The 72,089-nt window shown below is 45.9% G+C and overlaps 1 protein-coding gene across 4 annotated transcripts; it reads left to right on the forward strand.

Moving 5' to 3' along the window:
• The first annotated feature begins 2,903 nt into the window (after positions 1–2,903).
• Positions 2,904–55,264, forward strand: LOC144605391 (protein phosphatase 1H-like). 4 transcript variants are annotated; one of them, XM_078420566.1, is made up of 10 exons: positions 2,904–2,922; positions 21,851–21,983; positions 23,880–24,206; positions 28,039–28,151; positions 32,068–32,152; positions 33,820–33,938; positions 37,382–37,445; positions 38,966–39,073; positions 45,009–45,160; positions 49,833–55,264. In XM_078420566.1, the coding sequence occupies exons 3-10, from the start codon at positions 23,949–23,951 to the stop codon at positions 49,969–49,971; spliced, it is 1,038 nt and encodes a 345-aa protein (XP_078276692.1). In that variant the 5' UTR covers positions 2,904–2,922; positions 21,851–21,983; positions 23,880–23,948; the 3' UTR covers positions 49,972–55,264. The 4 variants fall into 4 exon arrangements, with proteins under 4 accessions (XP_078276692.1, XP_078276689.1, XP_078276690.1 ...); XM_078420563.1 differs by lacking the exon at positions 2,904–2,922 and adding an exon at positions 3,002–3,312; XM_078420564.1 differs by lacking the exon at positions 2,904–2,922 and adding an exon at positions 3,002–3,303.
• The last annotated feature ends 16,825 nt before the right edge of the window (positions 55,265–72,089 follow it).

Consider the following 72,089-nt stretch of genomic DNA (forward strand, 5'->3'; position numbering starts at 1 on the left):
AAATTGCCCCCAAAGACAGACATAAAGAGCTGGAGTAACTCAGCGGGTCAGACAGCATCTCCGGGGAAAAGGAATAGGCAACGTTTCGGGTCGAGATCCTTCTTCAGACGCGTCCCCCAGTGTGAGTGAGTGACAGGAGAATCAGGAGAGTTAGCAGGGGTGGGTTAACAGGGATGTGGGAGACAAAATAGTGATTGTAGATGGTTTTTGATGGTCAGCACAGTTGTGGTGGGCCACAGGGCCTATTGCTGTGCTGTACGACCCTGTGACTTCCTCTTTCCCACCACGCTAACTGTCCACTGTTAACCTTAAGCACATGAATTCCCTTTCTAAAGTGCTCTCCCTCTCCTATAGACAATAGATGCAGGAGGAGGCCATTCAGCCCTTCGAGCCAGCACCGCCATTCAATGTGATCATGGCTGATCATTCTCAATCAGTACCCCGTTCCTGCCTTCTCCCCATACCCCCTGACTCCGCTATCGTTAAGAGCTCTATCTAGCTCTCTCTTGAATGCATTCAGAGAATTGGCCTCCACTGCCTTCTGAGGCAGAGAATTCCACAGATTCACAACTCCCTGACTGAAAAAGTTTTTCCTCATCTCAGTTCTAAATGGCCTACCCCTTATTCTTAAAACTGTGGCCCCTTGTTCTGGACTCCCCCTATTCTTTGTTCCTTGGAAATTTTGTTCTTTAACTAAATTTTTCTAATTGTGTGACACGACATTCAATTTTGTCCAAGATAAGTCGTTTTGGCGCATGCCAAAATGCGGGATTCTATCAAATAAGCTGTGTAGGAAGGAACTACAGATGCTGGTTTACACCGACCTCAGGTCTGAAGAATCGTCTTGACCCAAAATGTTACCCATTCCTTCTATCCAGAGATACGGCCTGTCCCGCTGTGTTACTCCAGCAATTTGCGTCTATCTACAAGCTACCTTTTTCCGTCTATTTCACACGAGGCAAATGGACATTGGGATAACGTATAACTTAGTAACAGTGTTCCTTGCAGAGAGAATGTGAGGGGAGAAAACAAGGAACCAACAAATTAAAAAGGGAAGTGAAAATTGCTGTGTGATTCCAGCACATGGTAAAGAAAACTCAACCCACTGACAGTTCCTCTTTGAAAAATCCCAGTAAGGCTCGTCAAAGGAAAGAATAAGTTAGGATATTTTCCGCAAACCTTTCAAGCTTTGGTTGGTGCTGCAAATAGACTGTCTGACTGAGAAGAATTCAGAGATGTTTAGAATTTGCAACTTTTTTCTTCATTCGGTGAACATACTAAAAAGAAAAGTGGAGGAGGTTTCCTGCTCTGAAAGGCAGAAATAGTTTCTGATACAACTTGGTACTCAAAAGAGGAACGTCAACAATTGCAAATACTGTTCTGTGAAGGCCCAGGGCTCTGACCTGGGCAGGCCAACTTTGAAGATGCCTCCATGTCGAGATGCAGTGAACTCCACTGGAGAATGTGTCATGAGGACAGGATTTGGGCATGTCAGCAAAGGAACTCCACTGTCTTTCTCTTAAATCTTTTCCTTCCCCCATCATCGCGAAATCTATCCTCGCCCATTTATCACTGATTCCTTCATATCCTATCTTTCTCTCTGTCAGCAGGTTTCTTACATCCCCCCTATTTCCTCCACTGCCCCTTTCCCATTCCATCTCATTGCTTTGCCAGTCCCTTTGAACCAATGTGCCATATTAGGGGGGAGGGGGTCCTTTCAAATAACTCTCCCTACATTCAAGCCCACAACTTTCTTTCCCTTTCTACTCACCCCAACCAAGTTCTTCCCTGTCCCATTCCTGCTTTTCCTTTGATTAATTCCTGCCTACTTCTCCAATTCCTTTCCACTGATCTCCGATTTTTCCTTCAGACATACTCAGCCTCCATTCCCAATCTTGTCCAATCTTTGCCCTCTGTCCACCACAGCCACTAACATCCCATTCACACATCTCTTGCCATCCTCCACCAGTTTTCCATCACCTCTTACCATGTGCGCCTCCGACCTAAACCCATTTTCTCCACCCGAATCTCATCTTCAGATCCCTTCCACAAACACAATTTCCAATACTTTCTTTTCCCATTGGATTCTCCACCACCTTACCAGTTTCCATTCACCCAACTCAATCTCCTACCCTCCATTTCATCTCCCTCTTCTTCTCTCCCCCCCCCCCCCCCCCCCCCCCATTCATCCAGCTCTGGCCCACAAATATAGTCATAGAGTCATAGAGGGATACAGTATGGAAACAGGCCCTTTGGCCCAACTTGCCCACCAGCCAACATATCCCAGCTACACTACAAATGCCTACATTTGGACCATGTCCCTCCAAACCTGTCCCATCCATGTACCTGTCTAACTATTTCTTAAATGTTGGGATAGTCCCAGCCTCAACTACCTCCTCTGGCAGCTTGTTCCACACACCCACCACCCTCTGTGTTAAAAAGTTACCCTTCAGATCCCTATTAAATCTCGAGATCCCTTCAATCTCGGGAAGAACTTGCACACTCCACACAGACAACACTGGAGGTCAGTATTGAACCCGTCTCTAGTGTTATGAGGCAGTAAACCTGCTAATGGAGCCACTGAACTACCCTGCCCTTCATCTTAAACCGATGTCCTCTGGTCCTCGATTCCCCTACTCTGGGCAAGAGACCCTGTGCATCTGCCCGATCTATTCCTCTCATGGTTTTACACAAATACACCTCAATAAGATCACCCCCCCTCATCCTGCTGCGCTCCAATGAATAGAGTCAACCTCTCCCGAAAGCTCAGACCCTCTAGTCCTGGCAACATCCTCGTAAATCTTCTCTGTAGATATCTTTCCAACCTAAGACCACCCCCCCGTAGATATCTAAGACCACCCCCGTATCACTACATGATTTACCTTCTTCTCTACTCACACCTTGTTCCTACCATTTCCCAGGGTGAGTGAGGGTGATGGTGATGGTGAGGGTGAGGGTGAGTCCCCGCCCCTGGAGCTGAGCCGTGCCGTGCCGGACCGTGGGGCGGAGCGGGGAGCGGGAGCCTGTGGGCAGCGCTGGGCGGTCGGTCGGACGGACGGACGGAGGGAGGATGATGAGCCGAATGAAGGCGGCGGTCGCCCAGCTGGCCGGCAACATCGCGTCTGGCCCCGGCTCCAACTCCAGCTCCAGCCCCGGCCCGGACCAGTGCTCCCGCTTCCATTACTCGCGGCCGCGGTTCCTGCTTCTCAGCCCCGAGGAGGAGCAGCGGGCGGCGGATCACAACAGCAGACCCGTCCTGGGGCCGGGACAACACGACAGGGGGGGGCTCCCCTGGGGCACGGGGTACGCAGAGTGAGTACTGACCCACCCCACCCCCACCCTACACACCCCACCCTACACACCACACACACACACACACCCCCACCCCCACACCAACACGACCCACCCCCACACACCCCCACCCCACACACCACACACACACACACCCCCACCCCAACACGACCCACCCCCACACCCACCCCAACCCGACCCGACACGACCCACCCCCACACGACCCACCCCCACCCTACACACCACACACACACACCCCCACCCCAACACGACCCACCCCCACACCCACCCCAACACGACCCACCCCGACCCGACACGACCCACCCCCACACGACCCACCCCCACACGACCCACCCCCACACACCACACACACACACACCCCCACCCCAACACGACCCACCCCCACACCCACCCCAACCCCAACACAACCCACCCCCACACCCACCCCAACACGACCCACACCCACCCCAACACGACCCACACCCACCCCAACACGACCCACACCCACCCCAACACGACCCACCCCCACACCCACCCCAACACGACCCACCCCCACACCCACCCCAACACGACCCACCCCAACACGACCCACCCCAACACGACCCACCCCGACCCGACACGACAGGGGGGCACTGCCCTGGGGCACGGGGTACGAAGAGTGAGTACTGACCCACCCCACACACACACACCCCACCCTACACACCCCACCCCAACACGGGGAGAGGGTCGCATCACATCACATGCACCTTCCTCAGTGTTGGGTTACTGGGGTAGTACTACTGGGCGGGGAGCACACTCCAGCAAACTAACTCTCTCTCTCATTCTCCCATTCTCTCTCTCTCATTCTCCCATTCTCTCTCTCTCATTCTCCCATTCTCTCTCTCTCACCCATTGTCTCTCTCATTCTCTCTCTCTACTCTCCCTCTCTCCCCCCTACCCTCTCTCTCCCCCTCCTCTCTCTCCCCCCCTCTCTCTCTCCCCCCTCTCTCTCTCCCCCCTCTCTCTCTCCCCCTCTCTCTCTCTCTCCCCCTCTCTCTCCCCCTCTCTCTCTCTCCCCCTCTCTCTCCCCCCACTCTCTCTTCCCCCCCTCTCTCACTCTCCCCCTCTCTCTCCCCCCCCCCTCTCTCTCCCCCCCTCTCTCTCTCCCCCCCCCTCTCTCCCCCCCCCCCCCACCCCCCCTCTCTCCCCCCCCCCCCCCTCTCTCCCCCCCCCCTCCCTGATAAGCACAGTTACTCTGGGTAGGAGGGAATACAATACAGAGGTCACAATTAGATCGTACATGATCATATTAAATGGTGGGATAGATTTAATAGACTAAGTAGCGTACTCCTGCTTCTAATATGTTTGCCCATAAGTTCGTATTTGCATCAGGAAGAAACTTAGTCAATTGACACAAGAGGGTTTGAAGAAGGCTCTCGACCCAAAACGTCACCCATTCCTTCTCCCCAGAGATGCTGCCTGTCCCGTTGAGTTACTCCAGCATTTTGTGTCTATCTTCGGTGTAAACCAGCATCTGCAGTTCCTTCCTGCACAATGAACCATTCTGCACTTCCTTGAACAACGTCTGCTTTGATCTGTCGTTTTCACACCTTACCCTTCCCTATCTCTGTCTCCCTCTCCCCGACTCAGTCTGAAGAAGGGTCTCCACCTGAAACATCACCCATTCCTTCTCTCTATAGATGCTGCCTGTCCCGCTGAGTTACTCCAGCATTTTGCGTCCATCTCTCTCTCTCTCTCTCTCTCTCTCTCGCTCCTCATAGTACCCTGGGAGGTTGGAGGTGTTTCAGAGACATGAAGATCTAATAAACTGGTTTAAAACTGCAAAAAATTATAAGCGTGTTTAAATGTATGGATGCCCATTCTTGCCGCGCACTTTACAATCTCAATGTGGTAAATTACTTTGGTGCTAAAGACTTGCTTTAAGGGTAGTCATGGTTGCAATGTAGGAAATGCAACAGTTTGGACATAATCGACTTTCTAAGAGGTAGTGTCACTGCCTGAGTACTTTCGTTCCCATGAGATAAATATTGTGTAATAGAGCTTTTGATAGGTCGTTTTCACACCTTACCTTTCCATATCTCTCGTTTCCCTCTTCCCTGACTCTCAGTCTGAAGAAGGGTCTCCACCCAAAACGTCACCCATTCCTTCTCTCTGGAGATGCTGTTCCGACCCGCTGAGTTACTCCAGCATTTTGTGTCTAACTCCAAGATAAATATTGGCCAGAACACAATCTGTTTTCACGTAGAGTGCCAACGATGTCTCGTTTATCCAACTTAGAAACAGTTTAGCTCTCCCTTGCCAAAGAAAGGGGGCAGAGAGGTGCAGCAGGTGGAGCTGCTGCCCTTGCAGCTTCCAATGCTGAGGTCCTGTGCTTGCACTTTCTCCCTTTGACCATGGGGACTTCCGTAAGGTGCACCACATGTTTCCTCACCTTCAAAGGAGGGCCAGTTGTCAGAGCAATTGGCTACTGTATCATGCCCACAGTGATGAATGAGGGGAGATTTTCTCAATGGGATAATGCAGGTTCCGTAAAGAAGGATACAACACAGAAACAGGCACTTATGCCAGACAAATCTATGCCAACCAACAACCACCCATTTCCACCTAACATAGGATCTGTAAGCCCATTCATTTCAATGAGGACTGTTCTGCCCTGGAGAGGAAAGATAGGTCTTTTATTTAATTATTCATAGGCAAATGTTTTTGAAGGGAAGTAAGTGATTACATTGTATTTTGAAAATTCAACTATAATATAATTGTTTGTTTCTATGATCAAGGGACTACAAACTTAATGCAATAAGTCATTATGTTTTAATTCATTCCACCACCTCCATATCATTCAGATCATCTCTTTTAATTTGTTTTTAATAGAGTTTGCACAATGCAGACTCCAGTAGCAATGATGTTGCTTGACATCCTGACTGCATGCTCAGAGATAAGGTTCCTAAAACCTTAAGAACGTAAGACATTGGAGCAGAATTAGGCCATTCGGCCCATCAGGTCTACTCCACCGTTCAATCATGGCTGACCTCTTTTTCCCTCTCAACCCCATTCTCCTGCCTTCTCCCCGTAACCTTTGATGCCCTTCCTAATCAAGAACTTATCAATCGGTGCCTTAAAAATACCCAATGGCTTGGCCTCCACAGCCATCTGTGGTGATGAATTACCACTGGCTAAAGAAATTCCTCATCGTCTCCATTCTAAAGGTACGCCCTTTTATTCTGAGGCTGCACCCTCTGTTTCTGGACTCTCCCGTTATTGGAAATAACCTTTGCATGTCCACTCTGGCGTTCAGGCCTTTCACTATCCAGTAGGTTTCAATGAGATCTCCGATCATCCCTCTTAACTCCAGTGAGTGCAGGCCCAGTGCCTTCAAATGCTCTTCATACATTGAACCAATCGACATTCTTGTAAACCTCCTCTGGACCCTCTCCAAAAACCAACAAATCCTTCCTCAGATATGGGACTCAAAACTGCTCGCAATAGTCCTAATGTGGCCTCACCAGCACCTTGTAAATCCTCAGCATTCATTACATCCTTGCTTTTATATTCTAATCCACTCGCAATGCATGTTAGTATTACATTTGCCTTCCTTACCACTGACTAATCCAGCAAATTAACTTGAAGATTAGGTATATGGCAATGTTGGTTAAATGCAAATGATCTTACAGGAAGTAGATTGTTATTCAGTGAATATTCTGTGGCAGCAAAGCAAAGAACAAAAAATAAAATAAACAGACACAAAAAAACTGGAGCAACTCAGCGGGTCAGACATCGTCTCTGGAGAAAAGGAATAGGTGACATTTTGTGTCGATACCCTTTCGACTGAGAGCCAGGGGAAGGGAAACAAGAGATATAGATGGTGATATAGAGAGATATAGAACAAATGAATGAAAGATGCACAATAAAGTAACGATGACAAAGGAAACACGCCATTGTGAGCCGAGGGCTCGATGAAAACGAGCTACAGACAATGAGACTCAACAAAATGACTTTAAAACTAGTACAATAACTTGGGTGGTGGAGGGACGGAGAGAGAGGGAATGCAAGGGTTACTTGAAGTTAGAGAAATCAATATTCATACCGCTGGGTTGTAAGCTGCCCACAGCACCTCGGCCTGAAATGTCACCCATTCCTCTCCAGAGATGCTGTCTGACCCTCTGAGTTACTCCAGCTTTTTTGGTCTCTCTTTGGTTCCAACCAGCATCTGCAGTTCCTTCCTAAACAAAAAAAATAAAAAGCTGGTACCTATTAATTGTGCTCTGTACCATTCCATGAACCCAATCATGGATCTAATAAATATGTTTACAGTTCCTCGATTCAGTGGTCAGAGCTAAATTCTACAAGAGAGTGTAATTTTAGTGAGGAATTCAACTAGAACCAGATTTGTTTATGGGACATGTTCTAACCTGTCCATGCACCCAATTGTATCATTCAAGGTAGACACAAAATGCTGGAGTAACTCAGCGGGTCAGGCAGCATCGCGGGAGAGAAGGAATGGGTGACGTTTCGGGTCCAGACCTTAGCAGATTTGATGGCATTGCCCCAATTCGAATCACAGAAAGAATAACATTTGATGGCATAGTATTTGATGATAATGGCAAGAGGACATGGATGCTGCAAAACTTATTTTTGTGCTCCATTGCCGAAACGTGTGACCAACAGAGAATTGCATTGAACAATTTTATTCATTTCATTTTACATTATTTTTTGTAGTCATAAATTGGTTCATGACTTTGCAGGTAGATAGTTTTCTGTTCATTGTTTGGCCTTGGCTGTGCCTTAGTGGATGCTGATCTTGTCATTGGAATAAAAAAATCGTGTTTAAGTCATACTCCAATGGTTCGAACGTACAATCTGGGTTGACTAGTCCGGAGTATTTCTGAGGAGTGCATCTGGTCTAAGATACTATCTTGCAGATCTGATATTAGGTTTATCCTTCCAGGTACATTTTAGACAGCTGGGGAGGTCCTCAGATAGTCACTGAACCATTAAAAGAAACGTCCAAGCCTATTTTGCTTATCCTGCCCAGACCTGCAACGTCACTTATCCATGTTCTCCAGCGATGCGTCCTGGCCACTGAGTTACTCCAGCAATTTGTATCCTTTTGGTCCATGCAGGGTTTCCGTTCCACATCAGCTCCTCCGACACAAATATCTGACCCCAAGTGCATTACTTCCTTACTCCCTCATTGCCTTTCCCATTAAAACACTTTATTGCTTTTCACCTCAACTGTTCCATGTGTTGGGAATTTGCCATTCCAGCTAATCTCTGCATTTCTCGAATACCCCATGGGATTTACTAGTGGCTTAAGGTCCTTCATTTAGAAATGCTGCTCAAATCTCTTCTCGATGCTTTAAAATAGACATTTGAATTGCTTTTGTTCAGCTGCAGAATATTACTCACTAAATGGGATATCGGTGGAAATCCCGCTCAGAGGCGAATATGGAAGGTTTGTGAGTCCACATACATGGAGTTCAATGTTCTATGTTCACTTTCTCTTTGATAATTTACTACAGGGAATCAAAATGTTTTATGATAAGCAAATTAAATTGGAAATTTGAGATTTAACCATGGGCTAGAAACTAGAATCTCTAATGAGATTTTAGTTTCTAGCCCATGGTTAAATCTCAAATTTTGGAAGAATGAAGGTAGAATTATTTGAAAAATAGTTAGACGCAGTCTTGCCTAAAAATGCTCAGTCGCGCTAATCGTGGAAAAGTTGGAAACTGAGATAAAGAAACAATTTGTGAGACTGATTGAGCAGGGTGGAAGTTCACATAGCTTTGGTCAAATGGATAGGTTTTAAGAAGATCCTTAAAGAAGCAGAGAGGTGCAGATTTTTGAAAGGGCTTCCATGGCTTGGACTCTCACACAAGATGGCGGCCGTGGAAACATAGAAACATAGAAAATAGGTGCAGGAGTAGGACATTCGGCCCTTCGAGCCTGCACCGCCATTCAATATGATCATGGCTGATCATCCAACTCAGTATCCTGTACCTGCCTTCTCTCCATACCCCCTGATCCCTTTAGCCACAAGGGCCACATCTAACTCCCTCTTAAATATAGCCAATGAACTGGCCTCAACTACCTTCTGTGGCAGAGAATTCCACAGATTCACCACTCTCTGTGTGAAAAAAAACTTTCTCATCTCGGTCCTAAAAGACTTCCCCCTTATCCTTAAACTGTGACCCCTTGTTCTGGACTTCCCCAACATCGGGAACAATCTTCCTGCATCTAGGCGGAATAGCATGGAGGCGGAAACTACCTCGTAGCCCAAGTCTTCAGAAGAAGAAGGTAAAACCGAGGCAGCAACTCAAGAAATAGGGACACATGAACACCACATAAAACATCTGTTACAGAATAGCAGATAACCAAACCAGAAAAATCGCTTCTCGGCCTTTTGGTTAAGATCAAGTGGATCCAAGATGGCTCCCAAGCCAAGTGACTCTTTGTGTGCTGGTCACGGATGTGGATCTGCAATTGTGCATTACAATCGCTCCACTCTTTTAAACCTCTACTCCAACAGCAGGTTCCCTTTGTCATGTATCTGTACACTGTGGTAATTTTTCAATTGTAATCGTATATCAATTTCCCCGCTAACTGGATAGCACACAGCAAAAGCTATTTACTGTACACTTGACAATAAACTAAACAAAACTCATTGGCTAATGGGCTGATCATCAGGTAACAGTGAGGAGGGGAGGATCCATCAGTGGATTGGAGAGTTCTAAGGGGATTTAGAGATGGCGGAGACTGCAGAGATAAAGGGAGGAGGGGTCCAGTGGAGGGTTTTAATTACAGGAATTATTAGAAATTAAAATTTGAGATCATGAGGAATTTAAGAGCTCACTGTGGTTGGTGAAACTAGTGATCATTGATCACTAGTTTAGTATGATAAGTTATTGGAGGCTGGAGAATTGGATTCTGAAATTGCAGCTCATTTAAGTTAGAATGTCTGGCCAACAGTCTTAACAAGGCAGAGGTGGTGTTGAAAGATGTGGTGCCGGGTACGATTAGCATCAATGCAAATGTTCGCTCTTTGTCAATATGTTGTATATGAAGCACTTTCAGATATTTGAGAATTGCAATAAAGTGATGTGCAGAACTGCTCTCCTTAATTGGAACTACCCCAAGGGAGACCATGAGTTTGAGTAGGTTATCAATACTTTATTGCAATAGATTTGCTTTTGTGCAAGGAAACCACTTATCTCATCCCTGGTGAGGGCAATTTCTGGGTAGTGCTTGGAGCTGTGGGGAATGAAGCTGAGAGAACTGAGGAATGTTAATGGCTCAGGATTGGCCCAGCGAACTCTGCTAACAGCCACGGTGATCACTTAGTTCTTCCAGCTCTGAGAAGCTCTTGTAATTGACTCATTCTCCACAAGATCCTGCAGCTTGCATTTGTCAAGTGCTCCTTTAACTTACATAAATGCCAGCATAAAATGCTCCTGACTGCAATGCACATTGTACTGGAGCCATCAAGTCACGCCACATGCTCTAAGTAGGACTGTGATTCCCAGACCACGGTGCTAGCCACAGCACTCCACAGTGAAGTCAGTACATTCCACTGGAGCTTCTGATGGAGACATTGGAGTGACACGGGTAACATTACATGATTGCATCAGACATACACGGCATGATTTTCAGCTCTTATGAAGGAAGTGCATCTCAGTGTCCAAGAAGGATCCTAGTTTAGTTTAGTTTAGTTTATTGTCACATGTTCCAAGTTACAGTGAAAAGCTTTTGTTGCGTGCTAACCAGTCAGCAGAAAGAAAAAAACATGATTACAATCGAGCCGTTCACAGTGTATAGTGTATACAGTCCTGACCCTAAATGTCACCTGTCCATACCCTCCACTGATGCCGCCTGACCCACTGGGTTACTCCGGCACTTTCACTCAGGATTCCAGCATTTACAGTCCCTTGTGTCTCTATCTGAACGTCTTGTTGAGTGAACAAGGGCCAGACAGTACAGGAGGAACTTTTGGACTTATGAGTCTTGGGTAATAAATAAAGAGCAGCTGACTCCAACCCTTCTGAAGTCACGATGTCAGAAAGTCATATTGCAGCTGTATGAGACTATGATTAGGCTGCATCTGGAGCTTTGCATGCAGTTCTGGTTGGCTCATTATAGGGAAAATGTGGAAGCTTTGGAGAGGTTGCAGGCGAGGTTTACCAGAATGCTGCCTGGTTTAGTGGATTAGTAACTAAGGAGCGCATGGACAAACTTCAATAGTCGTTTATTTGTCACATACACATAAATGTGTAGTGAAATGAAACATTACCCGCAGTTGAAACACTAAGACCAATAAGAATAATCAATAAAAATGCAATAACACATACAATCATACACTAACACCAAACAAAAGAAACATCCATCACAGTGAGTCTCCTCCAGTCCCTCCTCACTGTGATGGAAGGCCACAATGTCTTTTCTCTTCCCTGCCGTCTTCTCCCGAGGTCAGGCTGTTGAACTTGCCACGTCGAGGCTCCCGACATTGGAGCGCCTTTCCTATGGAACGCTGGAGGTTAAGGGGAGAACTTATAGAAGTATATACACTTATGAGAGACGTAGATATGGAAGACAGTTAGAGTCTTATTGCCAGGGTGGAAACAGCAAAGACTGAGAGCAGGGGCGTAGCTAGGTTCTAAAGTTAGGGGGAGCGAGCACATTAAAAAAAGGTGCCATGACACATACCAAACAATTTAAAACTCATTATACATTTATATTTTGTGTTTAAAATCAAAACACAAGGAAGATATAGTTTTAAAGGAAGTACATAATTGTTATTTTATATTTAAAATCAAAACACAATTAAAAAGTTTTGAATTGAGATTCATATTCATTTCGCACATTTTTCATATCTTTTTCCAAAAGCTGAATCAAATGAGAAGCCGTTACCAGGTCTAGACTACTTTTCTGTAAATATGTGGATAAATTGAAAGCCTTGTCTAGCACTTTACTCCAGAATATAAGAACAACTAAGAGTTCATAAGTACTGAGTGTTTCCAGTATACCCTTTGTCCCAGTGAGCTGCTTAGGAGTACAGTTTGTTATCTCACCATCCAGAATTCTTCGTAGAGCAACTACCAGTGCTGAATGGGTGACGTTTCGGGCCAAGACCCTTCATCAGACTGGTTAGGGATAAGGGAAACAAAAGATATAGATGGAGATGTGGAGAGATAAAGAACAATGAATGAAAGATATGCAAAAAAGTAACGATGATAAAGAAAACAGGCCATTGTTAGCTGTTTGTTGGGTGATAATGAGAAGCTGGTGCGACTTGGGTGGGGGAGGGATAGAGAGAGAGGGGGGAATGCCGGGGCTACTGGAAGTGAGAGAAATCAATATTCATACCACTGGGCTGTAAGCTGCCCAAGCGAAATATGAGATGCTGTTCCTCCAATTTGCATTTAGCCTCACTCAGACAATGGAGGAGATCGAGGACAGGAAGGTCTGTGTAGGAATGGGAAGGAGAATTAAAGTGTCCAGCAACCGGGAGATCAGGTTGGTTCACGCGGGCTGAGGAAAAGTGTTCCGCGAAACGATCGCCTAGTCTGCGTTTGGTTTCGCTGAATGTATAAGAGTTCACATCTTGAACAATGGATACAGTAGATGAGGTTGGAGGAGGTGCAGGTGAACCTCTGCCTCACCTGAAAGGACTGGACAGAGTCAAGGGAGGACGTACAGTGAAGGTGTTACATCTTCTGCAGTTGCCGGGGAAGGTACCTGGTGGTTTGGGTGGGAAGGGATGAGTTAACCAGGGAGTTGTGGAGGGAACGGTCTCTGCGGTAGGCGGAAAGAGGAGGAGATGGGAAAATGTGGCTTGTGGTGGGATCTTGTTGGAGGTGGGGGAAATTTCAGAGGATTATGTGTTGTATGTGACGGCTGATGGCGTGGAAGTTAAGGACTAGGGAAACTCTGTCTGTTGTGTCGAGGGGGAGCAGGGGCAGAGCTTTGGGGTACCGAGGAGACACAAGTGAGGGCCTCATCTATGATCGGAGAGGGGAATCCCTGTTTCCTAAAGAATGAGGACATCTCGGATGTTCTAGTATGGAACACCTCATCTTGGGCACAGATGCCGTGTAAACGAAGAAATTGGGAGTAGAGGATAGAGTCTTTGCAGGAAGCAGGGTGGGAAGAAGTGTAGTCGAGGTAGTTGTGGGAGTCAGTGGGTTTGTAATAGACGTCAGTCAATAGTCTATTTCCTGTGATGGAGACTGTGAGATCAAGAAAGGGGAGGGAGGTGCTGGAGATGGTCCAAGTAAATTTGAATGCAGGATGAAAATTGGTGGTGAAGTTGATGAAGTCCATGAGTTCTGCATGGGTGCAGGAGGTAGCACCAATGCAGTCATCAATGTAATGGACATAGAGTTCGGGGATAGGGCCAGTGTACGCCTGGAACAGGGATTGTTCAACGTACCCTACAAAGAGGCAGGCATAGCTGGGACCCATGCGGATGCCCATAGCTACACCTTGAACTTGGAGGAAGTGGGAGGAGTCAAAGGAGAAGTTGTTGAGGGTGAGGACCAGCTCCACTAGGCGGAGGAGAGTGTTAGTAGAGGGAAATTGGATGGTTCTGCGGTCGAGGAAGAAACGGAAGGCTTTAAGGCCTTCCTGGTGGGGGATGGAGGTGTAGAGTGACTGATAGTCCACAGGAAAGATGAGGGAGTAGGGGCTCGGAAAGCGGAAGTCATTAAAGAGACGAAGGGCATGTGAGGTATCTTGGACATAGGTCGGGAGAGATATTAGAAATGAGAGGGCACAGCTTTAAGGGTGAGCGGGACAAAGTTTAAAGGAGATGTGGGGGCAAACCTTTTAGAGAGTGGTGGGTAACTGAAATCTGCTGTTAGGTATGGTGGTAGAGGCAAATATGATTTAAGAGTGGCATTTAAGAGGCTTTTAGTTAGGCACACGGATCTACAGGGAATGGAGATATATGGATCATGTGCAGGCAGAGGAGATTAGTTTATCTTAGAATCATGTTTGGCACAATCATTGCGGGACGAAGGGCCTGTTTCTGAGCTGTACTGTTGTATGTCCTATGTTCTCTCCAGCCTTTCCTGTGTGTCCCTTTACCTTCCATTTTAGCAAAAGACTTGCTCATCAGATATCAGAAGAACAGACATAAATGAAAGTCATAAAGGAAGGAACTGCAGATGCTGGTTTAAACCGAAGATAGACACAAAAAGCTGGAGTAACTCAGCGGGACAGGCAGCATCCCTGGAGAGAAGGAATGGGTGACGTTTCGGGTCGAGACCCATTCCTTCTTTCCAGAGATGCTGCCTGTCCCACTGAGTTACTCCAGCTTGTTGTTTCTACAGATGCAAGTCATGCAGCTTTGCAAGGCTGCTCCATGATTCATCGTCATGGCTAATCCTGTACGTCAATGTTCACTTTCTCACTTCATACGCATTGTTTCTCTTAGTGTAGTAAACTTAGGATTTCAGTCTGGACTGTGCTTAAAGACTGAGGTCTGCAGTGAGATGCAAATTGTGTAAGGAGTTGAATTAATTCCGTTCACTCAACTCCTGTGTGCTAAAATCTACTATCTACTGACTTTTTAGGCAGCACAGTGCTGCAGCAGTAGAGCTGCTGCCTTACAAAGGCAGATACCCGGGTGTTGATCCTGACTACGGGTGCTATCTGTGGAACTCTCTGCCATAGAAGGCAGAGGGGGCCAATTCACTGAATGTATTCAAGAGGGAGTTAGATATAGCTCTTAGGACTAACGGAATCAAGGGATATGGGGAGAAAGTAGTAACTGATTCTGGATGATCAGACAAATGGAACTGATTCTGGATGATCCAAAGCCTTCCTGGTCCTAAATGACAGTGTAACTTTGTCATGTTGGTGAGCCAAAATAACACCACCCACATCTCCTGTTAAGAAAAAGACAGTTGGCTAATCAATGCCACCAGCTCTTGTCAGTTATCTAATCTGTCAAGGGCTTTGAATGTTTCTGAATTTGGAAACATCCGAAAACATTCAAAAATGCTTTTAAAAATAATGAACTCGTTTTTAGAAATTATTGCACAATCAAAAAAAATTAAACAAGCTAAAAATATTTAAACTCAATTTATTAAAAATTGTTAGTGTGTGGATAAATTAATTTATGGAGGAACTGTTGAGTTCCTCTGTTTACTCGTTGCCCCCTATCCCACGCCCAACAATGGCCCACATTTCTTTGATTATCGGTGCATTTTGTGTTTCTCCTAAGTACTGTCTACATCTCTTAGGAAAGAAAACTGCAGACGCTGGTTCAAATGGAAGGCAGACACAAAATGCTGGAGCAACTCAGCGGGTCAGGCAGCATCTCTGGAGAAAAGGGATGGGTGACGCCTCGGGTCTCTCCAGAGATGCTGCCTGACCTGCTGAGTTGCTCCAGCATTTTGTGTCTGCCTGTCTATATCTCTTGTTCCCCTTTCCCCTGACACTCAGTCTGAAAAATGGTCTCGACCCAAAATGTCACCTCGTCCTTTTCTTCAAAGATGCTGCCTGACCCGCTGAGTTACCCCAGCATTTTTGTTAATTTATGGATACTTGTCCTACTCATCTTGGCTATTCCCCTCCTTTGAACAGGTTTCTTGTTCCTGAAGACTCCCGGTCCACTCGTCCCTTCCTACCCAAACCACCCCATCCCCGGGCACTTTCCCCTGCAACCGCACGAGATGCAACACCTGTCCCTTTACCTCCCCCCCTCAACTCCATCCAAGGACCCAAACAGTCTTTGCGAGTGAGACAGAGGTTCACCTGCACCTCCTCCAACCTCATCTATTGCATCCGCTGCTCCAGATGTCAACTTATTTACATCGGCGAAACCAAGCGCAGGCTCGGCGATCGCTTCGCTCAACACCTGCGCTCAGTCCGCATTAACCAATCTGATCTCCCAGTGGCTGAGCACTTCAACTCCCCCTCCCATTCCCAGTCTGACCTTTCTGTCATGGGCCTCCTCCAGTGCCATAGTGAGTCCCACCGGAAATTGGAGGAACAGCGCCTCATATTTCGCCTGGGCAGCTTGCAGCCCAGTGGTTTGAACGTTGACTTCTCCAACTTTAGATAGTTCCTCTGTCCCTCTCTTCCCCTCCCCCTTCCCAGATCTCCCTCTATCTTCCTGTCTCCACCTATATCCTTCCTTTGTCCCGCCCCCCTGACATCAGTCTGAAGAAGGGTCTCGACCTGAAACATCACCCATTCCTTCTCTCCTGAGATGCTGCCTGACCTGCTGAGTTACTCCAGCATTTTGTGAATAAATACCTTTGATTTGTACCAGCATCTGCAGTTATTTTCTTACACTACTTGTTCCTGAAGAGGATCAGCTAGGGTTTTCTGTGGTGGACCTCCATCTAAGTGAAGCTGTTCTGCTGGACTCTTGAGGAGTCCACGTTGCGGTGTGGTCAGAAGAATCACATTGTAGTACTGTCGGCTAAAACTTGACCTCTGTGGCAACTACTGGTACTGCTGCATAAAACTATCCATATTTTGCAGCAACTTCCAGCCCTGGATCATTCACATTGTGGTGTGGGATGGATCAAAGATAATAGAGGAGCAAGATAGACCACTCGACCCTAAAAACTGTAGTATGTCATGGCGCCATTTTAGTAGGCAGAAACTTGCAGAAACATTTAAAAAGAAAAATTACAAAAATCTGGGAATTGATAGATGAGATATATTCTGCATTTTTATGGTATCATTACACATACTTTTCCCCCAAAACACTGATTACACTGCGATAGGCGGGTTTTGCTTACTAAAATGGGGGACGTTACGCTCCTTTGCGTACTACACTTCAGTATAGGCGATTTCAACGGAGTGGTCCATCTTGCTGCTCTAGTATCTTTGGGATGGGCTGATAGGAAGAGGGTGCAAATTGAAATGGTCGATTGAAAGTGGGTGTGTGGCTTCCTGCATTCTGTCACTGTAATGTTATCTGCGGTGCTGTTTGAATGGGTAGTCTGGGCCACTGGTCCTTGTGCAGGGGCTGGTTGGTGTTTACAAGGCAAGATAAAACATTGCAGTGAAACGTGGAAGTAGTGATAAGGTGACACCAGGGAAAGGCACTAATTTGTAGATTGGTACATCACTGGGAAGGGAAGTAAAGTGAAAGGGAAGTGAGGACTGTTGCAATTTGCATTTTCCCAACATGCGCCTCACCACAAATGGTTTTCTGTCACAAAGACCATAATGCTTCTGCATTGATGCTTAAAGGCTTTGTGAAATATTCTGCAACTTATTGGCCAACTTTTTTAAATTTTACAATGCCCTTGAATGTGCTCTCTCCTTCCACATCCACCCTGTCCTTTGTGCAACTCCATTTTAAAAACCTACCAGTCCTGTTTAACCTCTGTCAGGGCACCACAATCAAACTTAAGCGGCATTTTTATGTGACTGTGACAAGTGAACCATCTTTCATCATCCCTGAACTGTGCGAAACTGTTGAGTTTTTCTAGAGATACAGCGTGGAAACAGGCTTATTGGCCCACCGAGTCCGCGCCGACTAGCGATCCCTGCGGACTAACACTATCCTACACACACTAGGGACAATTTTCGATTTTTACCAAGCCAATTAACCTACAAACCTGTACGTCCTGGAGTGTGGGAGGAAGCCTGAGCCATGCTGTTCACGGTGAGAACGTTCAAAATCCGTACAGACAGCACCCATAATCAGGATCGAACCCCAGTCTCTTGCACTATAAGGCAGCAACTCTACTGCTGCGCCACCGTGCTGCCCATTGATGATACGATTATGCTGCCAGCTCATATCCAGGTGAGGCAACGCTATCTGGATGCAGCCCAATCTGTCCAACGTTAGCCAGCACACTTTCTGCCATGATTCCTGGTCCATTTCTGGACGATTGCCTCTGGAGGTGCCCAAAGATCCTTTCTATTTTTGTATCCTATTGAGTTTGGAGCTCAAGGAGTGGTGCAATGGTGGGATATGAAACGATTCAATAGAGTCGATACCAGAAACCATTTCTTCTCCCAGAGAAACCTAAATCTAGGAATCACAATCTAAAATTGTGATCTTGTGTTCTTTTGATGACCATGCCATTTATAATTGAAGCTCTCAGTTCTAGAAATCCTTAGAATCCAACCCTGTGGCCTAGTTTTTAGAGATACAGTGTGGAAACAGGCCCTTTGGCCCCCCAGATCCACGCCGACCAGCAATTACTTCTACACCAGTTCTATCCTACATACTAGCGACAATTTACAGAAGCCAATTTACCTACAAACCCGCACATCTTTGGGATGTGGGAGGAAAACAGAGCACCCAGAGGAAACCCACGAGGTCACTGGGAGAATGTTCAAACTCTGTAAAGACAGCATCTGTGGTCAGGATTGACCTGGGTTTGTGGATCTGTAAGGCAGCAACTCTACCGCTGTGCCACTGTGCTGCCTAGTATTTCACTACCTCGAGAACCCAGTGTTAACTTTCCTCTTCCTGTGTCCCTGTAGAATGTTGCAATGTCATAATGCGGTTAAAATAGTATTATTTGCAGGTTATTTAGTTTAGTTTAGAGATACAGCGCGGAAACGGGCCCTTCGACCCACCGCGTCTGCGCCGACCAGCGACTTGCGAAGATTGGGTCGCCGGTTGTCGGCAGCTTGCCGTAGCTTGACGTCGACTAGGTGGTAGGTTGTTGTAGCTTGTTGTAGACATGGTCGTAGGGGGGTCCAGTCGCCGTTTTTTTGGCGACCTGCTACGACCATGACAGTCGCCGGCAGTCGCCTTAAAAAACGCCTCACTGGGACAGGGCCTTTAGAGATAAAGCACATGGGTGGTGGGTGGGCTTGTGATAGAGCGGTCATTGACCTGATGCATTAACATGCACACTCTGTGTAGATAGCACCTGTAGTCAGGGTTGACCTGTATCTTTCTCTGCAAATTCTGCTTAATCTACTGAATGTTTCTGGCACTTTCATTCATTTAAACTTTTTAGCTTTCTTGTATCTGCCTGACACCGGCAGCTTGCCTTAAATCTTTTAAAGATGATTCCCATTATTGCTCCTCCTCTAACCTCGTCTACTGTATTTGCTGCTCCAGATGTAGACTTCCTTGACATCAACGAGATCGACTGTAGACTAGATGACTGTTACTCTGAACACGTGTCCCGTCAGCCGAGGCCTGCTGCATCTTCTGGTTGTCAACCATTTTACCTTTCCCTTCCCATTCCCATGCCGACATATCTGTCCCAGGCCTCCTCCATTGCCAGAATAAGGCTGCACGCAAACTGGAGGGACTGGGATTACCGTTAGGGGCACTTACAACCTATGGTATGAACATTGAAACCTCACATTTTATCTAACTAACCAACACTCTTCTCCACTCTGCGCCTCTCCTCTCTTCCCTTTGCCCCATCTGGATGCACACCCATTTCTCCCACTCTCGCCCACCTTTCCTCCCCCCCCCCCCCCCATCCCCTTCCATCCATATATCCCTTGCTCCGGCTTCAGATTTTCCACCTCTTCTCCCCCCACAACCTTTACACTTCTTTTCATCTCTGACCTTTGTCCGTCTGGCAATCAAACCACCCTCAGCTGCATCCACTTCCTTCCCATCTCTCTTCCAGTCTTCTCCCCCTCTACTCCAACCAGCCTGAAGAAGGGTCCCGCCTTTCCCTGTGCTCCAGAGATGCTGCCTGGCCCGCTTGACTCCAGTACTTTGTCATTTTGACCCATTATTGAATATAACGTAGCAAAAATCTTGATAATGCCTTTGTCCCCCTCCTTGCCCTTGTCTCATTTGTGCCACACTCTTTATCACCTCTGACCAGAGAAAGATTGTTTGATTCGGTCCCTGCACTCCTTTCCTTCCACTGATATATAATACCCTTTCATGAAAAGAGAGGGTAATTCCATAACTGCGTATAATAACTGACTTCCTAAACTGTGTTTTGCTTTTAGCTACGGTAGCTTCTATTAAACATTGCTGCCAAATCTTCCAGGCAGTGTGCGGCCTGAGCAGTAATGAACTCTAACCACACTGTCTTGCTGGGCAACAAGACTTCCTGTGTTTAAATAGCGAGAAGTCAGAAAGCCTGAATGATTAGAAACCATTTCCTTTGCTAACGTTTAATTAATACACTTTGTCTTCAAGTATTGTCCTTGGTTTTTTTTTGTTTTAGAGCCCCTCTCGAGAACGTGAGCACAAAAACGAGACATCCATTAGTCTATTTCTGAGAGATGAAAACTTTTGGATGAGGTTTTTGACAGAATAGAGTGGAACAAGCTGTTCCCAACGCCAGGAAAATTAGTCACCTCAGATTGTAGTTAAAACAATGGGCAATAAAACAGAGCTGGAAATGACGGCACACATTTTGTGCAGTGAAATGCTCAGCTCTGTAGTAGTTCTGCATCAAAAGTGGAAGCACGTTTAATAGTAACTTTTAAAAGAGAATTGGATGTATATATGATGGGAAAATATTTCTCAGACTTGCGGACAAGAAGGTGGGGCATGTCACTAACTGGATGGCTCTCAAAAAGCTGACACATGCATAATAAACAGTTGTCACCAATGCGTTGCGATATACTTAGGATATTAAATGTCAGAGGGGACCGTTCTTTTAATAATTTGCTGTGTTTTAGAGACTGGCAGATTAAAACTTTACAGTGTGAAAAGTTCAGAACGTTAGCAGAAGGAGATGACTTGAGCTCAAGTGGATGTTTGTTCATTTTGACCAGGATACGTATGAGTAAGCACTTCCTGAAGATACCAGTGTAAATAAACTTATCTACAAGATGTGTTTGCTCATGCAGCATCCTCAATAAGATTAGCAAAATGAACACTGAAGTTTATGAAACCCCAACGATTTTTAAGAAAATGCAACCAGCTAACACTTCAATGAGAAATAAATAATGTGCGTGTCTGTGTGTGTCTACCATGACCTCAATGCATTTCAAAGCATTGTAATGATAAAACACTTTGACTCCATTGTTATAATGCATATACAATATGGCAGCCAATTTGCTGTAGAGTTCTGGCACCGATATTAATACCCATTAGTTTTTTAGTTTAGTTTAGAGATACAGTGAGGAAACAGGCCCTTAGGCCCACCGAGTCCGCAACGACCAGCGATCCCTGCGCATTACGCTACCCTACACACACACTAGGGACAATTTACATTTATACCAAGCCAATTAACCAAATAACTTTGGAGTGTGGGAAGAAACCGAAGATCTCGTAGAAAACCCATGCAGGAACGTACAAAGTCCATGCAGACAGCACCCGTAGTCAGGATGGAACCCAGGTTTCTGGCTCTGTAAGGCAGTAGCTCTACCGCTGCGCCACCGTGCTGCCCGTATCTGTGCCAGAATTCTATGACTCAAATAAAAGCTAGAGACCAAGAGGAAAGTTTGCCGCGGCAGAAATTGGAAGAGGAAGAAGCGGTTCAGACCTTCAAACCTGGTCTACAACTGGTTCAAGCGTGATCTGTATGTCAAGGCCTCTTTTACCAGTCTCTGCTTCATCTCTCTTCCCTTCCACTGAGATTAACCGTTCACTGTGAACTGAATGCCACAATCACAGTAACAACTACCATATGGTTTTGTTCTGCAGGGTGATTAACGCAGGGAAAAGTTCCCTCAATGAAGATCAAGCTACCCGTGAAGTAGTAGTTGTGGAGAGTAAGAATCCAAAGAGCAGCATCGAAGCCAAAGCGATCAACGAAGATGGTGAAAATGTAGACAAGGTAAAAGACAGTGTTCAATTTCAATCGATCTGGCTCTGTCACCCTATTAGGCTCCAATTCAATGAATCAGTTGCTACATTTTGATTAATAGACAATAGACAATAGGTGCAGGAGGAGGCCATTCGGCCCTTTGAGCCAGCACCGCCATTCAATGTGATCATGGCTGATCATTCTCAATCAGTACCCCGTTCCTGCCTTCTCCCCATACCCCCTGACTCCGCTATCCTTATGAGCTCTATCTAGCTCTCTCTTGAATGCATTCAGAGAATTGGCCTCCATTGCCTTCTGAGGCAGAGAATTCCACAGATTCACAACTCTCTGACTGAAAAAGTTTTTCCTCATCTCAGTTCTAAATGGCCTACCCCTTATTCTTAAACTGTGGCCCCTTGTTCTGGACTCCCCCAACATTGGGAACATGTTTCCTGCCTCTAACGTGTCCAACCCCTTAATAATCTTATATGTTTCGATAAGATCTCCTCTCATCCTTCTAAATTCCAGTGAATACAAGCCTAGTCGCTCCAGTCTTTCAACATGTGACAGTCCCGCCATTCCGGGAATTAACCTAGTAAACCTACGCTGCACGCCCTCAATAGCAAGAATATCCTTCCTCAAATTTGGAGACCAAAACTGCACACAGTACTCCAGGTGCGGTCTCACTTGATCCAACAAGCATTTCTTAATTGAGTTGTTGATTCATAACTAAACTAATGTGTTTGCTATGTCAGATGGTCTTTGGATTTGCCTCCTACCTGCTTATTTGACCATTCACCAGTTGTCAGGCTTCAGTTTTTAATCAATTCCCATGTTGCAGTTTTTGCGGGTAAACGCAACCCTTACTCCTTACCCTTCCTAAACGCCTTTGAGGTGGTGCTGAGCTAGTGCCCTGTTCTGCCGCAGCCCTGCTGAAGGTATTCCCACATTGGTGTTTGACAGTGTGCTTTGGAATTTACACCAGTGATATTGACAGATCAGAGGCATTTTCCAAGCCAGGAACACACAGCCTGCGGATGATGCTGTTCCCATTTGCCTGCTGGCCTTGCCCTTGTGGTGATGGACATTACGATTTAAAAGGTAATCTGTATCATCCATATTTCTAGTATTCTGATCCATCTGACAGATGACTCTCTCACTTCCTTTAAAGGTTTAATAGCTTATTTACAGCTGTTCCCCACAAACCCACAACCACTGAGAGGTATAGACGGTGACATAGAGAGATATAGAACAAATGAATGAAAGATATGCAAAAAAGTGACGATGATCAAGGAAACGGTTAATTGTTGGCTGTGGGCTAGGTGATAACGCATTATACAGGCAATGAAACTCAACAGCACGACAGTGAAACTAGTACAACAACTATGGTGGGGGCGGGACAGAGAGAAAGGGGATGCAAGGATTACTTGAAGTTGGAGAAATCAGTAATCATACCGCAGGGTTGTAAGCTGCTCAAGCGATATATGAGGACCTGTTCCTCCAATTTGCGTTGGGCCTCATTCTGACAATGGAGGAGGCCCAGGATAGAAAGGTCGGTGTGGGAATGGTAAGGGGAGTAAAGTGTTTGGCAACCAGGAGATCACATAGGTCAAGGTGCACTGAGCATCCTGTTGAGTTTCATTGTCTGTATAACTTGCCACAGCCAACAAGGGGCCGTTTCTTTGATCATCGTTACATCTTTGATTCATTTGTTCTATATCTCTCTACATCACTGTCTATACCTCTCGTTTCCCTTTCCCTTGACTCTCAGTCTGAAGAAGGGTCTCGGCCTGAAACGTCACCTATTCCTTTTCTCCAGAGATGTTGCCTGACCCACTGAGTTACTCCAGCATTTTGTGTCTATGGAGGACCGGACCTTTGCTGTACACCCTAAGCTGTTCTGTTTGTGTCATTGTCTATTTTCAGGAAGGGAACGGATTCACGTTCCATTACTGGGCATTGTTCGATGGGCATGCAGGCACTGGTGCTGCAGTCATGGCCTCGAGACTACTTCACGTCCACATCTGTGAACAACTGCGTGATATTGCCAACATCCTGCAGGACTGTGATGTACCTCCCCCGATCTGCCTCTCCAGCGAGGCCGAGGCGGTAACTGCAGATGGTGCGAAGAGCCCTGCACATCAGGGGGACTGGGAACCCCCCACTGACAACGAGGCACGGTTCCTGCTGGAGAAGGAAATCTCGCACGAGTCCCTGGTTATTGGTGCAATAGAAAACGCCTTTAAGCAGATGGTGAGTTGTGGGACCGCAGCGCTTCCACCCCACACTGGGCCTCCTGGGTGCTCTTTCATCTTCTAGGCAGCTCCCCAATGTACCTTCTGAACATCACTGTTATGTTCAATGAGTTACAGAATTGAGGATTTAAGTCCAGATCCAGAGGAAAAAAAATTGATGTGTGTTTATTTATACAGGCATGTGAGTGAGGTAACAAAAAAGAGGAAAATAGCCGAGCGCTTGCGCAAAGCGTACAGCGGGGGTCAAAAATGTACACACAAAATTACCAGTTTCAAGCCTCTTTTAGGTTGCATTTCAAAGTAAAAACAGACATTACAAAATAATGTGAATATGTCACTGCAATACTCATAACATTTTGAAGTAAATTTGCCCATTAATTGATAATCAGCCCAAAAAGGTGGTAATTGGCTTTCCTGCTGTGTTTTATATTTTAACTCCGTCTTAATTAATTTAGTTATATAATTTTGCACTTAAATTTAATATTTACTCTTTACAGTTCCACCACTGATTTTCTGGCACTCTTGGTTCCAGAGGTTTGCTGGTTTCAAGGAAGTCGGGTTTGGGGATAGATGTGCTGGTTTCAGCTGCGCTGGAGTTCCAGAGACCAGGCTGCAGGTTGCAAATTCAACCCACTGATCGGCCGTGGAAGTCCCGATGAGGTCGAGATTGGCTGCCTTGCCCAGCCTCGGTGCCACATTTCCGGGGAGACTTCCAGGGCGAGGGGGTTTCTCGCGGAACCCCTAGCGACCTCCAGCGGAACCCTAGTGTTCATTACAAATCTATACATCGTTCCGATTTCTCCGTTGGTAAACGTGATTTTGGCAAAGTGAAAAACACGGAAATCATGCAAAAACGCGGATTTTAAAAACGCGGAAATCCGCGGAAAAGCGGAAAATTCACAAGCCTGTTTATAAGATGTGGGCATTGCTGGCAAGACCAGGTTTCACCCCTAAACGCCCTGTAATAATTGACTTTCTGAAATAAGCCATTTCATAGAAACATAGAAACATAGAAAATAGGTGCAGGAGTAGGCCATTCGGCCCTTCGAGCCTGCACCGCCATTCAATATGATCATGGCTGATCATCCAGCTCAGTAACCTGTACCTGCCTTCTCTCCATACCCCCTGATCCCTTTAGCCACAAGGGCCACATCTAACTCCCTCTTAAATATAGCCAATGAACTGACCTCAACTACCTTCTGTGGCAGAGAATTCCACAGACTCACCACTCTCTGTGTGAAGAAATGTTTTCTCATCTCGGTCCTAAAAGATTTCCCCCTTATCCTTAAGCTGTGACCCCTGGTTCTGGACTCCCCCAACATCGGGAACAATCTTCCCGCATCTAGCCTCTCCAACCCCTTAAGAATTTTATATGTTTCTATAAGATCCCCCCTCAATCTTCTAAATTCCAGCGAGTACAAGCCGAGCCTATCCAGTCTTTCTTCATATGAAAGTCCCGCCATCCCAGGGATCAATCTGGTGAACCTTCTCTGTACTCCCTCTAAGGCAAGAACGTCTTTCCTCAGATTAGGAGACCAAAACTGCACACAATACTCCAGGTGCGGTCTCACCAATGCCCTGTACAACTGTTAGAATACCGTGGGTAGTTAAGAGATATGTTCAGGGCTGAAGAAGCGTCTTGACCCGAAACATCACCCATTCCTTCTCTCCAGAGTGGCTACCTGTTCCGCTGGGTTACTCCAGCATTTTGTGTCTATCTTCGGTTTAAACCAGCATTTGCAGTTCTTTCCTAAACAAAAAGTCTACTTGGACAGGCCTACTTACTTTTTCACAAAACCTCTCTTTGTTCTCCCCTGATCTGTGCAATTTTAAATTTAATTTCCAGTTCTGATGATAGTTTATTGATGTGAAATGTGAACACTGTGTTTCTCTCTACATATGTTAGCTTACCTGCTGGCTATTTCTTGCACTTTCCGATTCTATTACAACCTGCTAAGTTCCAGACTTTACCGAAGTAGGATAATGGACAGTATTCTAACCTGATCACAGGAGATGAGATTATAAATACATTAATGAAGTTGGACTTGAACAATTTCATCTCCTAACATTGGGCAGCAGGAAAGTCCATGTCTTGGGAAACCCAATTGCTGAATGAGTTATTCCCAACATTGCCCCACCTGGCACTTCAAAGTCTCCGTAATGGTACTCGATGGCCAGCACAACTGGGATTTGGATACAGACCTCCTAATCCTGTTACTTGCTCCAGAATCTCCCCTGTGAAATCTGCCCACCAGGCTAGCTTCCAAGGAACAGTTGCAGGTCACAGAGCTGCAGTAAACTGCAACCTTAGCATTTCCTGCATGATTTCCTCATGCAGAATTCCCCATTTTTCCAGTTGCTCGCCTATCTATGTAACTTTCTGCACTAACAATCCAGGTCATATGTTGCCTGAGAAGGTGAACTTGATCCACCTTGAACAGTGTAGGAAGGAACTGCAGATGCTGGTTGCACACTGCCGACAGACACCAAATGCTAGAGTAACTCAGCGGGACGGGCAGCATCTTTCCCTCCTGGTGTCCTGATCAATGTTTATACCAGCTTCCAGGTGAGACAGAGGCTCACATGCCATGGGGGAGAAGGTATAGGAGTATGAAGACCTTGAACTCCAGGTTTAGGAACGGCTTCTTCCCAACAACCATCATGCTATTCAACTCTACAAATACCAACTAAACTTCAAACTACGATCTGTCTTGGCTGCCTGAGGGACAATAGACAATAGGTGCAGGAGGAGGCCATTCGGCCCTTCGAGCCAGCACCACCATTCAATGTGATCATGGCTGATCATTCTCAATCAGTACCCCGTTCCTGCCTTCTCCCCATATCTCCTGACTCCGCTATCCTTAAGAGCTCTATCTAGCTCTCTCTCGAATGCATTCAGAGAATTGGCCTCCACTGCATTCTGAGGCAGTGAATTCCACAGATTCACAACTCTCTGACTGAAATTTTTTTTCCTTATCTCCGTTCTAAATGGCCTACCCCGTATTCTTAAACTGTGGCCCCTTGTTCTGGACTCCCCCAACATTGGGAACATGTTTCCTGCCTCTAACGTGTCCAACCCCTTAATAATCTTATATGTTTCGATAAAATCCCCTCTTATCCTTCTAAATTCCAGCGTATACAAGCCTAGCCGCTCCGGACTTCAGTCACTATGTTGGCTTTTTAATTTTTTTTTAACTTTTTATGTTTGTTTAGTGTGGTATCAATTGAATATGGTGTTTATAAAACTGTCGTGTTGCCGCTTAATTAAACACCTATGTGTAGAAGGAGCTGCATATGCTGGTTTACACCGAAAATAGGCACAAAATTCTGGAGTGACTCAGCAGGTCAGGCAGCATCTCTGGAGAGAAGGAATGGGTGATGTTGCAGGGTCGAGACTCTTCTTCAGACCGAAGAAGTGTGTTGACCCGAAACGTCACCCATTCCTTCTGTCCAGAGATGCTGCCTGTCCCGCTGAGTTACTCCAGCACTCTGTGACAATTAAACCCTCTTGACTTGTTACAGAAGTGGCTCCAGCTTCCAAGCATACTTCAGCGGCTGTGAAGCGATTTGGCGTGCCTCCAGATTGTGAATGAGATAATAGAAATGCAAGTCTTTGTTCTTTATACATAGTGATGATGCTGTTTATTATGAGCAACATCTCTATGTACTAAAGATAGTAGCTCGCATCCATGAAGAAAGAGAACTTAATAAAGTCCTTGACATGCATTGACGCTTTCAGGAGGGATTTGCTAGTTGGGGGATTAGCACCTGGGGTCTTGGCTGCCACAGTTGTGCATGGTCTGAGGAATGGACATCTCTTGTTGTTGCAGGACAAACAGATTGAAAGGGAAAGAACCTCTTCCTGCATTCTGGGCGGTTGCTGTGCTCTGGCGGTTATCTACCTTCTGGGAAAGATTTACGTGGCAAATGCAGGTGACAGCAGGTACAAAGGCTATTAGAAACCTAATGTACATCTATATACTAAAACTCTTGTTTGTTTGTTTGTTTGTTTGTTTGTTCCTGAACTACAGCCAAAACGATACATGATAGCGCAACAATTTTAGGCCCACCTTACTCACCGTCGTCCCTTTGGTGCTAATGGAAGAAGTTTCCTTGAAATCGGTGTAATATTTTTAAAGTTATTCACATTTTAAAGTTTAAATCTATCTCCTAGGGAGGGAGGAGGGGTAGGGGGAGGAGGGAGGATAAGGGAGATTGGAGGGGGGAGGAGGGAGGGGGGTGGAGGGAGGGAGGCAGGAGGATAAGGGGCGTTGAAGGATATGGAGTGGGGGAAGGGAAGGGGGAAGGGGGCGGGGTGGTGGGTGGTGAAGGGAGAGGCGGGAGAGGGGGAGGAGTGGGTGCTGCACCAATGCAGGAGAGGTTTGGGCCCAACGGGTCCACTTGGTCTATAATAAACCTACTGACTCCCACAGCTGTCTCGACTATATACCCCACCCGCCTCTCACAAAGACTCTATCCTCTACTCCCAATTCCTCCATCTCCGCCGCATCTGCGCCTAAGATGCAGTGATCCACACCAGGATATCATAGATGTCCTCATTCTTTAGTGAACGGAGGTTCCCCTATTCCATCATAGATTGTAATTTATTAGCCAAGCATGTAAAAACATACAAGGAATTTGATTTGCCATACAGTCATACCAAAAAAGCAACAAGACACACAACTACATACAAGTTAACATAAACATGTTAGGACCGAGGTCTTTTAGGACCGAGATGAGAAAACATTTCTTCACACAGAGAGTGGTGAGTCTGTGGAATTCTCTGCCACAGAAGGTAGTTGAGGCCAGTTCATTGGCTATATTTAAGAGGGAGTTAGATGTGGCCCTTGTGGCTAAAGGGATCAGGGGGTATGGAGAGAAGGCAGGTACAGGTTACTGAGCTGGATGATCAGCCATGATCATATTGAATGGCGGTGCAGGCTCGAAGGGCCGAATGGCTTACTCCTGCACCTATTTTCTATGTTTCTATGTAACATCCAGCATCTCCCCCACATTCCTCACTGTGATGGAAGGCAATAAAGTCTTATCCTCTTTCCTCCTTATTCTCCCGCGGAAGGCACAGTCGAACCATCTGCAGATAGATGAGGCCGACACACGGGTCTCCTCGATATCCCGCAGCTCCATTCTTGCTCCCCCTTCCCCCAGTTGCAACAGGAACAGAGTATCCCTAGACCCACCTTTCACCCCATCAGCCATCGCATACAACACATAATCAATCCTCCGACATTTTCCCCACCTCCAACGGATCCCACCACCAGTCACATCTTCCCATCTCCACCCCTTTCCACTTCCTGCAGAGACCCCTCCCTCCACAACTCCCTGGTCAACTTGTCCCTTCCCACCCAAACCACCCCCTCACCAAGTACTTTCCCCTACAACCACAGGCGATGCAACACCTGTCCCTGTGTAGGGATACACCCGGATACACCTGTATGCACCTGTATAGGGAAACCTCCTCCCTCAAATCTGTCCAAGGACGATTGTTTCAGGTGAGGCAGAGGTTCACCTGCACCTCCTCCACCCTCATCTACTAAGTTTGATACATTCCCACACTATGTTCCAGGTGAGGACTCCTATATATCAGTGAGACCAAGCATAGGCTTGGCGATCGTTTTGCTGAACACCTCCGCTCAGTCCGCCCAGGCCTGTGCGATCCCCCGGTTACTAAGCACCCCCTCCCATTCCAACACTGACCTTTCTGTCCTGGGCCTCCTCCATTGTCAGAGTGAGGCCCAGTGCAAATTGGAGGAACAGCACCTCATATTTTGCTTGGGCAGCTTACACCCCAGCGGTATGAACATTGACTTCTCTAACTTCGAGTAACTCTTGCTTTCCCTCTGTCTCTGTTCCTCCCCCACCCTAGTTCTCCCATTCGTTTCACTGTCCTAATTCATTTGACTGATTGTATGCCTCCTTGTCACCTTCCCCTCAGCTAACAATGAATTTCCTACATTTCCTTATCAGCGTCTGCTTTGATCTGTTATTTTCACACCTTGCCCTCCATATCTCTTGACTCCCTCTCCCCTGACTGCCAGTCTGAAGAATGGTCTCGACCTGAAACGTCACCCGTTCCTTCTCCCCAGAGATGCTGCCAATCCCGCTGAGTTACTCCAGCATTTTGTGTCTTATCGCCGGTACAAAGCCTAGTTTGCCAGTCCTAGACTACCAGAGGAACAATGGACTATGTGTTAGGACCATGTCAGAGTTGGATACACAGAACCATTTTGACATAGGAGAGGGCTATTCAGCCTAACAAAGCCGTGTATGCATCCTATATTGTAAAGCAGTTAGTCCTGGTCGTGCCTTGCAGCCCAGCACTTAAATTCCTCTGTCGCCTATCCAGTTTAGTTTAAACTCATAAGGGTTCGACCTGAAACATCGTCTGTCCATGTTCTCCAGGGATGCTGTCTGACCTGCTGAGTTGCTCCAGCTTTCTGTATCTTTTTTTTCAAAACAAGGGATTGCCTTGGAGAGGCAGTGAAAAATAGATAAAATCTCTAGTTAGGTGAATTGTTCTTCTTTCCACCCATTCCTCCCATCTATTTTAAAAAACTAGCGCAGTTATTCCCTTTGGACTTACAGTTAGTCAGATAAAAGCTGAGTTCTCATTCAAAGGAATTTGGTAAATAGATTTACACCTTGTACACAAGGTAAATGTTCCAAATCAACTGTTCCAATGAGCAGTTTGAAGCAGGGTCTCGACCCGAAACGTCAACCAATAGACAATAGGGGAAGGAGTAGGCCATTCGGCCCTTCGAGCCAGCACCACCATTCAATGTGATCATGGCTGATCATTATCAATCAGTACCCCGTGATCATTCTCCCCATACCCCCTGAATCCTTAAGAGCTCTATCTAGCTCTCTCTTGAATGTATTCAGAGAATTGGCCTCCACTGCCTTCTGAGGCAGAGAATTCCACAGATTCACAACTCTCTGACTGAAAAAGTTTTTCCTCATCTCCGTTCTAAATGGCCTACCCCTTATTCTTAAACTGTGGCCCCTTGTTCTGGACTCCCCCAACATTGGGAACATGTTTCCTGCCTCTAACGTGTCCAACCCCTTAATAATCTTATACGTTTCGATAAGATCCCCTCGCATCCTTCTAAATTCCAGTGTATACAAGCCTAGTCGCTCCAGTCTTTATAGAGAACCATTCCTTCTCTCCATAGATGCTGCCTGTCCCGCTGAGTTACTTCAGCATTTTGTGTCTATCTTCCTTCCAAATGATTTGCCTTCCTCCAGGAAAAAAATCTTTCTCCTGAATCCCAGCCAGGATCTAAGTTTGATACATTCCCACACTATCTCCCCATGTTCCTTGTGCCTGAAACCGACTGGATGGGTTTACAGGAAGGAACAAGGGGTGATTTCACTGAAATATACAGGGTTTGCAGGCATGACGTTTTCCATTGATTGGGGCGCCCAGAAGTGGTGGTCCCAGTCTCAAGGTTGGCCTTTCAGGACCAAGATAACAAAGGATTTCTTCACCAATAAGATTGTGAATTTTTGGAATTCCGTAGCTAAGTTTGCTGTTGCCACTTGATTGTTGAATTGATTAAAAACCGCGATTGTTACAATATTGGATCGTACAGGATATGGGATTATGTCATGAACGTAGCCCTGAGGTAACAGTTTAACTGTGATCTGAATAAATCAGGCATGATGGGCTGAATGGCCTACTCCCACTCCTGCTTCTTACTTTGCTCCTGTAAAATCTGTGCCCTCTGGTTATTAGATCTTTAACTATTGGAAACAACTTCTCTTAATTTACTCTGTCTCGACGCTTAATGTGCCTAATTACCTTTATCAAATTTGAAAATTGTTTTTGTGTTTAATTCCAGAGCTATTCTAATCCGCAATGGAGAAATTATCCCACTGTCTAATGAATTCACTCCAGAATCAGAGCGACAGAGATTGCAGTATTTAGTAAGGAAATATTTCCTACCTTGTCTTCTTGCCCTCCATATAAATCTATATTTTTTAAATCCTGGACACTTTGAAGTATGTGTTAGGGTGACAAGGGGCATCCACTCTTCCCCATGCTCGTGCTCTGTTCCAGCTTGTTGCTGTGCAGCCAGATCTCCCTGGCTCCAGGATTCTTTTGGGCTTCAGTTCATTGAGGGCATGTTTCAGGAATTGGCCACCGTGTCGCCTTCTATGCCAGAATAGTCTCTGAGAGCTCTGGTTAAATGTGGAAGGATAATGGGTTCAGTCAACAAGAGTATGAGGGCGTGCAGCGTAGGTTTACTAGGTTAATTCCCGGAATGACGGGACTGTCATATGTTGAAAGACTGGATCGACTAGGCTTGTATACACTGGAATTTAGAAGGATGGGAGGAGATCTTATCGAAACGTATAAGATTATTAAGGGGTTGGACATGTTAGAGGCAGAAAACATGTTCCCAATGTTGGGGGAGTCCAGAACAAGGGGGCACAGTTTAAGAATAAGGGGTAGGCCATTTAGAACTGAGATGAGGAAAAACTTTTTCAGTCAGAGAGTTGTGAATCTGTGGAATTCTCTGCCTCAGAAGGCAGTGGAGGCCAATTCTCTGAATGCATTCAAGAGAGAGCTAGATAGAGCTCTTAAGGATAGCGGAGTCAGGGGGTATGGGGAGAAGGCAGGAACGGGGTACTGATTGAGAATGATCAGCCATGATCACATTGAATGGCGGTGCTGGCTCATAGGGCCAAATGGCTTCCTCCTGCACCTATTGTCTATGGTCTATTGTCTAGTAAAGACTAAAGAATGAACACACGCAGCAGGGGTAACTCAGCAGGGTCAGACATCATCTCTGGAGAAGAGGAATAGGTGACATTTCGGGTCGAGACCCTTCTTCTGAAGAAGGGTCTCGACCCAAAACGTCACCTATTCCTTTTCTCCAGAGATGCAGTCTGACCCCGCTGAGTTACTCCAGCTACTTGTGTCTATCTTCAGTTTAAACCAGCATCTGCAGTTCCTTCCTACACAAGATGTAGACTAGGTTGACTTCCATCACTGTCCACTCCAATAGAAAGCCATTCTTACAGACGTGGGAACTATCTAACTTGCCACAATCTGGGGATAAATCTCAGTGTCTAGTCATCCCATTAATCTGTTCCCCAATTCCACGTCTAAATGACTGCTGGTTTTGTGCAAGCCATGTGGTCATACAACTACAAATTTTCTCACCGTTTAATGTACCCTTCAACCACAGTACTCAGTATTGGTTTACTGTCCTCCATTTTACCACTCTCATTGTTATTTTCAATCCAATCCCACCCCCAACACCAAAACCTTTGCATGACACCCCTTATCTCTGTAAAATACGTAGATCTCCAACCTTCTGACATCCCTTTCCTCTGTTCCTGGCGTCTATGACATCTTTAATGTTCTTCACTGCACCATTGGCGATAGGGCTTTCAGACACCAAGACCTGAACCCTGGAATGTCCTCCCTCAATTTCTTCATCTTTTGAATTCTTTAAAATTATCCTTGAAACACGACTTTCATCACCTGTCCCGATGGCTCAGTGAACAGTCTTGTTTAATAATAATCCTGTCAGGCAACTTGGAACATTTTACTTGCTGTATTAATCTAGGTTGTTTTTGTTCAGGGATATTTACAGCCACACCTTCTTGGAAATGAGTTCACACGTTTGGAATTTCCGAGGAGAATTCAGCACAGGGAAATTGGACGCAGGATGTTGTTCCGTGATTATAGCATGACTGGCTGGTGAGAGTCCACACACAACAATTATTTAACTCATTTTACTGGACTTGAACGTCGCCAGCAAGAGCATCCTGTACGATCTTTCCTTAATTGACCTCCAGAGGGTGATAGTGATCATTGAACTGACACAAACTTCCTGACTGTAGGAAAATAACTGCAGATGCTGGTACAAATCGAAGGTATCACAAAATGCTGGAGTAACTCGGCAGGTCAGGCAGCATCTCAGGAGAGAAGGAATGGGTCAGGTCGAGACCTTTCTTCAGACTGATGTTAGGGGAGGGGGCGGGACAAAGAAAGGATGTCGTTGGAGACAGGAAGACAGTGGGAGAACTGGGAAGGGGGAGGGGAAAGAGAGGGACAGAGGAGCTATCTGAAGTTAGAGAAGTCAATGTTCATACTGCTGGGGTGTAAGCTGCCCAAGCGAAATATGAGATGCTGTTCCTCCAATTTGCGGTGGGCCTCACTATGACAATGGAGGAGGCCTGTGACAGAAAGGTCAGATTGGGAGTGGGAGGGGGAGTTGAAGAAAGCGAATGGTATGTTAGCATTCATAGCAAGAGGATTTGAGTATAGGAGCAGGGATGTTCTACTGCAGTTGTTCAGGGCCTTGGTGAGACCGCACCTGGAGTATTGTGTACAGTTTTGGTCTCCTAATCTGAGGAAAGACATTCTAGCCTTAGAGGGAGTACAGAGAAGGTTCACCAGATTGATCCCTGGGATGGCAGGACTTTCATATGAAGAAAGACTGGATAGACTAGGCTTATACTCGCTGGAATTTAGAAGACTGAGGGGGGATCTTATTGAAACATATAAAATTCTTAAGGGGTTGGGGAGGCTAGATGCGGGAAGATTGTTCCCGATGTTGGGGAAGTCCAGAACCAGGGGTCACAGCTTAAGGATAAGGGGGAAGTCTTTTAGGACAGAGATGAGAAAACATTTCTTCACACAGAGAGTGGTGAGTCTGTGGAATTCTCTGCCACAGAAGGTAGTTGAGGCCAGTTCATTGGCTATATTTAAGAGGGAGTTAGATGTGGCCCTTGTGGCTAAAGGGATTAGGGGGTATGGAGAGAAGGCAGGTACAGGTTACTGAGCTGGATGATCAGCCATGATCATATTGAATGGCGGTGCAGGCTCGAAGGGCCGAATGGCCTACTCCTGCACCTATTTTCTATGTTGAAGTGCTGAGCCACCGGGAGATCAGTTTGGTTAAGGCGGACTGAGCGAAGGTGTTGAGCAAAACGATCGCTGAGCCTGCGTTTGGTCTCGCCGATGTAGAGAAGTTGACATCTGGAATAGCGGATACAATAGATGAGGTTGGAGGAGGTGCAGGTGAACCTCTGCCTCACCTGGAAAGACTGGTTGGGTCCTTGGATGGAGTCGAGGGGGAGCATGAGCGGAGCTGCAGGATATGGAGCTCGATATCCCACAGCTCTGCTCTTGCTCCCCCTCCCCACATTCGTAACAAGGATAGAGTCCCCCTTGTGCTCACCTTCCACCCCATCAGCCAGCGTATTCAACAAATTATCCTCCAATATTTCCGCCACCTCCAACGGGATCCCACTACTGGCCACATCTTCCCATCTCCTCCCCTTTCTACGTTCCGCAGAGACCGTTCCCTCCGTAACTCCCTGGTCCACTCGTCCCTTCCCACCCAAACCAGCCCCTCCCCAGGTACTTTCCCCTGCAACCGCAGGAGATGCAACACCTGTCCCTTTACCTACCCCCTCGACTCCATCCAAGGACCCAAACAGTCCAGGTATAGGCTCACCTGCACCTCCTCCAACCTCATCTATTGTATCCATTGTTCCAGATGTCAACTTCTCTACATCGCCGAGACCAAACGCAGGCTCGACGATCGTTTCGCTCAACACCTTCGCTCAGTCCGCCTTAACCAATCCAATATCCTAGTGGCTCAGCACTTCAACTCCCCCTCACACTCCCAGTCTGATCTTTCTGTCGTGGGCCTCCTCCATTGTCAGAGTGAGGCCCAGTGCAAATTGGAGGAACAGCATCTCATATTTCGCTTGGGCAGCTTACACCCCAGCAGTATGAACATTGACTTCTCTAACTTCAGATAGCTCCTCTGTCCCGCTCTTTCCCCTCCACCATCCCAGTTCTCCCACTGTTTTCCTGTCTCCAACGACATCCTTTCTTTGTCCCGCCCCCTCCCCTGACATCAGTCTGAAGAAGGGTCTCGACCTGAAACCCATTCCTTCTCTCCTGAGATGCTGCCTGGCCCGCCGAGTTATTGGGTGGGTGGGAGAATGGCTTGGTGAGCACTTTTGGACACATGGGCATTTGGATTGAATCAAAAATTGTTTTTCCAGGCAAAGAGCTCCGGAAATAGGTCTGAGTAATAATTCTTCCAGAGATCTGGCACAGTCAAAATGGGATGAATGTTACTGTGTTCCTCCATGTCTATGAAGAATTATTGATTTGTCCAACTCAAGACTTGAGCTTTTTTAAGAAGGGTCTCGACCCGAAATGTCACCCATTCCTTCTCACCAGGGATATTGCCTGTCCTGCTGAGTTACTCCAGCATTTTGTGACTACCTTCAATTTAGACAATAGACAATAGGTGCAGGAGGAGGCCATTCAGCCCTTCGAGCCAGCACCACCATTCAATGTGATTATGCCTGATCATTCTCAATCAGTACCCCGTTCCTGCCTTCTCCCCATACCCCCTGACTCCACTATCCTTAAGAGCTCTATCTAGCTCTCTCTTGAATGCATTCGGAGAATTGGCCTCCACTGCCTTCTGAGGCAGAGAATTCCACAGATTCACAACTCTCTGACTGAAAAAGTTTTTCCTCATCTCCGTTCTAAATGGCCTACCCCTTATTCTTAAACTGTGGCCCCTGGTTCTGGACTCCCCCAACATTGGGAACATGTTTCCTGCCTCTAACGTGTCCAACCCCTTAATAATCTTATACGTTTCGATAAGATCCCCTCTCGTCCTTCTAAATTCTATTGTTTACAAGCCTAGTCGCTCCAGTCTTTCAACGTATGACAGTCCCGCCATTCCGGGAATTAACCTAGTAATTTAAACCAGCATCTGCTGTTCCTTCCTACACACTTGAGCTTTTTGTTTAGTTTAGAGATACAGTGCGGAAACAGGCCCAGCGAGTCCAACCGACCAGCGATCTGACACTAACACTATCCTACACACACTTGGGACAATTTACAATTTTTACCAAAGCAAATTAACCTACGTCTTTGGAGTGCAGGAGGAAACCAGAGCACCTGGAGAAAACCCACGCGGTCACAGGAAGGCAATGTACAAACTCCGTACAAACAGCGCCCATAGTCCGGATCAAACCCTGGTCTCTGGCGCTGTAAGGCAGCAACTCTACCGCTGCACCACTGTGCCGCCCCTTTACGAGAGCCAAATTAATATTTTCTGATCTACTCAATGAATATTATAGCATCCCTTCTTCTTTCTGTAGGGCATACAAGACTATCAAAGAGGATGACTTGAAGTTCCCATTGGTATATGGTGAAGGCAAAAAGGTAATTGAAGATTGATAAAAAATACAACTGAAAGCCGACTTTGAAAACTCTCGATTTCAAGTTTGCAATCCTGGAGTGAGCATTGCAAAAATTTCAGGTGCTGGAAAGAATCAAAGAGACTTTTTTTGTGTAGACATTTCTAGAGTTATACAGCACTGAAACAGGCCCTTCAACCCACCCTGTCCATCCAGCACCAGTCTACACAAATCTCATCGGCCAACACTTGGTCTGTGAAATGTGAGTGTTGCAATATGGGGAAAACCAATTTATCTCACGTTAAATTCAAAAACATCAAACACACTTAAACCAAAGGGTCCAAGTAAAAATGGGTACAGAAATGGCATCTGGCAACAGGATAAGTTGAGAAGGTTGTTAAAAAGACACATTTGCCAGCCTATGAGGAAAGAGCAAGGAAGTGGGATGAATTTCACTGCACCATCAAAGCAGCAGAACAAATATAATGGGCTAGTTAGGCCTGCTTACATTTGCAGAATTTCCAGAATTTTACGGCTTTTGTTCTTGGGGTTTGATGTTAATTACGATTAATTGTGGGAGAGAGAACTGCTATATTCTTAAAATAGTGAAACATTTGAGGTCACCTTAGAAAGACTAATATTGACTGTTTAATGTCGTGTTGTATTGTTAGTTAATTTAGTGACGGGAGCATTTTCAACAAAATGTTGATATGTGGATTGATAACAAGTATAACAAGTGGTGGAAGGGGATAGTTAAGATGAACGAAGGAAGAAGAAACACAGGTAGATTGTATGTGGAGGATTGGCAGATGGAACAATGGGTTACATCAACGAATATTGTATTTTCTAGTATCAAGTAACCCACTCCTTTCCTTTCCCAATCCACCCAGGCACTTAAAGAGTGGCCGCCAGCCAACCCTCCACTGACTGAGTGAGCAACAGGTGTGCTCAGTGTTCCTAGGTCTGCTCACGTGCATAGGTGTCTACAAGTCGGGTGTTCATAATATGGGGATGGCCTACACACTGGGTATCTTCCCTCTACACTCAGTCCTGGTGCAGAGTCGGAGCATAACGGTGGATTTTAGTTCATCGAGAGATTTCAGTTGTGGCTGGTCAACTAGTTTCCATAAATGAGTTTTCAAGAACAGTGCGAACAGCAGCATTCCTGCACGGTGGCGCAGCGGTAGAGTTGCTGCCTTACAGCGCCAGAGCTCTGGATTCGATCCTGACTACGGGTGCTGTTTCTCTGGAGTTTGCACGTTCTCCCCGTGACCTGCGTGGGTTTTCCCCGGGTGCCTCCCACACTCCAAAGACGCACAGGATTGTAGGCTAATTGGCTTGGTAAAATTGTAAATTGTCCCTAGTGTGCGGGGATCGCTGGTCAGTGTGGGGACCGTAGACCAAAGGGCCGGTTTCCACGCTATATCACGAAACTAAACTAACAGCCAGCATTCCTCTCGACTTGTCAAAGGGTTTTTGAACAGACTCTTGCACTTTACATTCATGATGATATGTGAATTACTGAGGCACTGACTATCTCAACAGGCACGCGTCATGGCAACCATAGGAGTAACTCGAGGAATGGGAGATCATGATTTGAAGGATCACTATTCCAACATCCACATCAAACCTTTCTTGTCCTGCATGCCAGAGGTGAGAGCTATCAATGGACACTGTCAATAATAGTAATTGTTTCAGAAGGGGCTGCCTACTTCAGAGTTCCGCAGTAGATAATAAAGGGGACTTGAATTGATCTTCTCCAAGTCCAATATCCAACTCAAAGATTCTACAGTTGTACCGGGCCCTGGTGAGACCGCACCTGGAGTACTGTGTGCAGTTTTGGTCTCCAGATTTGAGGAAGGATATTCTTGCTATTGAGGGCGTGCAGCGTAGGTTCACTAGGTTGATTCCCGGAATGGCGGGACTGTCGTATGTTGAAAGGCTGGAGCAATTAGGCTTGTATACACTGGAATTTAGAAGGATGAGGGGGGATCTTATTGAAACATATAAGATAATTAGGGGATTGGACACATTAGAGGCAGGAAACATGTTCCCAATGTTGGGGGAGTCCAGAACAAGGGGCCACAGTTTAAGAATAAGGGGTAGGCCATTTAGAATGGAGATGAGGAAGAACTTTTTCAGTCAGAGAGTGGTGAAGGTGTGGAATTCTCTGCCTCAGAAGGCAGTGGAGGCCAGTTCGTTGGATGCTTTCAAGAGAGAGCTGGATAGAGCTCTTAAGGATAGCGGAGTGAGGGGGTATGGGGAGAAGGCAGGAACGGGGTACTGATTGAGAGTGATCAGCCATGATCACATTGAATGGCGGTGCTGGCTCGAAGGGCTGAATGGCCTTCTCCTGCACCTATTGTCTATTGTCTATAGTGTAGGAAGGAACTGCAGATCCTTGTCTAAACTGAGGATAGACACTAAAGGCTGGAGTAACTCAGCGGGTCAGGCAGCATCTCTGGAGAGAAGGAATGGGTGACGTTTCAGGTCGAGACCCTTCGGACTTCAAGTCACGGGAAAGGGGAACGGGAGATACAAAAGAAGTAGAGAGATATAGAACAAATGAATGAAAGATAGGCAAATAAGTAACAATGATAAAGGAAACATCATTGTTAGCTAGGTGGGAACGAAAGACTTGAGTGGGGGAGGTATGGAGAGAGAGTTAATGCAGTGGTTACTTGAAGTTAGACAAATCAATGTTCATACCACTGGGCTGTAAGCTGCCCAAGCGAAATATGAGAAGCTGTTCCTTCAATTTGTGTTTAGCCTCACTCTGACAATGGAGGAGGCCTAGGACAGAAAGGTCTGTGTAGGAATGGGAAGAGGAATTAAAGTGTTTAGCAAACCGGGAGATCAGGTAGGTCCAGGTGGACTGAGCGAAGGTGTTTAGCGATAAAACCGCCTAGTCTACGTTTGGTCTCACCAATGTATAAGAGTCCCCATCTTGAACAACGGATACAGTAGATGAGGTTGGAGGAGGTGCAAGTGAACCTCTGCCTCACCTGAAAGGACTGTCAGGGTCCCTGGACAGAGTCGAGGGAGGAGGTATAGGGACAGGTGTTGCATCTCCTGCGTTTGCTGGGGAAGGTACCTGGAGAGGGGGTGGTTTGGGTGGGAAGGGATGAGTTAATTAGGGAGTTGTGGAGGGAACGGTCTCTGCAGAGGGCAGAAATGGGCGGAAATGGGAAGATGTGACTGGTGGTGGGATCCCGTTGGAGGTGGCAAAAATGTTGGAGGATTATGTTTTGTATGCAACGGCTGATGGGGTGAAAGGTGAGGACTAGGGGAACTCTGTCCCTATTGCGACTAGGGGGAGGGGGAGCAAGGGGCAATCATTGTTACTTCTTTGCATATCTTTCATTCATATGTTCTAAGGAAAATAACTAGATGCTTCTATATCTTTCTACATCATCGTCTATACCTCTCGTTCCCCTTTCCTGTGACTCTCAGTCTGAATAAGGGTCTCGACTCGAAACGTCACCCATTCCTTCTCTCCAAAGATGCTGCCTGACCAACTGAATAGACACAGACCAGGGAGTTAGGTTAATGGGGTAAATTCCAATGATGGCTTTGTGAGTGACAATTTATTACAATTTTCCTCTTCAAGGTTTCAAGATCAGTTTATTGCCACATGTACCAATTAAGGTCCAGTGAAATTTATATATTTTATTTTTATTTTTATTAGCAAGGAAGAAAGAGAATTACAAATCTAAAGGTTATGGGGATAGATCCGGGAGATGATGAGTATAGTTGTACATCCAACCCTAAACTCAAGTTTTAACTTTAGTTTTAAATTTTAGTTTTGTGTCAAACCCATTTACTTTTTTAAAAATTCAATAAATGGAGACCAAATTTTAAAAAATAGATCTGGTTTGAAGGTCCAGTGAAATTTGAGTTACCATACAGCCATACTAAGTGAAAGCAACAAGACACACAGCCACATAAAATAAAAGTTAACATAAACACCCACCACAGCGGATTCCACATTCCTCACTGTGATGGAAGGTCATAAAGTCCAATCTTCTCCCTCTTTATTCTCCCATGGTCGGGGCTGTCGAACCATCCGCAGCCGGGGCGATCAAAGCTCCCGCGGCCGGCGATCCGAAGCCCTCGCGTCGGAGAGATCGAAACTCCCCCGTCGGGAGGGTTGAAACTCTCCGCGGTTTGGAGTTCCCGAGTCGGTCTCTGACCGGGGACCGCGGGCTCCATGATGTTAAAGTCCGCAAGCCCGCGGTTGGAGCTCTCCACAGTCGATCCCCGGCAAAGGGATCGCAAGCTCCGCGATGGTAAGTCCGTGCCGCGCCCACGATTGAAGCGCCGGGTCGGTCTCCAGGAAAGGCCGCGCCACTCCACGGTATTAGGCCGCAGTGGGGACGGAGATACGATACGGAAATAATCGCATCTCTGTCGAGGTTAGAGATTGAAAACAGTTTCCTCCAACCCCCCCCCCCCCCCCCCCACATAAAACAAACCAAGGAACACTAGAACATACTCTTTAACACGTACTTAAAATAACCAAAACAGAAGAAAGGACAGACAACTGTTGGCAAGGCAGCCCAAGAATTTCACCTTTTACTATTTAAAAATCTCGGACACCAGTCACAAATAGATTGGAGGGCCAAACTCTGAATATGAATTTTCGAATCCAATAAACATCCAAACCAGTCTCACACCGATGCGGAATCTGTCTTCCAGAATTGACCTGGGAGAGTAGGTAAGGAGAAGAGTAGAAGGGGGTGGAGAGAGGAGGGATTTGGCATGTGGGCAGGAGAGAGAGGTTGGTCCTGAGACAACGAGGGCCAAATGGATACTTGGATAAGAGGAGGGAAGGGAGTGTGTGGGGAAGAGGGGCAAAGCTTGGGAAGAGGGGAAAGAAGGGCCATGAGGAGAAAGAGGAGTCAAAGGAGGGCTCGTGAGTGGTTGGGGAAAAGGGGGACAAAAGGCCATGTGGAAGAGAGTTGCAATGCACCATGGGAGGTGAAGAGGATGCAAAGGAGGGCAATTGGGGACGAGGGGACCGTGGAGAGCAAGCGAGGAGAGGCGGCGGAAAAGGGCAAATGGGAAAGAGAGGGCAATGGAGTGTAGGTGGGGAAGAAGGGTCAAAGTAGAGCAAGTGAGAAAGGGGAGAAGAGACAGGAAATAAAGGAGACAGTGGGGAGCAAAATACAGTGGGGTGGAGGACATCCAGAAAAATGCAGCATTAGGAATGTTTTGAATAAGTAATATCTGGACCATTCAATGCCAGGTCCAAACCTTTTCAATCAGCGGTCTTAACAATATCGTAGGACGCCATGTCGCGGTACTAATGAGGCCCTGTTGCCTGAGACCAGTACACAATCTGGACACCATTGGGAGGGTCGTGACCATAAAAATAATCTCTTTGAAGTTCTTGCCATCTTGATTTCACTCTTCGATTTGCATTTTCTTGATTCTGCTTCAACGTTCCAGCAGAGGGCACCAGATACTCTGAGAGAAACATGAATTGACCTGGAACTGGATTATAAACAGCAACTTCATTTCCTGATTCAATATGGAGTTTACAATATCAACGGGTGCCTACTTCATCACCCTCATTGTGGTGGGGGACATCTGAGGAGTGGTGTGTGTTTCTTAAACTTTGCAACTGTGTCGAAGTGTCCATTTCACTGTTGAAATAACAGGAGAGCAAGGCTCATGATCTTCAGATTCAGGGACATCCTGGAAGGTCTTGAGTAAACCTGATGAGTATAACTACGACTTGATTAATTGAACGATATAGCATGGAAGCAGGCCCTTTGGCCCACCAAGTCCACTCCGACCTTCGATCAGCTGTTCCACTAGTTTTGTGTTATCCTTTTTCATCCACTCCCTACACATTAGGTGCAATTTAAAAAGGCCAATTAATCTACAAGCCCACACGTTTTTTTGGGTGTGGGAGGAGACTGTTGTAGGAAATCTATGTGGGCAGAGGGAGAACATGCAAACGACAAAGACAGCGACTGAGTTCTGAATTGAACCCAGGTCTCCAGCAATCTGAGGCAGCAGACTTACCAGCTTTGCCACTGTGTCACCCTGTTCTATTCTTGGTTGATAATCCTGCCCACAGCTATAGCCAAAGGTGATATTGAACAGAAATTTGGTGGATGGGCACCAATAAACTGGACAATTGGGATGGGGGACAAATAAATGAAACACTTAAAGAAGGGGTGAGATGTGTTGGATGTCTAGGCTGGGGGAGTGAAGAAAGAGAAACTGTATTGCTGTTCTGCCTGGGTGGGAGAGGGGAAATGAGTATCAGAGCAGATGTATGGGAAATGGAGGAAATAGATGTGAGGGCTCGAACGACTAGAGTAGAGTGGAGGCTAGATTTCTGGAAGAAGGTGGGTATTTCAGAAGAAGAAGGTTCTGAGGAAGGGTCTCGACCCGAAACATCGGCCATTCCTTCCCTCCAGAGATGCTGCCTGTCCCGCTGAGTTACTCCAGCTTTTTGTGTCTATCTCCAGAAGCTCTGGAGCAGAGGGCTTCATCTTGAGAAACGATGCGGTAGAGATTAAGAAATTGACAAAAAGAGATGGCATCATTCCAGGAGAGTGTGGGAGGAGGTGTAGTCTCGGGAGCTGTGGCAATCAGTGGGTTTAGAGAAGATTTAGGTGCTAGTCCTGGGATGGAGAGATCCAGAAAAGAAGGAGGTGCCAGAGGCAATCTCAGTGAATTTGAGGGAGGGTGAATGTGATGAGTAAGAAGGAAGAAGGGTCTCGATCCGAAATGTCACCCATTCCTTCTCTCCAGAGATGCTGCCGCCTGTCCTGCTGAGTTACTCCTGCTTTTTGTGTCTAAGATGAATGTGATGAAATTGATAACTTCTGTCTGAGTGCTGAAGGCAGCACTAATTGAGTCATCAAAGTAATGGAGAAAGAGTTGGTGAGGTTTGCCAGAACAGGGTTATGGTGACCACTCTACATGGCCAACAAAAAGACAGGAACAGCTGGTGCCTGGTCAAGTGCCCAGAGCTACACGTCTGATCTGTTGCAAGTCGCAGGTTGTCTGAATGGCAACCATAGAACGACGTGGTGACATAGCAGGTGAGCTATTGCCTTACAGCGCCAGAGACCAGGGTTCGATCCCGACTACGGGTGCTGTCTGTACGGAGTTTGTATGTTCTCCCCGTGATCTGCGTGGGTTTTCTCCAATGTCTTCGGTTTCCTCCCACACTCCAAAGACGTGCAGGTTTGTAGGTAATTGGCTTAGTATAAATGTAAAATTTGTCCCTAGTGCGTGTATGGTAGTGTTAATAAACAATAGACAATAGGTGCAGGAGGAGGCCATTCGGCCCTTCGAGCTAGCACCACCATTCAATGTGATCATGGCTGATCATTCTCAATCAGTACCCCGTTCCTGCCCCTGACTCCGCTATCCTTAAGAGCTCTATCTAGCTCTCTCTTAATCTGCGGGGATCGCTGGTCGTTGCAGACTCAGTGGGCCAAAGGGCCTGTTTCCGCGTTGTATCTCTAAACTAAAACCCGTTAGGCTCAAAGGCTCGTCATTGAGCAGCATACAATGTCATTCTGTGCAATGTTTTTCATAAAATCTTCTGTAATCCTTGCAGGTCCAAGTATACGATGTGAAACAATATGAGCATGGTGTGGATGATGTGATAGTGATGGGTTCAGATGGGCTGTGGGATGTTGCCTCGGATCAAGAGGTGGCAGATGCAGTCATTCACATGCTTTCCAGTTGTGAGCCTGACGACCGCAACAGGTTTGTGAACTTCACTGGATTTTTTTTTAAGACTGAAAATTCAGAACGTGAAATAAATGGAGCCTGCACTTACTCATCATATTATAGTTAGTTTTTAGTTTAGAGATACAGCGCGTGGAAACGGGCCCTTCGGCCCACCAAGTTTGCACCGACCCGTTAGAGGCAGGAAACATGTTCCCAGTGTTGGGGGTGTCCAGAACCAGGGGCCACACAGTTTAAGAATAAGGGGTAGGCCATTTAGAACTGAGATGAGGAAAGACTTTTTCAGTCAGAGAGTTGTGAATCTGTGGAATTCTCTGCCTCAGAAGGCAGTGGAGGCCAATTCTCTGAATGCATTCAAGAGAGAGCTAGATAGAGCTCTTAAGGATAGCGGAGTCAGGGGGTATGGGGAGAAGGCAGGAACGGGGTACTGATTGAGAATGATCAGCCATGATCTCATTGAATGGAGGTGCTGGCTCGAAGGGCCGAATGGCCTCCTCCTGCACCTATTGTCTATTGACCAGCGATCCCCGCACATCAACACTATCCTACACACACTGGGACAATTTTACATTTACGCCAAGCCAATTAACCTACAAACCTGTAAGTCTTTGGAGTGTGGGAGGAAACCGAAGATCTCGGAGAAAACCCAGGCAGGTCACGGGGAGAACGTACAAACTCGGTCCAGACAAGCACCAGTAATCAGGATCGAACCCGGGTCTCTGGCGCTGTCAGGCAGCAACTCTACCGCTGCGCCACCGTGCCGCCCTAATCACCCAACCCAAAGTGCTTTACCGAGAGCAGAATAGTATTTGCTGCATGTGTCACTGTATCAATAGGGAATGTAATCACTAATTTGGCCACAGCAAACTCCCACGCAACAGTGATAGATTCATAACAAAATAACTTTGCTTTGTGGTGTTGTTTGAGGGTACATATTGATCCCCTGCTTCTTCAAATAACCAATGTGATGTTTTATATTCATTGAGATGGAAAGGGGCACTTTATTAAATATCTCATCTGAAAGACAGTGCCACTGCAGTTATCAGGGATGTTAACCTGGATTTTTTGTTTCAATATTGGGGTTATGTAACCCCAATATTCACTTGCACGTGATCCATATTCCTCCATTCCCCACATATTAATCTGCCTGGCTAAAAGCCTCTTAAATGGCACTATTGTATCTGCCTCCACAACCACTCCTGGCAGCACATCCAGGAAGCCACCATTCTCTATGATTAAAAACAAATTGCCCCACATATCTTCTTTAAACTTTTCCCCTCTCACCTTAAATCCATACCCTCTCGTCTTTGGGAAAATGTTTCTGACTCTACCCAATCGATACCTCTCCATAATCTTACATGCTTCTATCACGTGTCCTCTCAGCTTCGATTTTCCAGAGAAAGAAATCCAGGTGTTTCCAACCTCTCCTTCTTGTTCATCCCCTCTAATCCAGGCAGTATTCTGGTAAACCTCTTTTGCACCCTGTTCAAATCCTCCACATCCTTCACACAAAGGGGAGACCAGACTGCACGCGGAACTGCAAATGTGGCCTCACCAAAGTCCTAAAAAGCTACAACATGACTTCCTGTTTCTTATATTCAATGTCCCGACCGATGAAGGCACCCTTACCATATGTTTAGTTTAGTTTAGTTTAGAGGCACAGTGCAGAAACAGACCCTTTGGCCCACCGAGTCTGCGCCGACCAGCGATCCCCGCACATTAACACTATCTTACACACACCAGGAACAATTTACAATTTCAACAGGCCATTACCCCTATAACCTGAACTTCTTTGGAGTGTGGGAGGAAACCGGAGGACCCGGAGAAAACCCACACGGTCACAGGGAGAACGTACAAACTCCGTACTGACAGCACCCATAGTCAGGATCGAACCCGGGTCTCTGGCGCTGTAAGGCAGCAACTCTACTGCTGCGCCACCGTGCCACCCTAAACTAAACTCGACCTTCGCAGTAGCAAACTCCACACAGACAGCGCCCGAGGTTGGAATCAGACCTGTGTCTGTGGAGCTGTAAGGCAGCAGCTCTACCTGCTGTGCCACTGTGTCCCATCTACTTGTGTTGCCAGTTTCAGGGAACTATGGACCTGGACCCCAAGATCCCTCTGTACCTCGATGCTGCTCAGGGTCCTGTCAGTAACTATATAATATCCTCTCACATTTGACCTCCCAAATAATTGCTCACATTATACTCCAATTGCCAAATTCTGTAACTTTCCTCACTGTCAACAACTCCACTAATGTTGTTGTCTGCAAACTTACTAATCTACCTATCTACATTCACATCCAATTCATTTATATATATATATATATAATATATATATATATATATATATATATATATATATCAGAAACAACAAAAGTCCCAGCACAGATCCTTGTGGAACTCCATTGGTCACAGACCTCCAGCCAGAATAACGTCCTTCCACCACTACTCTCTGACTTCTATGATATGTAGCTCAATTCCATTCAGATTTGTTTTGGGTTCCCTGACCTCAAGTACTCTAGCCTAAAAATAAAGTCCCAAGAAGTCTACACATCAGCACCCACTGGACAATGAGTGCTCCATGTAAGCATGATCGGTGGCAAGGAACAGAAACCTATGTGGTCATCAGATTCTAGCAGCCAATGTGTCTCTGCTTAGTATAAACATGGAAAAAGTTGAATCACTCATCGTCATTAGAAGCTTTTATGCATTCATACCGTGTGCCAGCTCCTTGAAAGTTATCCAATTAGTCCTGTTCCACCTATTCCCCACAGTCCTACAAATTTATCCTTTCCAAATACATATCTCATTCTTTTCTAAATGTTACTATTGAATCTGCTTCCTCTACTGACTCAGACAGTGAACGTCACATTAAAAACAACCTGCAGCAGTAAAATATAATTCTCCTCATCTCCATTTTGTTTAAGTGTCCTGCGATTTATTAACCCTTTGCCTAATTATTCCATTAAAACTCAGTTTTCTACTATGAAGTTTCCTCTAAATTTTCTCTTCATAAAAACAAATCTCTGCTTCTCTGATCTTGCAAGGGGACTAGCACATACCATTTCAGTAAAGTGGCTCGGAAATGCAATGTAGATGTCAAGAAGGTGTGTGGAAAGGAACTGCAGATGCTGGTTTATATCAAAGATAGACACAAAATGCTGGAGTAACTCAGCGGGACAGGCAACATCTCTGGAGTGAAGGAATGGCTGACGTTTCTGGTCGAGATCCTTGATCAGACCGAGAGTCAGGGGAGAGGGAGACTAGAGATATTGAAGGACAAGGTGTGAAAACAACAGATCAAAGCAGACGGTGATCAAGGAAATGTGGAATGGTTCATTATTAGCTATGGGGAAGGTGACAATGAGGCCTACAATCAGGAACACAGTAAAATTATTCAGAGAAATAGGGTGGGGGAGGGATGGAGAGAGAGGGAAAGCAAGGGTTACTTGAAGTTAGAGAAATCAATATTAATAGCGTTGGGTTGTGAACTGGCCAAGTGAAATGATCTCCGGTTTCACAGTCTGGGCACCATAGCAATCCTGCTGGAGAAGGAAAAGCTTGCATTTATATCGAGACTTCCAGCAAGTTAGAGTATCCCAAAGCATTTTACAGTTAATGAAGTACACTTAATGTATTGTTTATTTAGTAATCAATCTGTATTTTAAATAATCTTTTAATACATTGGAGGAATCTATTTATGTTCCGTAATATAACTAGTAATTAGTGGCCAGCCCTCTGACATTTTCCTGGAACCTTCAGAAATTGTCAATGTGATCGTCAACACTCTACAAGGGATCTGTTGTCAGGGTAAAAAAAAAAAGCAGAGTTTCCAATCTCTTTGAACGCATTCAGCTGTAAAAATATTTGGAGTAAAGGAAAAGGCAATTGGGCTGAGCACCAAGAACCATCCAATTGGTAACACACAGTCTGTTGATTTCCAAATGGCTGTATGAATCCATGGGTGGGGTTGGTGATGAGGGGCAGATTGAGTTGGAGTGTTGGTAAGGTAAATGTCGAGTGATTGAAACCTCCTGGACTATGTCCAGATCAATTGGCATATTTATTTGCAGTTTGAGAATCCAGCTTAATCTGCTTCTTGTGTAGGAAGGAACTGCAGATGCTGGTTTAAACCGAAGATAAACACAAAATGCTGGAGTAACTCAGTGGGACAGGCAGCATCTCTGAAAAGCAGGATTGAGTGACGTTTCAGGTCGAGACCCTTCTTCAGACTTCTTCAGTCTGAAGAAGGGTCCCGACCCAAAATGTCATCCAATCCTTCTCTCCAGAGATGCTGCCTGTCCCGCTGAGTTATCCCAGCAGTTTGGGTTAATCTGCTTCTTTCTAAGCAGATTTATTCTTTTATCTATCACTCATCTTTTTTCGAATTAAATTCAACACTGCGCTGAAATAAATGAATCGAAGAATAAAGAGAAATGGCATTATTCAGAATCACTGAATTATTTTGCCCCGATGGTAGTTAAATCAACCAGGTTCGATAGTTTCAAATGGAAACCACGCTAATGTGAGAAAGAGGATAGAACATAAAGATATGTTGAAAAGCTGCAACAACTCAAATGAGAAGCAATGAAACTTAATTAAGGAAAAATAGCAGAACAGAATATTTGGCCTAAAATGGCCAACCTGTGCTTTAATGTTTATACGTTCCCATACCATTCTCCCCACAGGTTTACCCTGGCAGCTCAGGACTTGGTGATGAAATCCCGTGGAGTTTTGAAGGACCATGGGTGGCGATTGTCAAACAACAGACTGGGCTCAGGTGATGACATCTCCGTCTTTGTCATTCCTCTTTACGGGCAAACGTGACCGGCTTGAGAACAATCCCACCTTGGACTCTGCAAAGACTGCACAATGGAGCGATTCATCTATAAATAACGTTCTTTCCCTTGTTAAATTGATTTGTACCCGCACTCGTGTACAATAATCCCTCTTGTAAACAAGGGCTTGCACTTGTAGGGTTCTTTATACAACCTCACTACATTCCTAAGTGTCTTACGGTTGTGCAGTCACTGCTGCATTGTCCGAAATCTGTCGCTCAATTTGCCCATTACAAGTTCCTAAAATAAGTGTGATAAATGGTCGTACAAATCGTGTTATTGAGCATTAGGCAAGGCCGGATATTAGCATTAACAATCAACCTGTTGTTCTTCAAGTAGTAGAATATTTATATCCACATAAAAAACAGTCCTCGATATAAAATGTTATCAAAAGACGGCACTTCAACAATGTACTGCGCGTATTGGTCTGGATTATGTGGTCAAAACCACAAAGATCCCAAGAGAAATATTGTTATGGGCAATGACAATATCCTATTATTACCAGAATCCAGCCTGGATTTGAGGGTATTAGCTATAAGGAAAGTTTGGATTGTTTTCACTGTTAAATTCCCCCCCCCCACCCCCTCACCTTAAACCTATGTCCTCTTGTTCTTGCTTCCTTACTCTAGGTAAAAGAATCTGCATTTCCCCTATCTATTCATTTCATGATCGTATACATCTCTATAAGATCATCCCTCATCCTCCTGCACTCCAAGGAATAACGTCCTAGCCTGCTCAACCTCTACCTAAAGTTTAGGCCCTCGAGTCCTGGCAACATCATTGTAAATTTTCTCTGCACCCTTTCCAGCTTAACAACATCTTTCTGATATCAGGGTGACCAAAACTGAACACACTGCCCTAAATGGGGCCTCACCAATGTCTTGTACAATTGAGACATGACCTCCCAACTTTTATACTTAATACTCTGACTGATGAAGGCCAACATGCTGAAAGTCTTCTCGACCATCCTGTCTACCTGTGATCCCACTTTAAAGGAACTATATACCTGTACTCCCTCTGCTCTACAACACTCACCAAAGCCCTACCAATCAATGTGTAAGTCTTCCAGGTTACACTTCCCAAAATGCCATAACTTGCACTTCTCTGTATTAACCATCAACCATTCCTCAGCCCACCTGCCCAACTGATCAAGATCCTGCTGCAATTCTTGACAACCATCTTTGCCATCAACAAAACCACCCACTTTAGTGTCATCTGCGAACTTACTAATCATGCCAAATAATTGATATAGATAACAAATCGCAATGGCCCCAGTACCGAACCCTGAGGCACACCACTAGTCATGGGCCTCGAGTCCGAAAAACAACTTTCCACCATCACCCATTGCTTCCTTCCATGGTCCATTTTCTATCCAGTCGGATAGCTCTCCTTGGATCCCATGCGATCTAACCTTCCAGAGCAGCCTACCATGTGGAACCTTGTTAAATGCCTTGCTGAAATCCATATATATGTCTACAGCTCTGCCCTCATCAACTTTTTGGTTACATCTTCAATAAAACTAAATCAGGTTCGTGAAAAACAAATTCCCACATACAAACCCATGCCGACTATCCCTAATCAGCCTTTGTCCATCTAAATGCATGTATCTCTTAATCCCTCAGAACACCCTCTAGTAACTTTCTGACCACAGATGTTAAATTCACTGGCCTATAGTTCCCAGGCTTCTCCCTTCAGCCCTTCTTAAATAGAAGCACAACATTTGCCACCCTCCAGTCTTCCCGCACCTCACCTATTTTTAATGTTGACTCATAAATCTCAGCCAGGGCACATGTAAATTCTTCCCTAGCTTCCCACAGTGTCCTTGGATATATCTGATCAGGCCCAGGAGATCTGTCTACCTTCATGTGCATTTGGACCTTCAGCACCTCCTCAACGTAATACTGACTGCCCTCAAGCCACTTCCATTGACTGCCCCAAGTTCCCCGGAGGGGCCCCATTTTCTTTCTGGTGACCCTTTTTCTCTTAATGTACATAAAATCTCTTAGGATTATCTTTAACACTGTCTGCCAGAGCTATCTCCTGTCCCCTCTTGCCCACCTGATTTCCTTTTTTAGCGTGCTCCTCAGTTCCTGAAACTCCTCCAAGGATACACTCGATCGCTGCTGCCTACACCTGCCCCATGCCTCCTTCTTATTCTGGACCAGGGTATCCATTTCTCTCATTATTCAAGCTTCCTTGCGCCCGCCTGCTTTGACCCTCACTCTTACAGGAACATACATGTTCTGGACTCCCGTCAGCACACTTTTAAAAACATCCCACTTTCCTGACATCCCTTTTCCTCTAAATAACCTGCTCCAAACAACTTGAGCGAGTTCCTGTCTTAATACCTTCAAAGTTGGCCTTGCCCCAATTTAGAATGTTAACTTGTGGGCCCGCCCTGTCTCTATCCAATAGTCAATAGTCATTTATTTGTCACATACACATAAATGTGCAGTGAAATGGAAAATTACCCGCAGTTCAACAATAAGACCAATGAGAATAATCAATAAAAATGCAATAACACATACAATCATAAACCAACACCAAACAAAAGAAACATCCATCACAGTGAGTCTCCTCCAGTCACCTCCTCACTGAGATGAGGTTTAACTATCTTAAACCTAATAGATAAGGTAGGAAGTCAGGACCGTTTTCCCAGGTGGAAATGTCAAGCGGTAGAGGGCATAGCTGCAAGGTGAAATGAGTGAAGTTTAAAGTTGATGTATGGGGCAAGTTTTCCACACAGAGTGGTGGGTGCCGGGAACGTGCTGCCAGGGGTTGTGGTGGAGGCAGATAAGAGGCTTTCAGAAAGGCGTGTCGATATACAGGGAATGGAGGGAATACGTGCAGGAAGATGAGATTAGTTTGTCTTGGTGGCATATTCGGCACAGACATCGTGGACTGAAGGGCCTGTTCCTGTGCTGTGCTTTCCTAAGTTTTATACAGGGTGTAAGGAAAACGACCTGACAGGGCATTTGGAGTGTATGATGTAGGATTGGCAACATTTGGATCAAAAATGTCTTGGAGTTCATCCAATTAGAAGGACCTATCGTAGTTTCTTTCCACTCAATCCCAACCCAAGCCTGGTCTTCTCTGGAAGGATCTAACAGTTAAATAACGATTCCAGGCATTTCATCTTGCTCAATTCATACAGACATTTGTGCTGACTATGTGGGTCTAGTGCCTTAAGATTTAGTTCAATATTAGCTGTGAATGAGCAAACACTATCAGAACCATTTTTGGACAACAACCTGATGCACAGCCCTCTGAAACAAATGGGGGGAAACAGAATTCACTTGTGCACACCGTCAGTGATATTACAAATATATTTTGGTTTATTCACATCAAGCTGGAGGGCATGTTACAAGTTGGGATAGAAAAATCTGATCTATAGGTCTTTAACCAAAATCCATTGCCAGGTTTGTTGTGTATTCATTTACAGTATTTGCACATTGTTAGCAAAGCCAGCATTGCTAGCGATACCAAATTGTGAATCTGGTAGTGAGCTGTATTCTTGGAACTGCTACGGTCTATGCAATGAACGTACTTTCAAAGGCCTGTTGAGTAGCGTTTCATAAACTTATTATTACTACAAGAGGAACCCGCGAGGAAAACTGTCTCTACAATCATAAGTAATCAATGGTGATACTTGCCCCCTCGGAAGGCACTTTACAGTGTATATTAATGATTTGGACGAGGGAATTGAATGCAACATCTCTAACTTTGCGGATGACACGAAGCTGGGTGGCAGTGTTAGCTGCGAGGAGGATGCTAGGAGGCTGCAGAGTGACTTGGCTAGATTAGGCGAGTGGGCAAATGCATGGCAGATGCAATATAATGTGGATAAATGTGAGGTTATCCACTTTGGCGGCAAGAACAGGAAAGCAGAGTATTACCTGAATGGTGACCGATTGGGAGAAGGGGAGATGCAACGTGACCTGGGTGTCATGGTGCACCAGTCATTGAAAGCAAGCATTCATAGCAAGAGGATTTGAGTTTAGGAGCAGGGAGGTTCTGCTGCAGTTGTACAGGGCCTTGGTGAGACCGCACCTGGAGTATTGTGTGCAGTTTTGGTCTCCTAACCTGAGGAAAGACGTTCTTGCCTTAGAGGGAGTACAGAGAAGGTTCACCAGATTGATCCCTGGGATGGCGGGACTTTCATATGAGGAAAGACTGGATAGACTGGGCTTGTACTCGCTGGAATTTAGAAGACTGAGGGGGGATCTTATAGAAACATATAAAATTCTTAACGGGTTGGAGAGGCTAGATGCGGGAAGATTGTTCCCGATGTTGGGGGAGTCCAGAACCAGGGGTCACAGCTTAAGGATAAGGGGGAAGTCTTTTAGGACCGAGATGAGAAGACATTTCTTCACACAGAGAGTGGTGAGTCTGTGGAATTCTCTGCCACAGAAGGTAGTTGAGGCCAGTTCATTGGCTATATTTAAGAGGGAGTTAGATGTGGCCCTTTTTGCTAAAGGGATCAGGGGGTATGGAGAGAAGGCAGGTACAGGCTACTGAGCTGGATGATCAGCCATGATCATATTGAATGGCGGTGCAGGCTCGAAGGGCCAAATGGCCTACTCCTGCACCTATTTTCTATGTTTCTAAATGAACATACGGGTGGGTCTGAAGAGTCTCGACCCGAAAAGTCACCCATTCCGTCTCTCCAGAGCAGCTGCCTGTCCCGCTGAGTTACTCCAACATTTTGTGTCTACCTTTGATTTAAACCAGCATCTGCAGTTCTTTCTTACACATATGGGTGGGCCTTTCAGCTGCCCTAGTCTATTCTACTGCATAATTATATCAGCACTATTATTTACAAACCACCTATCTTCTTTTTGTAAACCTTAATGCCTTGTCCAAAAAGTCTCCTAATTTCTGTTCTGAATCCTCCCTCCCCTTAACCGAGAGCTTTTTGTGGGAGATAGGCAAGACTTTCATTGCTCTTTATTTTGAAGAATGAATTGGGATGTGACCTATGAACGACCTAATCATAATTTTAAGGGTATATTGATAATTCAGTTTGCAGTGGTACTAAATGTATAACAATCATAAGGGACAAATGGCCTCCTGTGTGTAAACGTATATAATTGTATGAAAAGTTCTATAAAAGTTTTGACTTGCAATGACTCACTTGTGGTAAATGGCAACCTTGAGTCAAATAGCAATGCTTTATTATTTTCCAAGGTAAAGAAACCGGAAAAAAAATAGTTTGCTTGAGGTACCAATCCTGCACAGGAACATAGCCTGTGGAGAGAAAACTTGGGAGAATAAATAAATTATCTTGAAATCCAATTTACAAAAGATGTGGTTTTATTTCCCTCTTAATTTATAACTGCCATTTTAATGGCAGCTGGTGATACCCGCACTAAATGATTTCTCAAAAGGATATAAAGAATCCTGACCCTCCCCAGCAGACTTCTAGCGAACGTTAAATCACTCGTGAACAAGCTTGAAGAGCTTAGAGTAAGTCTGCTGTAGAGATCAGGGACTGCTGTATTCTTTCTTTGTACCACTGAAACATGCCTCATCCTTGCCTCACCTGGCCCTGGTTCGATGGTGCTTTTATTCTCACGTGTGCAAAGGCATAGTGAAATTCTTTTCTAACAAACAGTCCAGTGGAGTATTGCCATGCCAAAGCACATTCCCGATTAGCAAATTGTACAGAAAAAGTTTACTGATACCACATGCAAAAGCCACCATTTTCAAAGTCCAGTCCTCGCTCTAGTTGTTACCAGACAAAGTGGACCCGTTGGGCCCAAACCTCTCCTGCATTGATGCAGCACCCTCAACCCCCCCCTCCCTTCTCCCTCCTCCCCTCCCCCTCCCCTCCTTTTAAAATGTGAAAAACGTTAAATATATAACGCCGATTTCAATAAAACTACTTGCATTATCACTAAAGTGACAATGGTGAGTAAGGTGGGCCTAAAATTGTCACGCTATCGTGTACGGTTTTGGCTGAAGTTCAGTCACAAACAAGATAACAAACGAGGGTTTTAGTATATAGATGAGTGGTGCCCGTTCCAGGCAAGCCCCAGGCTGCTGCGAGCCTCCAGCCATTGCATCCTTGGACGTGTGGATCGACGTCCTCTCCTCACCTGTCCATCTTTGTTCCCCGGGGGTGCCTCCCGCGGCCGCCCTTGAGGGAGCGGTAGTTTCGTTTTTTAATTTAGAGATACAGCACGGAAACAGACCCTTCGGCCCACTGGGTCCGCGCCAACCAGCGATCCCTACACACTAACACTGTCCTACACACACTAGGGACAATATACAATTTTACCAAGCCAATTAGCCTGCAAACCTGTACGGCTTTGGAATGGGGGTGGAAACCATGGCACCCGGACAAAAACCCCACGCTGGTCACGGGGAGAACATATAAACTCTGTACAGACAGCACCCGGCATCAGAGATGTCATCATTCTTCAGGAAACGGGGCTTCTCCTCTTCCATTATAGATGAGGCTCTCACTAGGGTCTCTTCTACATCCCGCAGCTCCGCTCTTGCTCCCCCTCCCCCCACTCGAAACAAGTACAGAATCCCCCTCGTTCTCACCTTCCACCCCACCAGCCAGCGTATCCAACAAATCATCCACCAACATTTCCGTCACCTACAACGGGACCCCACCACTGGCCATATCTTCCTATCCCCTCCACTTTCTGCGTTCCGCAGAGACCGTTCCCTCCGTAATTCCCTGGTCCACTCGTCCCTTCCTACCCAAACCACCCCATCCCCAGGTACTTTCCCCTGCAACCGCACGAGATGCAACACCTGTCCCTTTACCTCCCCCCTCAACTCCATCCGAGGACCCAAACAGTCTTTCCAGGTGAGACAGAGGTTCACCTGCACCTCCTCCAACCTCATTTATTGCATCCGCTGCTCCAGATGTCAACTTATTTACATCGGCGAAACCAAACGCAGGCTCGGCGATCGCTTCGCTCAACACCTGCGCTCGGTCCGCGTTAACCAATCCGATCTCCCGGTGCCCGAGCACTTCAACTCCCCCTCCCACTCCCAGTCTGACCTTTCTATCATGGGTCTCCTCCACTGCCATAGTGAGGCCCACCGGAAATTGGAGGAACAGCACCTCATATTTCGCCTGGGCAGCTTGCAGCCCAGTGGTATGAACATCGACTTCTCCAACTTTAGGTAGTTCCTCTGTCCCTCCCTTCCCCTCCTCTTTCCCAGATCTCCCTCTATCTTCCTGTCTCCACCTATATCCTTCCTTTGTCCCGCCCCCCTGACATCAGTCTGAAGAAGGGTCTTGACCCGAAACGTTGCCCATTCCTTCTCACCTGAGATGCTGCCTGATCTGCTGAGTTACTCCAGCATTTTGTGAATAAGCACCCGTAGTCAAGATCGATCCCGGCTCTCTGGAGCTGTAAGCAGCAACTCTACCGCAGCTCCACTGTGCAGACCCCAGTTCCCTCTCCTACTGCCCTTGCTGCTCAGCATCACCAGCTCCATCTTCCTGGTCTCTGGCCTTTGGGGGACGAGCAGGGGCCGGCTCGGCGGCTTCCCTCTTCCCCCCGCGGTCCGCCAGGCCTTGCGTTTAGCTGAGGGGGACCGGCTTGGCCCTGCCCTACAACCTAACGGTTTCTCCATTTATTCTATGGACCATACAAAATCCTCAGGCAAGGGGAAAGTCTGAGGTGTCAAAGCTTTATGGTCCATTGATGGGGTCTTAGTTCAATTCTGCTTCCCTGATCTGGAACACCTGCTCCTAACAATACGTTTTCATCTACCCTTTCATCTACCAAGAGAATTTACCTCTCCCATCAAGCCAACGCCAAGGTGGTACTGGACGAATTATATTTGGACATTAACTCTCTTGAGACTGCAAACCCTGATGCCTTGTTCATCATCGTCATTGACTTCAATCGAGCTAACTTCAGGAATGTACTTCCTAAATATCAATAACATGTCTCCTGTGCCACATACGGTGCTAATGCTCTTGCCGACTGCTGCACCACCATCAAGTAGGCCGATCATTCAATCCCTTGCCCTCATTTCAGCCAGTCTGATCATTTAGATGTTAGATTTAGAGATACAGCGCGGAAACAGGCCCTTCGGCCCACCGGGTCCGTGCCGCCCAGCAATCCCCGCACATTAACACTATCCTACACCCACTAGGGACAATTTTTACATTTGCCCAGCCAATTAACCCACAAACCTGTACGTCTTTGGAGTGTGGGAGGAAACCGAAGATCTCGGAGAAAACCCACTCAGATCACGGGGAGAACGTACAAACTCCGTACAGTACAGCACCCGTAGTCAGGATCGAACCTGAGTCTCCGGCGCTGCATTTGCTGTAAGGCAGCAACTCTACCGCCGTGCCTCACCGTGCCGCCCTGTTGTTGTTGCTCCTGCCTGCTTACAGGCAGAGACTGAAGTGTGAGGCATCAACAAAAGGTGCAAAACAGCAGTGGGCTTAGGAAGCTGATGATCGACTTCAGACTGCCTTGAGACAGTGGAGCGGAACATGTACAAGACCACATTGTCCAGCCAACTACATGTAGCTCAGTCATCATTGGTTTCATCAAGAAATGCCTTGATGACTGCATTCCACCAGTTAATTAGGAGTTATATTCACCAGAAACCTGGGATAAAAATGGAGATTCACTCTCGGTTGAAGTCCAGGGTTTTTAAGATGATCCTGCACTGCACCATAAAACCAAGTGTGATTCCAAAAAAAGCTGAAGGCTCAATTCAATCAAGGACATCCAGTCTGAAGAAGGATCTCGACCCGAAATGTCACCCATTCCCTCTTTCCAGAGATGCTGCCTGTCCCGCTGAGTTACTCCAGCATTTTATGCATATCAATCAAGGACATAGCAGTGACTGTTGCCAGGACTGAATACCAACACAGACGACAAGCCCTAATCAGAGGCGATCTCTGGCAATGATACATCTCTACCAGATGAGCTCGATGCCTTTGCTTTTTCGGGGCGGCATGGCGGTGCAGCAGTGGAGTTGCAGCCTTACACCACCAGAGACCCGGGTTGATCCTGACTGCGGATGCTGTCTGTGTGGACTTTGTACGTTCTCCCCGTGACCTGCCTGGGGTTTTTCCGGGTGCTCTAGTTTCCTTCCACACTCCAAAGACGTACACGTTTGTAGGCTAATTGGCTTGGTAAAATTGTAAATTGCCCCTAGTGTGTGTAGGATAGTGTTAGTGTGCAGGGATTGCAGTTCAGCATGGACTCGATGGGCCGAAGGCCCTGTTTCTGCACCATATGTCTAAACTAAACCAATCTGTTTTGTGCATGCAAACATGATTCCACCTAGACTCGCTCCCTCATCCCCCGCTGTTCTATAATCTAGGTGGCAGAAATCAAATCTGTTTTCGCAAGAGTAAGCTGCATATAGTTGACCAACCTATATCAAATCAAAAGCCTTTGGAAAATTGAAATATTTCACTTTCACTGGCTCTTCCTTATTGATTCCATTAGTCACCTTTTTACATCCATTAGTCAAACATGATTTCCCATCTTAAATCCATGTTAATTCTGATCAGTCCTGTATTTCTTTCCTGAATGTTCTGTTATGGAATCTTTCATTTGTAGACTCCAGCATTTCCCCTCATAGGCTCGTAGGTCAGACGTGGTCTCCCTCCCCTTCCTTAGAGTACATGCTACCCTCCAGTCTGCAAGTGCTATTCCTGAATCTGTAGAATTTTGAAAATGAATGAATGATACGTAATAATCACGTGACTTGTCAGTGAGATCCTTTGTTTTGCATACACACGTATGCAAAGTGTTGCCACATATAGGGCGTTAACAAAATGACAATGTGTTCCATTTAGTCCCCAATGGTCCCCCTTTGTGCCCGGCGGCCCCCCACACCGGCTCCCCCATTGTTGTCGTAACCTCTAACAAAACTGCAAAGGAAATCACCATATTCTAGGAACCAAAGGATATGGGGAGAAAGCAGGAATTTGGTACTGGTTTTGGATGATCAGCCATGATCATATTGAATGGCGGTGCTGGCTCGAAGGGCCGAATGGCCTACTCCTGCACCTATTTTCTACGTTTCTGTTTTACTAATTGTGTAGGAAGGCACTGCAGAAGCTGGGTCGAGATCCTTCTTCAGACTCAAAAGCCTCAACAGGGTGAACAGAGAGGACAGGCAGTCGGCCCGAAACGTCACCCATTCCTTCTCTGCAGAGATGCAGCCTGTTCCACTGAGTTACTCCAACATTCTGTGTCTATATTCTTTGAATTGCCAGGTTTTAGCCTCACCATTCTTGTGAATTATTTAAATCAAGGCACCACTCCTTCAGTAAATGAAGGCACCACTCCTTCTCTAGAATTTCAGAGGAATTTGTGTTGAAAGTTGAAGCGCTTCAAACACATTTTTTTGAAAGGTTGAATGGTTTCTAAATAAAGCCAGACAAAACAATTGGACTTATCACGAAAGAATGCGGCAGGACTACTAAACCCATGTAACTAGTCTGGAGCTGCCTGCTCCTTGGGTTAAGCGGTGAGCTACCGCCCCCACCAATCGCCGCACCAGTATGTGTGCACGACAACCATCAAATAATAAGGGCAAACCAATGGAATTAGCAAAGGGAAGCAAGGGCGTTTTCTTTCTTTCTTTCTTTCTTTCTTTCTTTTCCTGCCACGCCAGCAGTGGTGAACCGAACATTGGGGGACGTCAACTGTAGACTCAAGGAACTGCAGATTTGCTGGTTTGCAACACACACACAAAAATAAAAGACACAGAGTACTGGAGTGACTTTCTCTAGGCAGCTTCTCTGGGGAGCATTTGGCGAGGGTCGGGGATCCTTCTAGCTTTGCTCTTGCGAAACCTAAGGTTCAACGCGGATATCCGTGCACCGGGGGCTTGGGGTTGTGAAGTCGGATTGGGGAGTGTTGTGTTTGCTGAGATGTTCGGCACGCAGCCAGCCAGCCAGCCAGCCAGCCAGCCAGCACCCCCCCGGTCGCGTTGCACTGGACACACCCCGAGTCTCCGAAGGCTTCTCGGGTTTCTCAATAGGCATTTGTCTGCAGGGATCTCCAGCCTTTAACCCAATAAGCCTTTAAAGTCACAGTGCCTTGCTCACTTCTCTTTCTTGCAATGCATGGTCAGAGAAAACCTGCCAGGATTACAAGCAACAGCAAATCTTTTCGTCCATATTCGATCAAAATGTCATTGAGTCTTACATCACGAACCACCAAATGTGTTGTTGTAACGATCACATCCCTCCCTCCCTCCCCCCGCGCTATAAATTAAAATGTGTAGCAAATCAAACTGATGCAACTTGCCACATTAATTGCATGGATTTAAATTGTTTTCGGTATAATAAAGGAACAAGTGATCGCAAATTATTTTTTTTAAATTGAATTTTATATACAGTTATAAAGAAGGAAAAAAGAAAGACTCGCATTTATATAGGACCTTCTGCTGCCGCAACGCCCCAAATATTTCATAACCAATGGAGTACTTTTGAATAGTGTTCCTGTTGCTAAAGGATATCTGGTAGCAAAATATCAATGCAAAAAAATGACATACAATCTGTTATTAAACCCCCCCAGCATTAACTTCTGCATCAAGGTAATATAGAAACATAGAAAGTAGGAGTAGGCCATTCAGCCCTTCGAGCCATTCAATGTGATCGTGGCTGATCATCCAGAATCAGTACCCTGTTCTGATTTTTGCCCTATATCCCTTGATTCCTTTAGCCCTAAGATGGCATGGTGGCGCAGCGGTAGAGTTGCTGCCTTACAGCGAATGCAGCGCCGGAGACTCAGGTTCAATCCTGACTACGGGCACCGTCTGTACGGAGTTTGTACGTTCTTCTCGTGACCTGCGTGGGTTTTCTCCGAGATCTTCAGTTTCCTCCCACATTCCAAAGACGTACAGGTATGTAGGCTAATTGACTGGGTAAATGTAAAAATTGTCCCTAGTGTGTGTAGGATAGTGTTAATGTGTGGGGATCGCTGGGAGGCGCGGACTCGGTGGGCCAAAGGGCCTGTTTCCGTGCTGTATCTCTAAATCTAAAATCTAAATCTAACTCTCTCTTGAAAACATCCAATGAATTGGCCTCCACTGCCTTCTGTGGAAGAGAATTCCACTGATTCACAACTCTGGGTGAAAAATGTTTTCCTCATCTCAGTCCTAAATGGCCTACCCCTTATTCTTAAACTGTGACCCCTGGTTCTGGACTCCCCCAACATCGGGAACATTTCTCCTGCATCTAGCCTGTCCAATCCTTTAAGGATTTTATATGTTTCTATAAGATCCCTACTCGTCCTTCTAAATTCCAGTCGATCCATTCTTTCATCATACGTCAGTCCCGCTATCCCTGGGAATTAACCTGGTGAACCTATGCTGCAGTCTCTCAATAGCAATAATATCCTTCCTCAAACTAAGAGACCAAAACTGCACACAATACTCCAGGTGCAGTCTCACCAGTACAACTGCAGTAGGGCCTCCTATTCTCAAATCCTCTCGCCTTGACTTTCTTCACTGCCTGCTGTACTTGCATGCTTACTTTCAGTAAGGATCAGGATTTAAACAGATCTACCGCAGCACCTTTACGCTTGCATTACCCAAACATTTCTTGAAATCCCTTCAAATACTGAAATCTATCAATTGTTTACAGCATAGTGGTGCAATTGTTAGAGCTGCTGCCTCACAGCGCCAGCCACCTGGGTTCAATCCTGACTGGAGCGACTAGGCTTGTATACACTGGAATTTAGTAGGATGAGAGGGGATCTTATCGAAACATATAAGATTATTAAGGGGTTGGACACGTTAGAGGCAGGAAACGTTCCCAATGTTGGGGGAGTCCAGAACCAGGGGCCACAGTTTAAGAATAAGGGGTAGGCCATTTAGAACGGAGATGAGGAAAAACTTTTTCAGTCAGAGAGTTGTGAATCTGTGGAATTCTCTGCCTCAGAAGACAGTGGAGGCCAATTCTCTGAATGCATTCAGGAGAGAGCTAGATAGAGCTCTTAAGGATAGCGGAGTCAGGGGGTATGGGGAGAAGGCAGGAACAGGGTACCGATTGAGAATGATCAGCCATGATCACATTGAATGGCGGTGCTGGCTCGAAGAGCCTGAAGAAGGGACTCGACCCGAAACTTCATCTATTCCTTTTCTCCAGAGGTGCTGCCTGATCTGCTGAGTTACTCCAGTATTTTGTGTCTATCTTCAGATTAGTTTATTGTCACGTACACCAGGTGCAATGGAATTCCTTGCATCCATGAAGCTTACAGAGTACAGTATACATACAATAATGATAAATATATCAATAAATACAAAGACAAATGCAAAAATGTAGAATGGTTCAAGATTACAATGCAATCAGAAGTCATGCAAAAAAATATTAAAATGCAATAACGGAATAAATGAATGAGGTAGATTAAGAGTACCTGGTAGCGCCTCTGGGAAAGTGGTGTGTAAGAGGTCATTGGTGCATGAGTCTGTGAGCTGTTGGGAAGAAGCCGTTCTTAACTCTAAACATCCAAGCTTTCAAGTTCCTGAATTTTCCCCGAGAAGAGAGGAAAGCAAATGAACAGGGTGCAGGCATCTTTGGTGTTGCTCCCAGCCTTCCTAATGCACCACACCATGAAGATGTATAAACATAGAAACATAGAAAATAGGTGCAGGGGAGGCCATTTGGCCCTTTGAGCCAGCACCGCCATTCATTGTGATCATGGCTGATCATCCACAATCAGTAACCCATGCCTGCCTTCTCCCCATATCCCCTGATTCCACTTTCCCCTAGAGCTCTATCTAACTCTCTTTTAAATCCATCCAGTGATTTGGCTTCCACTGCCTTCTGTGGCAGAGAATTCCACAAATTCACAATTCTCTGGGTGAAAAAGTTTTTTCTCATCTCAGTTTTAAATGGCCTCCCCTTTATTCTTAGACTGTGGCCCCTGGTTCAGGACTCCCCCAACATTGGGAACATTTTTCCTGCAACTACTCCTTTGATAATTTTATACTTTTCTATAAAATCCCTTCTCATCCTTCTAAATTCCAGTGAATACAAGCCCAATCGTTCCAATCTTTCCTCATATGACAGTCCTGTACACCTCTTTACTCCTATACTCAAATCCTCTCGTTATGAAGCCAACATGCCATTAGCTTTCTTCACTGCCTGCTGTACCTGCATGTTTATTTTCAGTGACTGGTGTACAAGGACACCCAGGTCTCATTGCACTTCCCTTTTTCCTAATCCGACACTATTGAGATAATAATCTGCCTCCTTGTTTTTGCCACAAAGTGGTAACCTCACATTTATCAACATTATACTGCATCTGCCATGCATCTGCCCACTCACTCAACCTCCTAGCATCCTCTTCGCAGTTCACACTGCCACCCAGCTTTGTGTCATCTGCAAATTTGCTAGTTACTTTTATTTCCATCATCTAAATCATTAATATATATTGTAAATAGTTGCGGCCCCAGCACCGAGCTTTGTGGCACTCCACTTGCCACTGCCTGCCATTCTGACAGGGACCAGTTTATTCCTACTCTGTTTCCTGTTTGCCAACCAATTCTCTATCCATGTCAATACCGTACCCCCAATACTATGTGCTCTAATTTTGTCCACTATTCTCCTATGTGGAACCTTATCAAAGGCTTTCTGAAAGTCCAGATACACTACATCCACTGGCTCTCCTTCATACTTGTAACATCCTCAAAAAATTCCAGAAGATTAGTCAAGCAGGATTTCCCTTTCATAAATCCATGCTGATTTGGATTTATCCTTTTACTGCTATCCAAATGCTCCGTTATTACTTCTTTAGTAATTGACTCCACCATCTTCCCCAGAGGTCCTTCTGCAGTTGTTCAGGGCCCTGGTGAGACCACATCTGGAGTATTGTCTGCAGTTTTGGGCTCCTGATTTGAGGAAGGACATCCTTGCCATTGAGGCAGTGCAGCGTAGGTTCACAAGGTTAATCTCTGGGATGGCAGGATTGTCATAGAAGGAAAGATTGGAAAGACTAGGCTTGTATTCACTGGAATTTAGAGGATGAGAGGGGATTTTATAGAAATGTAGAAAATTATAGTCAGGCCAGCTGGTCTATAATTCCCCGTTTTCTCTCTTGCTCCTTTTTTGAAAAGTGGGATAACATTAGCTACCCTCCAATCCACAGGAACTGATCCTGAATCTATAGAACATTGGAAAATGAGTACCAATGCATCCATGATTTCTAGAGGCACCTCCTTGAGTACCCTGGGATGCAGACCATCAGGCCCTGGGGATTTATCAGCCTTCAGTCCCACAGTCTACCCAATATTATTTCTCGCCTAAAGCAGATTTCTTTCAGTTCCTCTGTCTCCCTAGATCCTCTGTCCTCTAGTACATCTGGGAGATTGTTTGTGAGCAATTTCAAATACTTGGGAGTCCGCATCTCAGAGGATCTGACGTGGGCAACGCACATTGCCGCACTGGTGGGTAAGGCTAAGCAGCGCCTTTACCACCTTAGACAACTGAGGAAATTCAGAGTGTCGCTGAGGATCCTCCATTGCTTCTACTCTGGGGCTGTAGAGAGCATCCTGTCCGGCAACATTACAGTCTGGTTTGGGAACAGCTCTGCCCAGGACAGGATGGCCCTGCTGAGAATAGTGCGTTCGGCAGAACGCACCATGGGAACTACACTCGTCCCCCTGCAGGACCTATACATCAGGAGGTGCAGATCCAGAGCAAGCAAGATCATGAGGGACCCCTGCCACCCCAGTAACGGACTGTTCCAGATGCTACGGTCAGGCAAACGCCTCCGCTGTCACGCTGTGAAAACGGAGAGGATGAGACGGAGCTTCTTCCCACAGGCCATCAGGACTGTCAACTTTGATAACCCCAGAGACTAAATTTTTGTCGACACTTTTTGTGCTATGTTTAGTAACTTATTAACTTTATTTATATGCTGTAACTGTAATTATTTTTGTGCACAACCCGCAGGCATTACCACTTTCATTTCACTGCACATCGAGTATGTGTATGTGACAAATAAATTTGACTTGACTTGACTTGACTTTAGTGAAGACAGAACCAAAGTACCTGTTCAACTCTTCTGCCATTTCCTTGTTCCCCATAATAATTTCACCTGTTTCTGCCTTTAAGGACCCACATTTGTCTTTACTAATCTTTTTCTCTTAACATAGCTAAAGAAGCTTTTACTATCCTTTATATTCTTGGCCAGCTTACCCTCGTACTTCATCTTTTCACCCCATATTGCCCTTTTTGTTACTTTCTGATGTTTCCCAATCCTCTGGCTTCCCGCTACTCTTTGCAATGTTATACACCTTTTTTTTAATTTTTATTCCATCCATAACTTCCCTTGTCAGCCACGGTTTCCTCTTACTCCCCTTAGAATCTTTCTTCCTCTTTGGAATGAAATGATCCTGCATCTTCCGGATTATGCCCAGAAGCTCCTGCTGTTCCACTGTCATTCCTGCTAGGATCCATTTCAGGTTAACCTTAACCAGCTCCTCTCTCTTGCCTTCATTGTCCCTTTTGTTCAACTGCAACACTGACACTTCTGATTTAACCTTCTCCTTCTCAAATTGCAGATTAAAACTTATCATATTACTAGACCAAGTGGACCCATTGGGCCCAAACCTCTCTGCATTGGTGCAGCACCCTCTCCTTACCCCCTCCCCTCTCTCCCTGGAATTACTGCACACCCTACATGGCAAGGATATTCGTATGCAGGTAAGGAGATCAAAATTGTACACAGTAATGCAGGTGCAGTGTCATTATAGCACTATATTACGAAAGTAAGGCATTTTGATCCTTTACTTAAATCCTTTTCTGATAATGGCCAACATACTATTTGCCTTCCTAATCACTTGGTGATTTCTAAAGGAATGTAATATTGATAAATATACATAGAATCTTAGCTAGATCGTGCAGTTCTGATCTTTGCAATACAATGGAAGGTCAATGAAGCATTGTAATGAATTGAGATAAAAATCACGAGAATGTTACCAGGACTGACTGCATGCAACTATCAAGAAATAGAGCCAAAAAGAGCCATTCAGCTAGAAGAGATGAGATAAGTTGACCTGACAGACAACTTCATGATAATCTGGAAATCTTATCATTCCTAAAGTTATACAGCGTAGAAACAGGACATTTGGCCCAACTAGCCCAGCTGGCCAATAATAGCCTATCCAAACAAGTCCCATTTTCTTGCACCTTTCCTCTGCATGTACCTGTCCAACCATCACTACCATCACCACTAATTTCCATCCTGCTCTTAAATATACTTGGACCATCTCCGACATCTCCCTACCGTTTCTGGATCTCACCATCTCCATCACAGGAGACAGACGAGTGACTGACATCTAGTACAAACTCACTGACTCCCATAGCTATCTGGACTACACTTCTTCCCACCCTGTCTCCTGCAAAAAGTCTATCCCCTACTCCCAATTCCTCCATCTACGTCGCATCTGCACCCAGGATGAGGTGTTTCACACTAGGGCATCAGAGATGTCCTCATTCTTTAGGAAACAGGGCTTCCCCTCTTCCATTATAGATGAGGCTCTCACTAGGGCCTCCTTTATATCCCATAGCCCCGCTCTTGCTCCCCCTCCCCCCACTCGTAACAAGGACAGAGTCCCCCTTGTCCTCACCTTCCACCCCATCAGCCAGCATATCCAACAAATTATCCTCCAATATTTCCGTCACTTCCAATGGGATCTCACTACTGGCCACAACTTCCCTTCTCACCTTTCTGCTTTCCGCAGAGACCGTTCCCTCTGTACCTCCCTGGTCCACTCGTCCCTTCCTCCCCAAACCACCCTCTCCCCAGGCACTTTCCCCTGCAACCGCAGGAGATGCAACACCTGTCCATTTACCTCCCCTCTCGACTCCATCCAAGGACCCAAGCAGTCTTTCCAGGTGAGGCAGAGGTTCACCTGCACCTCCTCCAACCTCATCTATTGTATCCGCTGTTCCAGATGTCAACTTCCCTACATCAGCGAGACCAAATGCAGGCTCGGCGATCGTTTCGCTCAACACCTTCGCTCAGTCCGCCTTAACGAACCTGATCTCCTGGTGGCTGAGCACTTCAACTCCCCCTCCCACTCCCAGTCTGACCTTTCTGTCATGGGCCTCCTCCAGTGTCATACTGAGGCCCACCGCAAATTGGAGGAACAGCACCTCATATTTCGCTTGGGCAGCTTGCAGCCCAGTGGTATGAACATTGACTTCTCTAACTTTAGATAGCTCCTCTGTCCCTCCCTTTCTCTCCCCCTTCTCAGTTCCCCCACTATCTTCCTGTCTCCACCTATATCCTTTCTTTGCCCGCCCCCCCTGACATCAGTCTGAAGAAGGGTCTCGACCCGAAACGTCACCCGTTCCTTCTCTCCAGAGATGCTGCCTGACCTGCTGAGTTACTCCAGCATTTTGTGAAACCATATTTTAAATATTGTTATTGTACCTGCCTCAACTACTTCACCTGACAGCTTCTTCCATATACACATATACACATCACCCTCTGTGTGGAAAGGTTGTCCCTTAGGTTTATATTAACTCTTTTCCCTCTCATCTTAAACTGATGATCTCTGGTTCTTGATTCCCCTACCCTTGGAAAAAAACTGGGCATTCACCCCATATATTCCCCTCATTATTTTATACACCTCTATAAGATCACCCCTCAGCCTCCTGCACTCCAAGGAATAAAACGCTGGCCTACCCAACCTCTTCATATAGCTCAGACCCGCGAGTCTTGTCCCGATCCTCGTAAATCTTCTGTGCACTCTTTCTAGCTTAATGGCAACTTCATTAGCAGGGTGACTAATACTCCAGGTGCAGCCTCACCAATATCATGTACAACTGTAACACCTGGGGCAGTCAGATCACCTGTCCATATTCCTAACTCCAGCATACACCCCACTCAGGAGGAAAGCTCCAGTCACCATAAAGACTGTTAAGACATGGCCTGAAGGAGCTTCCTCGCAGCTGCAGGATTGCTTCGAAAGGACCAACTGGGATATTTTTGAGGATCAGGACTTGGAGGAGTACACATCAACTGTACTTTGCTACATCCAAAACTGTGTTGACAATGTCACCGTCGACAAACGCATCCGGTTGTATCCCAATCAAAAACCCTGGATGACAAAGGATGTCAGGTCTCTCCTCAAGGACCGTAACACCGCCTTCAGGTCTAGTGATAGAGCTCTATACAGTGCTGCTAGAACCAACCTGAAGAGAGGCATCAAGGATGCCAAAGCGTCCTACAAGAGGAAGATTGAGGACCACTTTTCCAACAATGACCCACGGCGGGTATGGCAAGGCATCCAGCACATCACCAACTACAAGACCAGCAACCGCACGACTGCCGACGGCGACGCCTCGCTGGCTGAGGAACTTAACTGTTTCTTTGCTCGTTTCGAGGTGAAAGCTACAGTGGCAGATATTACACCCTCTCCAGCACCTGACAGCAACACCTTCACTGTGCAGGAGTATGATGTTAAGCGCATGCTCAGAGCAGTGAATCCCAGGAAAGCTGCAGGCCCCGATGGTGTGACGGGCAGAGTGCTGAGGGAATGTGCAGACCAATTATCTGAGGTCTTCACAAAAATCTTCAACCTGTCCCTTTTAAAATCCACCATCCCTCCCTGCCTGAAGTCCGCCATAATCATCCCACTGCCGAAAAAGTCTGTCATCAGCGGTCTTAACGACTACCGTCCGGTAGCACTCACACCGGTCATCACAAAGTGCTTCGAGAGACTGGTCCTGCAGCACATCAAAGCCAGCCTCCCACCCACCTTCGACCCACACCAGTTTGCCTACAGAGCAAATAGGTCTACAGGGGATGCCATCGACACTGCTCTTCACACTGCACTGACCCACCTTGAACACCAGGGGAGCTATGTGAGGATGCTCTTCCTCGACTTCAGCTCTGCCTTTAACACGGTCATCCCGAGCAGACTGGTCACCAAACTTTCCGACCTTGGATTTTCCCAAACCATCTGCCAATGGATCAAGGACTTCCTGACCAACCGCCCCCAGACCGTCAAAATAGGCCCTCACCTCTCCTCCACCATTACACTGAGCACCGGCTCACCACAGGGCTGTGTGTTGAGCCCCATCCTTTACTCCCTCTACACTCACGACTGCGCCCCCACCCATCCCACCAACACCATCATCAAGTTCGCGGATGACACGACTGTGGTTGGACTCATCTCAGAAGGAGATGAGACAGCCTATAGGGATGAAATCCAAAGGCTGGCAGCATGGTGTTCAGTGAACAATCTGGTCCTGAACTCCTCCAAAACAAAGGAACTTATAATTGACTTTAGAAAAACCAGTGGAGATTACGACCCACTCTACATCAATGGGGTCTGTGTGGAAAGGGTACCAGCTTTCAGGTTCCTGGGTACGCACATCGCAGAGGATCTTACCTGGTCTACCAACACCATCACCACAGTAAAGAAGGCACAGCAGAGACTCCACTTCCTGAGGATCCTCAGGAAAACCAACCTGCAGGAGAAGCTCATGTTGTCCTTCTATCGTTGCTCCATCGAGAGTGTGCTGGCATACTGTATAACCACATGGTATGCCAGCTGCTCAGAAAAGGACAGGAAGGCCCTTCAGAGGGTCATCACGACGGCCCAGAAGATCATCGGCTGCTCACTGCCCTCCCTGGAGCACCTGTTCAGCCTACGCTGCCTCAGTAGAGCAGGCAAAATAATAAAAGATCCATCCCACCCCGGCCACCGTCTGTTTGTTCATCTGCCCTCTGGTCGACGTTTCAGGTCGATCAAATCCCGAACAAACAGACTTAAGAACAGTTTTTACCCCAGGGCCATACGAGAACTGAACACTACCTTTGCACTAGGCAACACCGTTAAAAAATCTTGTTATTAATATAATTGTATTTAATTGTATTTATGTATTTATTTGTTTTTGCATTTATTGCATATATGTTTGTACGCACCATCAGGATTGGCTATTTTTTTAATTTCGTTGTACTCGTTGCAATGACAATAAATGAATATTATTATTATTATTATTATTATTATTATAATGTCCCAATTTCTATACTCAATTCGCTAACTGATGGAGGTCAAGATACCAAAAGCTTTCTTTACTAACATGCAACTCCATTTTTAGGGAACCATGTCCTTGTACTTCTAGATCCATCTGCTCTTATTAGAGTGTTATTTGGCACTAAAACAGGCCCTTCAGCCCAATTGGTCCATGCTGACCAAGATGCCCCATCTAAGCTAGTCCTTTTTTCCTGTGCCTGGCCCATATCCCTGCAAATATTTCCTATTCGTGTACTTGTCCAATTGTCTTTAAAAAGTTTATTATACCTGCCTTAACCTGTCCAATTGTACCTGTTAAATGTTATTGTACCTGCCTCAAATACTTCGTCTGGCAGCTCATTCCATATACCCGGCAACCTTGGAGCGAAGAAGTTGCCCATCAGGTTCCTATTAAATTTACCATTCTCCAAGTTTCACCAAGAGTTAAAGTTCCACTCTTCCCAATAGGTCAGGCGCTCAAATTCAGTCAACATCCTCATAAATCTTCTCTCGCTTAATGGCATCATTCATGTAGGAGTGTGACCAAAACTGAACACAATACTCCAAGTGCAGCCTCACTAACTTCTTGTGCAACATAATGTCCCAACTTCTATACTCAATTTCTTGAATGATGAAGCCCAGCATTCCAAAAGCCTTTTTCACCACCCAATCTGCACAAGACACCACTTTCAGGAACCTATGTACTTTTACTCCCAGATCCCTCTGCTCTACAACATTCCCCAGGGCCCACATATTCACTGTGAAAGTCCTGTCCTGGTTTGACTTCCCAAAATGTAATACCTCACACTTATCTGATTTAAACCATCTGAAATATGCCATCGCTTGGCTCACTCGCCCAGTTGATCAAGATCATATTGTAATTATTGATAATCATCTTCACAGTCTACAATAACACTTAATGTTATCTGCAAACTAATCTTGCCATATATTCACATCCAAATTGTTGATAATGTGGTATCCACCTTCGCTTTCTTGTGGCCTTGGGCAGAGCAGTTGCCAAACCATCCTGATGAGATGTTTCTTTGGTGAAACTATAGAAATTGGTAGGAGTCTTTCAAGACATGCCAAATTTGTTTTGTGTTCTGAGGA

Source organism: Rhinoraja longicauda, chromosome 24, assembly GCF_053455715.1.
Source record: "Rhinoraja longicauda isolate Sanriku21f chromosome 24, sRhiLon1.1, whole genome shotgun sequence".
NCBI classification, from domain to species: Eukaryota; Metazoa; Chordata; class Chondrichthyes; order Rajiformes; family Arhynchobatidae; genus Rhinoraja; species Rhinoraja longicauda.

Excerpts from the sequence above, each read along its gene's own strand:
- LOC144605391 (XM_078420563.1), top strand. The coding sequence starts at position 3,071 with ATGATGAGCCGAATGAAGGCGGCGGTCGCCCAGCTGGCCGGCAACATC. Across the intron at positions 3,313-21,850 it reads TGGGGCACGGGGTACGCAGA|GGTGATTAACGCAGGGAAAA; the intron begins GTGAGTACTGAC and ends TTTGTTCTGCAG. Across the intron at positions 21,984-23,879 it reads ATGGTGAAAATGTAGACAAG|GAAGGGAACGGATTCACGTT; the intron begins GTAAAAGACAGT and ends GTCTATTTTCAG.